The sequence below is a fragment of the Henckelia pumila genome, chromosome 1 (genome assembly GCF_033568475.1).
Source record: "Henckelia pumila isolate YLH828 chromosome 1, ASM3356847v2, whole genome shotgun sequence".
In the NCBI taxonomy this organism is placed as follows: Eukaryota; Viridiplantae; Streptophyta; class Magnoliopsida; order Lamiales; family Gesneriaceae; genus Henckelia; species Henckelia pumila.
In genome coordinates, this window is record NC_133120.1 from 153,050,647 (window position 1) to 153,122,735 (window position 72,089).

At 36.2% G+C, this 72,089-nt stretch overlaps 5 protein-coding genes, 1 long non-coding RNA gene and 1 pseudogene across 10 annotated transcripts; 4 read left to right on the forward strand and 3 right to left on the reverse strand.

Annotated features, from left to right (window-relative positions):
• The first annotated feature begins 14,790 nt into the window (after window positions 1–14,790).
• Window positions 14,791–15,916, forward strand: LOC140875935 (protein LIFEGUARD 4-like; annotated as a pseudogene).
• A 1,730-nt stretch (window positions 15,917–17,646) lies between these two features.
• Window positions 17,647–19,657, forward strand: LOC140875374 (protein ANTAGONIST OF LIKE HETEROCHROMATIN PROTEIN 1). Of its 2 annotated transcripts, none has more exons than XM_073279041.1 (2): window positions 17,647–17,839; window positions 18,455–19,657. In XM_073279041.1, exons 1-2 carry the CDS (start codon window positions 17,671–17,673, stop codon window positions 19,540–19,542), a joined length of 1,257 nt encoding a protein of 418 aa, XP_073135142.1. In that variant the 5' UTR covers window positions 17,647–17,670; the 3' UTR covers window positions 19,543–19,657. The 2 variants fall into 2 exon arrangements, with proteins under 2 accessions (XP_073135142.1, XP_073135143.1); XM_073279042.1 differs by having other exon boundaries at window positions 18,467–19,657.
• A 252-nt stretch (window positions 19,658–19,909) lies between these two features.
• LOC140875909 (uncharacterized) lies at window positions 19,910–21,452 on the reverse strand. Its single transcript, XM_073279742.1, has 2 exons — window positions 21,224–21,452; window positions 19,910–20,457 (listed from the first exon to the last, which is right to left on the reverse strand). The coding sequence occupies exons 1-2, from the start codon at window positions 21,354–21,356 to the stop codon at window positions 20,075–20,077; spliced, it is 516 nt and encodes a 171-aa protein (XP_073135843.1). The 5' UTR covers window positions 21,357–21,452; the 3' UTR covers window positions 19,910–20,074.
• Window positions 21,453–25,024: 3,572 nt separating this feature from the next.
• Window positions 25,025–28,703, forward strand: LOC140875033 (type I inositol polyphosphate 5-phosphatase 4-like). 3 transcript variants are annotated; one of them, XM_073278573.1, is made up of 11 exons: window positions 25,025–25,299; window positions 25,380–25,510; window positions 25,607–25,694; window positions 25,932–26,000; window positions 26,146–26,227; window positions 26,324–26,428; window positions 26,508–27,117; window positions 27,185–27,378; window positions 27,503–27,611; window positions 27,702–27,850; window positions 27,939–28,703. In XM_073278573.1, the coding sequence occupies exons 2-11, from the start codon at window positions 25,481–25,483 to the stop codon at window positions 28,195–28,197; spliced, it is 1,695 nt and encodes a 564-aa protein (XP_073134674.1). In that variant the 5' UTR covers window positions 25,025–25,299; window positions 25,380–25,480; the 3' UTR covers window positions 28,198–28,703. The 3 variants fall into 3 exon arrangements, with proteins under 3 accessions (XP_073134674.1, XP_073134663.1, XP_073134682.1); XM_073278562.1 differs by having other exon boundaries at window positions 25,025–25,510; XM_073278581.1 differs by lacking the exon at window positions 27,503–27,611 and having other exon boundaries at window positions 25,025–25,510; window positions 27,939–28,203.
• Window positions 28,704–38,183: 9,480 nt separating this feature from the next.
• On the reverse strand, window positions 38,184–39,706 carry LOC140876188 (FCS-Like Zinc finger 5-like). Its single transcript, XM_073280076.1, has 2 exons — window positions 39,386–39,706; window positions 38,184–38,667 (listed from the first exon to the last, which is right to left on the reverse strand). The coding sequence occupies exons 1-2, from the start codon at window positions 39,649–39,651 to the stop codon at window positions 38,535–38,537; spliced, it is 399 nt and encodes a 132-aa protein (XP_073136177.1). The 5' UTR covers window positions 39,652–39,706; the 3' UTR covers window positions 38,184–38,534.
• A 1,838-nt stretch (window positions 39,707–41,544) lies between these two features.
• On the forward strand, window positions 41,545–43,662 carry LOC140874576 (FCS-Like Zinc finger 8-like). 2 transcript variants are annotated; one of them, XM_073277881.1, is made up of 2 exons: window positions 41,545–41,983; window positions 42,099–43,662. In XM_073277881.1, the coding sequence occupies exon 2, from the start codon at window positions 42,194–42,196 to the stop codon at window positions 42,911–42,913; it is 720 nt and encodes a 239-aa protein (XP_073133982.1). In that variant the 5' UTR covers window positions 41,545–41,983; window positions 42,099–42,193; the 3' UTR covers window positions 42,914–43,662. The 2 variants fall into 2 exon arrangements, with proteins under 2 accessions (XP_073133982.1, XP_073133983.1); XM_073277882.1 differs by having other exon boundaries at window positions 42,162–43,662.
• A 103-nt stretch (window positions 43,663–43,765) lies between these two features.
• Window positions 43,766–46,180, reverse strand: LOC140874577 (uncharacterized). Its single transcript, XR_012148149.1, has 3 exons — window positions 46,063–46,180; window positions 44,089–45,940; window positions 43,766–44,001 (listed from the first exon to the last, which is right to left on the reverse strand). It is a non-coding gene; the product is annotated as an uncharacterized lncRNA (long non-coding RNA).
• Between the last annotated feature and the right edge of the window lie 25,909 nt (window positions 46,181–72,089).

Here is a 72,089-nt window from a genome sequence, read left to right on the forward strand (position 1 = left end):
ATATTGTAAAATCTTGAGTCTGGTTTGTTTATACTAACGAGCCTCATTAAACAAACTCAAAAAATATAATACTTTGTAAAATTGATCGTTATGAGTGTTACGACGAAATTGATTGGGAGGTTCAGTGGCAAAAAGAAGGAGATCCATTAGCGCGTTATTTAGTACGAATCAGTGAAATGACAGAATCCATAAAAATTATTCAACGCCTGGAATGAATTCCAAAGGATCCTATGAGAATTTAGAAATCCGAAGCTTTAATATAATTAATAAAAACCCCTAAAGATTTATCAAATTGAGTTTCCAATAACTCATAAGCGGATTGGTTTAATCAAATCGAGTTTCGAATACGTATATTAATTTTAGGATTTGACGTTGTTACAAATTAACTTGATTTTTGAAATATTATATGACAAAATAATGATTATCTATTGCATGTCTATTAAAAATATATATTTTTGGAGAAATATTTTAAAATAATAACGGGGCATGTATATGTAGTTCCCAAAAATGAAGATTTATTTTCATGATCAATTAATTGATCATGTTTGTTTCTTTTAATTTGGTATATATCCACGAAATTTTAAATTTTTTTTTGTAATCAAAATCAAAATAAAAGGACTGTGAATTAGGATTTGATGAATAGAAATTTTTTTAAAAAAAATCCAAAAGATTTCTTAATTTTGGAATTTTTTTTAATTTAAAGATTTTTTAAAGATCATAATAAAAGGAATGTGTCAATAATTAAACTTACAATTCTCTATAAATGACCGGGGGAAAAATTTGCATGTCGATCGCACTCGAAATTGCATGTTGGAATGAATTTATTTCGGTTATTTTTAAATTGAAATTTATTTTATTAAGTTGTAGTAATGAGATGGAGAAAAGTGTAAACAACATGGAGTATTTCATGATTTTTAAAAATATATATGCAAGATTATATTGTAAATATTTAGCAAAATACTGTTGTTATTAAAAATATAGTTTCAAGAATAATTTGTAGAAAGAAATCCTCCCTCGGCTCTGAAAGATAATTAATTTTTTGGGAGAGTTGTTTAGCAGGCACATTAATTCAATTTTGCGACGTGCATGGTTTCTTGATTTTCTCTGTTTAATTATCCTTGCTCTAGTAATTATATCGACGGACGATTTCGGTTGAAAATTCTAACAACGAACTTGATCAAGTTATAATATATTTGGATTGAGTTCAAGTCGATCAGAGAATATTATTGCCTAATTACTATGATATAATTATTCAATATAGTTTAATGATCTAAGGTAAATTAAAAGAAATATTATTTTTTTGAATTACATAACTAACTAAAATAAACTAATTATTCTAAGAAAAATATTTTAATTAAATTAAAAATCAAAATAAATTCAAGACGAATTCAAATTTCAGGAAAATTATCAGGAACACACAACATCACCAAACATCGATTATTACCACGTATTGGTTTCAATCAAACAAGAATTACCTAAATTCACGATAAAATTCCCTATCATGATTATTAACATATTTTTAGAATTAAAAAATCTTATTTTTATTTAACAGTCTAATTATTCTAAATTAAATTTAACTAAACAAAAACGAATTTGCAACTATGAAATTTCAACTTTCGCCTAAAATCGCACGCTTAAACCGAATACTATTTCTAGTCGGTTTAATTAACCATGTGTTGATCAATTTTTTTGAAGCAAATTTCAATCTATTCTCTTTTGAGTCAAAATTGAACAACAAACATGCAATTAATTGGCCAGATTAAAAGCAAGAAATTTGTGTAAATATTAATCATATAACATAAAATAAATCAAAACAAAAATCCAATATATGAGCAAAAATCAATAGTTTGACCCTACCGTGGTCCCGGTCAAAAGACGACTACTCCATAAAATAAAAATTAGACAAAAATATATATGTTTGAATTCATGATGAATAAAAGAAGTGAAGCAGAATAAGAAAATCTCAACGATGGTGCACAAATCTTGCTTGTGTTTTTTCTTCTTCTTCTTCTTCTCTCTCATGCTCTAACCGTTGTCCCGAAAAAGGTGTCAAAAGTCCCCCAAGTTGGGCCGCGGTTTTTCTTTTATATCTTTCCTCCAAAAAACCCTATTTTATTCTTTAATTGAAGCCCAAGATTGCCCAAAACCGATTGAAATTCGGAGTTTTCTTAAATTCCAAAATTATACAAAAAATAGGATTAAATTGTTGCGATATGCACGGGAAAACTGCAATTTTGGTCCTTTATCTTTGTCGCTTTGCGATTTCAGTCCTCTATGTTTTGTATTTCAGTTTTAATCCTGCATATTTTGATTTCTGGCAATTTCACTCATTTTTATTCAAAAATGTTTACGTGGTACTGTACAATCAGCTCCACATCAGCGCCACATCGTAAAAGGACTAAATTGCTAAAAAAAAATAAAGATAGCGGACTAAAAATGTAATCTGAAAATATAGAGGACCGAAATCGCAAAGTGACAAAGATACGGGACCAAAAAAGCAATTTTCCTCAATATGCACGGACCTCGGACACCTTTTGGATGGTGGTCGGAAGATGGTTCGGACCAGGGTCCGTGCATTTAAATTCCTTGCTGATCTCGCTTCGATGATGCACAGACCCTTTTTTCAGACTATCAGCAGGTCCGTACACATTAAATTTTCTTGAATTTTCTTGGCTTCTTATAATTTTTCTTTGTCTTCCGGCCAAATTTCAACGTGGACATCGAAATGTATGACTTTCTCTTTAATATCCAAGATTTCTTCAATTTTAGTATAAAATACAAACAATGAAAGTGTGACGATTATGTGCAAAACTAAAGACAAAAATGTCAGATAAGTATGAATACGACCAAATAAATGCTAAATATGTTATCTGATTCGTGCTTATCATATATATGATTGAAAATTTGGGGAAATGGTGATTATAATTAGAAAGAAGCTGAAAATATAACCTTTTCGACTTTTTTTGTTTATTTTTAATTAAGACATACATACATATATATACACACATATATATATAGAAATTTTCAGCTGCCCAACCAATGATGCTCAACTCGTCTCCGAACACTAAAACCCGGTATCGTGTTTTAGTTATGCGAAAAATAAAAAAAAACAACTAAATTCCGGTGCCGAATTTTAGTAATCGGGGGCGAAGTGGAAAAATATTTTTGGGCAGCTGAAAAGTCCTCTCTATATATATATATATATATATATTTGTACTATAAAAGTATGAATGATGGACAAAGTTTATTCATTATAAATTTATAATTATACCAAATTTTATTTTTCTATTAGAATTTTTTTTTAAAAAAAAACACTTTGATACTCATGTGTTTTAAATTTTATTTTTTAAATTCATAGAAAAGAATTCAAAACAATTCATTGAAGGTAAATTTTTATAATTAAATAAAAGATAAATTGACACAATATATTTTTAATAACAAAGAAACTATATGAAAATAATTTATTCCTTGATTGCACTTATATTGTAATAGTATATGACTAACTTTATAAATGCAATATGATATTTACACTTATAAAAATTTCATTATTACTCATACATCTATATAATTATTAGTCCATAACTTGATATTATTGATAATATTTAAAGTAGATGGAAAATGTTAATGTAAAAATGATTTAATTTTCCTCATAAATCCTTGTGTTAGAACCTAATTGGGGGGGGGGGGGGGATTTAGGTTCTATTGGCAACTTTAGCAATTTAAAGTGATTATTCAAGTACGCAAGCGGAAGACTTAAGCAATCAAATAAATAAGTGCGGTAAATAAATACGTAATGTAAATAAAGCAGTAAAAGGGATAAGAGATGTTTATGGAAGTTCGACGATAAATCGTCTACGTCTCCCCTTCTTGGTTAAGTCGATTAACCAAGGATCCACTAGCACTTCGAACGTCTTGGCCTTGATGGCTCCAAGGATAGCCTTACAACTTGACACGATCACCGCGCCGATACAACTCAACACTCTTGGCCTTAAGGGCTCCAAGGATAGCCTCAACACAACACTTGGCTTCACACTCAAGTGCTTACAACGATAGCACAACACACTTGGCTTCACACTCAAGTGTTTAAAACGATAGCACAACACACTTGGCTTCACACTCAAGTGTTTACAACAATAGCACAACACAACTCACAAACTATTTTTACAAACACTCTCAAATATATCACACAAACACTTTGATAGTGAGAAATTGCTTGCAAAGGAGAGAAGAGATGAGTTGGGATGTCTCTAAATGGTCTTGGCAAGCCTCTATTTATAGTTGACAAAGATTTGAATTTGAATTTGTGTGCTTGGAGCGTTTATTGGGAAGCCAAGGAGTAGAGACAAAGTGTAGGCGCCGCTGCCTTCTTTTTCCAGCACTGAGCAGCTTTTGTGGAAAAATCATATCTTCCAATCTAACTGTTGGATTGATCTGAAATTTAAAATGAAGCTTTAAAACATCTGGATCTTCAATCTGAACGGTGGAGATTTGATTCTAACGAGTCAAACATTTCCAGTAAATCTCGGAAGTCGCAAAATCACGTTCTCGCTTTTGTTCTGAGCATTACTTTTCAAAAATTCGAATCTCACAATCCATCCGTTGGATTGGCTTGAAATTAACACACAATCTTTGTAACATCCTGATATTGATCGTGATTGGTGGAGATTGGATTTGGATGCCTCCATCGATTCCAGTAGTCTTCTGAATCCGATACTTCAGCAGTTAGCTCCTTGCAGAAATAACTACTGTTCAACATATTTGCAAAAATCATAACTCCATATCCAGCCGTTGGATTGATTTGAAATTTGGATACAAACTTTAAAACATCATAGAAATCCATGTGATCGGTGGAGATCGGATTTTAATAACCGAAGCATTCCCAGTTATTTTCTGAAGTTGAGTCTTCATAGTTCATTCCTTGCAGAAGTAAGTACTGTGCAGCTTTGTTAAAAAAACTCATATCTTCATATCCAGCCGTTGGATTGCTATGAAATTTGGAGAGAAGCTTGAGAACATCCTGATCTTGATTTTCATTGTTGGAGATCTGATTTGGATGACCGGAAAGTGCCCGGTGAATTTTGCAAGTTTCTGCTTTATAATATTGGCTTGTCCTTGTCCATTTCTTTTACAACTTCAAAGTAACTTCCAAGAATTTGATTGTTAATATGATCTAATCTGCAAAGTCTCACTTTAAATGGTTAGTAACAATTAACCGAGTTTTGTAATCATCAAAACATAATAATATGAGATTTTTTAATGCATTAAAAACATTAATCTCATAACACGAGATTTGTATGCGTTTAAGGCGTAACAATCTCCCCCTTTTTGATGATCACAAAACTTGGTTAAATAGGAGAAATAAATGTACAATATTAAATAAATAATTTAAATTTGCACAATATAATTGCATGAATAAAACTCCTCCTAAATTAAACAATTAGTTAAGAAGAGTTTGTTTATCAAATAACCAATTTTTTTATTCTCTATGCATTTAAGCAAACTAACTCTCCCCCTTAGTTAAAGTATTTAACCAAACTAATTCTCCCCCTTTTTGTGATAATCAAAAAGACTGGAAAAATAAATACAAAACATGATAATTAAATATGATTTCTAAAAAGCAACACATAAATTTCACATAAAATGTGAGCTTTATAACTTTGAATAAATACAATTAATTTGTATTATCCAAAATTAAGTTGCTCAAATTTTATATTAAGCTCCCCCTTAATATGACATTAAATTTATTTATGTCCACAAGTGATTACAACTCAATCATGCCAAGTTCACCACGCAAACGAATAAAAGTATTTTCATCTAGTGGTTTTGTAAAAATATCGGCAATTTGATTTTTAGTGTCAACATATTGAAGTTCAACTTCATTTCGTTCGATGTGGTCACGAATAAAATGATGACGAATGTCAATATGTTTGGTGCGCGAATGTTGAATCGGATTCTTTGTAAGACATATGGCGCTAGTGTTGTCACAGAAAATAGGGATTTTTGAAAAAGAGACGCCATAGTCGAGCAATTGATGCTTCATCCAAAGAATTTGCGCACAACAACTACCGGCAGCCATATATTCGGCTTCGGTCGTTGATAACGCAACACAGTTTTGCTTTTTGGAAAACCAAGAAACCAAACAGTTTCCTAAAAAGAAACAGGTTCCACTAGTGCTTTTCCGGTCCACCTTATATCCACCAAAGTCGGCATCGCAATAAGATTTTAAATCAAAGAAAGAATTTTTCGAATACCACAAGCCGAGATTTGGAGTATTTGAAAGATATTTGAAAATGCGTTTTAAGGCGAACAAATGTGATTCCTTTGGACATGATTGAAATCGTGCACACAAGCAAACACTAAACATAATGTCCGGTCTACTAGCAGTAGCATATAATAAGGAGCCAATCATACTACGAAAGGAAGATTGATCTATAGTTTTACCATTTTCATCCTTGTCGAGTCTGATTGCTGTGCTCATCGGTGTGGATGATGATTTTGTGTTCTCCATTCCAAACTTCTTTAGAATCTCCTTGATGTATTTGCTTTGGTTCACAAAGAACCCATCCTTGCACTGTTTGATTTGTAATCCGAGAAAATAGTTAAGTTCCCCCATCATACTCATCTCGAAGTGTTCCTGCATCAACTTAGAGAATTCTTGACAAAGAGTTTCATTAGTAGAACCAAAAATTATGTCATCAACATAAATTTGCACAATTAATAAATCATCTTTGTCATGTTTGGTAAACAAAGTAATATCAACAATTCCTCTAGTAAAGCCATTGGTAATAAGGAAAAAGGAGAGTTTTTCATACCAAGCTCGAGGAGCTTGTTTCAATCCATACAAAGCTTTGTTGAGTCTATATACGTGATCAGATAACAAATTATCAACAAAGCCATCAGGTTGTTCAATATAGACCTCTTCTTTCAAATCACCATTCAAGAAAGCACTTTTAACATCCATCTGAAATAATTTAAAATTTCTAGAGCATGCAAAAGCAAGTAACATACGAATGGATTCAAGACGGGCAACAGGAGCATAAGTCTCATCATAATCAATGCCTTCTTCTTGACTATATCCTTTAGCTACGAGCCTAGCCTTGTTTCTAGTGATGGTGCCATGCTCATCAAGTTTATTTCTAAACACCCATTTAGTACCTATCACAGGTCTATCATGCGGCCTAGAAACAAGATCCCAAACATTATTGCGTTTAAATTCATTTAACTCATCTTGCATAGCAATAATCCAGGAATCATCAAGTAAAGCATCATCAACACATTTTGGCTCAACATGAGAAACAAAAGCAAGATGATTACAAATATTATTGAGAGAAGAGCGAGTAGATACTCCCTTTGATGGACTTCCAATTATCAGATCTTTAGGATGATCTTTGTGATGTGTCCATTCCTTAGGAAGTGGTGTTTCCTCAACTGTAGCATCTATATCATTTAAGCTTGAGGAAACCATCTCTTCTTCAAGTATTTCTATATCATCATTGTTAGTGCGAGAAATATTTAACAAAGATTCATCAAATATAACATGCATTGATTCTTCAACAAGTAAGGTGCGCTTATTGAATACTCTATAAGCCTTACTTGTAGTAGAATACCCAAGAAAAATACCGTTATCGGATTTGGCATCAAATTTGCCAAGGTTGTCCTTACCATTGTTGTGAATGAAGCACTTAGAACCAAAAGCCAGAAAGAATGAAATGTTAGGCTTTCTCTCCCTCCATAACTCGTATGGAGTTTTCTTGAGAATTGGCCTTATTGATACGCGATTGATGATGTAACAGGCAGTGTTCATTGCTTCAGCCCAAAAATATTTTGGTAGAGAATGCTCACATAACATGGTCCTTGCAATCTCTACTAGTGTCCTATTTTTCCTCTCAACGACCCCGTTTTGTTGAGGAGTCCTAGGACAAGAAAAATTGTGACCGATGCCTTTTTCTATACAAAAGTTTGAAAAATTCTCATTTTGAAATTCAGTTCCGTTGTCACTACGGATCTGTTTTATTGAAAGATTTTTCTCATTCTCAACTCGTTTAGCAAAAGTTTTAAAATACTCAAAGGCATCATTTTTGTGAGCTAAAAACAATGTCCACGTGTAACGTGAAAAATCATCTACAATGACAAACGCATAAAGCTTTCCTCCTAAACTAGCGTTCCTTGAGGGACCACATAGATCTAGGTGGAGAAGTTCAAGGGGCATAGAAGTGGATACAAAATTTTTGCTTTTAAAAGATTCCCTTGTATGTTTGCCAAATTGACACGCATCACAAACAGAATCAAGTTTCAAATCAAGTTTTGGCATACCTACGACTAAGTCAAGTTTTAAAAGTTTTTCGATGGTACTAGGACCAACATGACCCAATCGTCTATGCCAAAGAATGTTGTCATCAACATTCACGGATACAAGGCTTTTTATATTTGATAAAGATAAATTATTTAAAGAGACCTTGTAAACGTTCTCACTTCTATATCCTTTGAAATTTATGGATTTGTCACTAATAAATGATACAGTGCAGTGTTGGGAAGTGAATTTGACTTCATAACCTCTATCGCACAATTGACTTATGCTTAGTAGATTATGCTTAAGTCCTTTCACTAGGAGTACATCATCAATTAGACAAGAATTAGATATACCTATTGAGCCGATGCCTTCAATTACTCCTTTGTTGTTGTCTCCAAAGGTGACAGTCCCCTTCTCCTTTGGTTTGATTGATTGAAGAAGATCCTTGTTCCCCGTCATATGTCTAGAACATCCACTGTCTAGATACCATATGCTAGGGAGAGCATTTTTCTTGTTTCCCTGAAAATAATTGATTTTGGTACCCTTTAGTTCTTTTGGGTCCACAATGTTAGAAAAGAGAGATACAAAATAGACTTCTAAGAGTTCAGTCTCTCATAGCAACATCATGGCCACTTTCCAAGAGTGCTCCCAGTAGTAGGTAGGGCATATGGCCACTTTAAAAACCTATTTCCTTGGACAGAGCAACGTTCAACAGGGAGACCAGCCGCAAGTCAAGGCATTTTTAAGCCGGTCTATATTGAACTCCCTTAGATTTTGATCTCATAATGCCGACTAATGAGTTGTTAAGTACTCTTAGGCCTCCATTTCATATAGCTCTTTTGAACATATTGATATTTCAATGATCTGCATTTATGTCTAACATGACCAGATTTGCAACAATAAGAACAAGTAGGGGTTGATCTCATTTTAGCTTTAGCTATTAGACTAGCAAAGTCTATAGACTTTTTACCATAGCCTATTCCTCCCTTATCAAAGCTACATTTCTGCATGCTAAGTAGGTTGTTCAATTTATTGCTACTCACATTGAATTTATCGAAAGATTTTTCTAAGTGATCTAAGTCATCCTTAAGTCTAAGGTTATCATGCTCCTTAGTTTCTAATTCCTTTTTAAGATTTCTATTCTCTTTTCTAAGAACCTTAACCATATCAAACATATCTTTATAAGCATGTAAGAGTTCATCGTAAGTAGGTACCTCGTCATCGTCGTCAGAGACGATGTCATCACTTTTAGCCATTAAGCAGAAGTTTGCTTCCTCGTCGTCGTCGTCGCTATCACTCCAGGTAGCTAGTAGGGCTTTCTTCTTTTCTTTGTCCACTTTCTTCTTGAGTGGGCATTCATTGGCGTAGTGACCTTGTTGTTGACAGTTGTAGCAGGTCACTTCTTTCTCAGGTTTCTTGTCCTTTTTGAATTTGTTTCCTCGCATGAATTTCTTGAATTTTCTTGCGAAGAGAGCCATGTCATCATCGTCATCTTCTTCGACTTGTGTAGTCAAGGCTATCCCTTTGTGCTTGACATCTTCTTTCTTTGATTCTTTTCTTGTGGACACTTCTAACTCATGGGTTTTTAGGGTCCCATGTAGTTGATCAAGATCATAGGCGGCAGTGTCCCCTTTGTTGGATTCGATGATGGCGGTTCTCTTTGCATCCCATTCTTTTGGTAGGGCACGAAGAGCTCTCCTCCAAACTTGCTTGGTAGGATATTGTTCTCCCAATTGTGCTAACTCATTGATGATTTGAGTAAGCCTTCGGAACATGGTGTCAACATCTTCGTTGGATTCCATCTCAAATGTTTCGTATTTGAGTTGGAGTAAGTCGATCTTTGTTTCTTTCACTTGGTTGGTGCCTTCGTGACATATCTCTAGCTTGTCCCATATCTCTTTAGCAGATGAGCACATCGATATCCGGTTGTACTCGTTCATATCTAAGGAACAATGCAAGATATTCATAGCTTTAGCATTTTGCGAAATTAATTTCATGTCCTCTTTTGAAAAGTCATCCATTCCCTTAGGAATTTCAACCCCATCAACTATTTTCATAGGTGTATAGGGACCTTTCACCGTCACTTTCCATAGGTCATAGTCTACGGATTGGATATATAGGGACATACGATTTTTTCAATACCCGTAGTTTATGCCATTAAAAAGAGGAGGACGATTAGTAGATTGCCCTTGAGCATAATCACTCGCTAGGTTTGCCATAAAAAGGATTTGAAAAGTATTTTCAAATGGCTCTGATACCACTTGTTAGAACCTAATGGGGGGGGGGGGATTTAGGTTCTATTGGCAACTTTAGCAATTTAAAGTGATTATTCAAGTACGCAAGCGGAAGACTTAAGCAATCAAATAAATAAGTGCGGTAAATAAATACGTAATGTAAATAAAGCAGTAAAAGGGATAAGAGATGTTTATGGAAGTTCGACGATAAATCGTCTACGTCTCCCCTTCTTGGTTAAGTCGATTAACCAAGGATCCACTAGCACTTCGAACGTCTTGGCCTTGATGGCTCCAAGGATAGCCTTACAACTTGACACGATCACCGCGCCGATACAACTCAACACTCTTGGCCTTAAGGGCTCCAAGGATAGCCTCAACACAACACTTGGCTTCACACTCAAGTGCTTACAACGATAGCACAACACACTTGGCTTCACACTCAAGTGTTTAAAACGATAGCACAACACACTTGGCTTCACACTCAAGTGTTTACAACAATAGCACAACACAACTCACAAACTATTTTTACAAACACTCTCAAATATATCACACAAACACTTTGATAGTGAGAAATTGCTTGCAAAGGAGAGAAGAGATGAGTTGGGATGTCTCTAAATGGTCTTGGCAAGCCTCTATTTATAGTTGACAAAGATTTGAATTTGAATTTGTGTGCTTGGAGCGTTTATTGGGAAGCCAAGGAGTAGAGACAAAGTGTAGGCGCCGCTGCCTTCTTTTTCCAGCACTGAGCAGCTTTTGTGGAAAAATCATATCTTCCAATCTAACTGTTGGATTGATCTGAAATTTAAAATGAAGCTTTAAAACATCTGGATCTTCAATCTGAACGGTGGAGATTTGATTCTAACGAGTCAAACATTTCCAGTAAATCTCGGAAGTCGCAAAATCACGTTCTCGCTTTTGTTCTGAGCATTACTTTTCAAAAATTCGAATCTCACAATCCATCCGTTGGATTGGCCTGAAATTAACACACAATCTTTGTAACATCCTGATATTGATCGTGATTGGTGGAGATTGGATTTGGATGCCTCCATCGATTCCAGTAGTCTTCTGAATCCGATACTTCAGCAGTTAGCTCCTTGCAGAAATAACTACTGTTCAACATATTTGCAAAAATCATAACTCCATATCCAGCCGTTGGATTGATTTGAAATTTGGATACAAACTTTAAAACATCATAGAAATCCATGTGATCGGTGGAGATCGGATTTTAATAACCGAAGCATTCCCAGTTATTTTCTGAAGTTGAGTCTTCATAGTTCATTCCTTGCAGAAGTAAGTACTGTGCAGCTTTGTTAAAAAAACTCATATCTTCATATCCAGCCGTTGGATTGCTATGAAATTTGGAGAGAAGCTTGAGAACATCCTGATCTTGATTTTCATTGTTGGAGATCTGATTTGGATGACCGGAAAGTGCCCGGTGAATTTTGCAAGTTTCTGCTTTATAATATTGGCTTGTCCTTGTCCATTTCTTTTACAACTTCAAAGTAACTTCCAAGAATTTGATTGTTAATATGATCTAATCTGCAAAGTCTCACTTTAAATGGTTAGTAACAATTAACCGAGTTTTGTAATCATCAAAACATAATAATATGAGATTTTTTAATGCATTAAAAACATTAATCTCATAACACGAGATTTGTATGCGTTTAAGGCGTAACACCTTGTCATTTTATGTATATAATTAAATGGTCATTAATGATTGAAATTATTGTTAGGATTTAAGTAAAATAAAATTTTAATTATATTAATGATTTTCCTTATAATATCTCCTCACCATATTACACATAAATTAACTTTTAGAAAGAGTTGATCTTTTCGTTTTATAATTTATATTTTTCATATGTTATATTATATATAATAAACCAATGACATAGATTAAAGTGGTATTGAAAGTTAATGGAGTTAAATATATAATTTTTCTACTCATAAATATTTCACTTGGTTTAATTTATTATTTATTTTTATAAGTGTTAGTTTGTTTACAAATATATTACATTAGTTTAATAAAATTTGGTAAAAAATAATGATTTAATTATAAATTATTAATAACTGTTAATTAAGATGCTAACTTCAATTATGTTAATTATCATATTAATTTTTTATTATATCCTCATTCAAAATTTTATCATTTTATAAAAGTGTTTTGTTTGATTTTTTTACCAATTAAAAAATTTATGTATCTAATAATGATAACTAATAATCACTTTAAAGTTATAGAGATTCATTATTACTCATGTCTCTATATGGTTATAAGTTTATAACTTGAAATTATCGTTAGTATTTAAATCGGATTGAAAAAATTAGTGTAAATGGGAAAATAGATTTTTTGGTCCTGTAAATTTTTTACTTTGCGTTTTGGTCCTCTATAGTTGCAGATTTTAGTTTTAGTCCGCTATCTTTATTTTTTTGGCCATTTTGTGGTGTTGATGCTGTGCTGATGTAAAACTGACGTGTATAATGTCACATAAGTATTTTCGAAGAAAAATGACAGAATTTTTAAAAATAGGAACATACGGGACTAAAACTAAAATATGAAAACACAGAGAACCGAAATCGCAAAGTGACAAACATACATGACCAAAATTATAGTTTTCCAAAATAATATTCTATATATCTCCTTACCATGTTATGTATATAATTACTGAGTCAATTAATTGAAATAATTATATATTATGATTTAAGTTGATTAAAAAATCATTTAAATGTATAAATGATTTTTTATACCTGCTCACCATATTACATATAAATTGATTATTAGAGAACATTCGTCTTTTGGTTTTATAATTTATTCATTCATACATTGTATTATATATAATAAAACAGTTGACGTAGATTAAAATACTATTGAAAAGTTAATCATGTTTATATAATATTACTACTTCTAAATGTTTCACTTGGTTTAATTTATTATTTATTTTTTAGTATTCATTTGTTTACAAATATAATGTAATAATTTAATAAAGTTTGATAAAAAACCGATTTAATTATAAAGTATGTGTAGTAATTGTATAAAATTTTTCTATAATAAAATATCATTTTATCGTATTATATTGCAGATAACCCAATACTAATCAATATAACTTTCAATTCATATTTGACCAAATATAAGTAAATTAATTGAATATTAATTGTGAAATGCAAATATTCAATTATTAATATGATATTTTATTGAATTGACTAAAAACAACCTGATATCACGTGCGTAGCACATGTTTTTTTTCTAGTTATATATATATATATATATATATATATATATATATATATAGATTTGTTATTATGAGCACCCATGATGCGCACTTTTGTGTGCAACGCTGACGTGACATCTTCTACATCCAATAGGTGAACACCACATCAGCAGGTGCACACATAAGTGCACATGATAGGTACTCACTATATCAAAACTCTATATATATATATATATATATATACAGTCATGATCCACTGCACACCAGTGTGCAGGGATTTTGTGTGCACCGCGCGATGTTCGCGCGAACATCTAAAAAAAATCAGATGTTCGCGAGAACATCTCAAATGTTCACGCGAACATCACAGGGTGCACACAAAATTCCTGCACACTGGTGTGCAGGGGAACAAGATTATATATATATATATATATATATATATATATATATATATATATATATAGTACTTTTCAGCTGTCCAACCATTCCTGCCCAACTCGTCCGCGACCACTAAAATCCACTACCGGGTTTTAGTTGTTTTTTTTTAAAAAAATTCGTATCACTAAAATCCACTACTGGGTTTTAGTTGTCGGGGACGAGTTGGGCATCATTGGTTGGACAATTTAAAATTTATATACATATAGAGAGAGAGAGAGTACTACGTACGTACGTAAAACAATGCTGATAAGCAAATTAAGAGATCGATCATATTTGAAATTCAATGCTGATAAACAAATTAAGAGATGGATCATATTTGAAATTCAACGCTCTATGACATCTATATATCATTTACATTTGTATATCGACCCGGCGGCGGCACCTACCTATACAAATATATAATTAAGCTCGTCACTAATAAATCAAGCATGTTGTAGGTGTTATTATAATTAATTAATTAATAATTATTTGCTTAGGCCGCCCCACTTGTTCATGATCAAGTCTTGGTCAATATGCTTGAGTAATTGTTTGTTGATACACTATTTTTGAATTCAACATCTATATATATCAGCTCAAGGTTTCATGCACACTATTTTTGAATCCAACATGGCACTGGAACTATATATGTATATAAAACTGTGCATGTTAGGAAATGGCGGGGAGGATCTATTAATAACGTACACTTCAAATAAAAACTAACAATATAATCTGTGATCTAGTGTAGTGATGGAGTCGAAAAAGGATGACGTGGAGGCCGGAAGTCCGTTGTTGTTGTATCCGGAAAACCCCCAACTCCGGTGAGAAAAGTGTACTCCATACTGGCTCTTCAGCTTCTCGCCACCGTGGCTGTCGCTGCAGTGGTCGTGAAAGTGCATCCCATCGCTCTCTTCTTTTCTACCACAAGGGCTGGCCTCATTGTTTATGTCGCAATCATCTTCGTGCAAATTATTGGTAAAGGAAAATCAATTATTTATAATTATTAATTTCTTTAACGGCCTGTTTTGTAGTTTTGTTTCCTCTGTATTACTATCATCAGAAGCATCCCTTGAATTACATACTGCTCGGGGTGTTCACTGTGGCCTTTGGTTTTGCTGTGGGCATAGTTTGTGCATTCACCACCAGTGAGTATATTAATTCTTGTAATTAATAATATATATTGGTGATTTTTAAATCCCAATTAATTATTTAAATTAATTTTAATGAATTTACAGGCAAAGTGATTCTGGAGACGGCGATCGTAACAAGTGTGGTGATTATCAGCCTGACCATATACACATTCTGGGCAGCTAAGAGGGGACAAGATTTTGCTTTTCTTGCTCCCTTTTTGTTGACCCTTCTCATCGTTCTTATCGTCTTTACCATTTTGCAGGTTAATTAATTTGGAGATTATATTCAAATTTTTTTCGTGTTTCCCTTTAAGGCTTTAACTGAATTAATGGGATCGGAGTAGCTAGCTAGCTAGCTAACATATATATATATTAATTGCTGCATGCAGATATTTTACCCAGGCAAGATATCTGATATGATCGTTGGGTGCATTGTTGCTGTCATATTCTGTGCTTACATAATCTTCGATACGGATACTCTGATAAAGCGAAATACGTATGATGAGTACATATGGGCTTCAATTTCTCTTTATTTAGATGTCCTTAATCTATTCTTACGGATTCTTTCTGTGTTCGACGTTGCCGAGAAGTGAATATATATGTATGTACGTATCGACGTTCATGTAAAAATTTGTTCAGAAATTAATGGAACACGGTCGAGAACGTACAAAAAGTACGTGTTTGTTTGTGTGTTAGTTTTGTCCCACGTCACCATAAGTTTAATTAATCACGACTTTTGTATATCTAAGGCTAGCTCATTCGGACGCCATAATTGTAATTCTGAAAATATCAAAAGGTGAAGGGTGGTGGTGTGTTCACCTGAATGAGCAATTTTGCATGCTCTCCAATCTTGACTGGTCGATATCAGATTGAACTCTTCACTAAATTATTCTGCACGTTCAAAAAGAAGTGCATCACACATAAACTAACACATTTCTCTTTAGCTGTTCAACGTGTGGAATATTTTTTATACGGTTAATCAAATCCTATACTATGAGTGTTACTCAAATTATGTATTCGATGGTGATCAATATATAACATAATTAATTAATGTGATATTGTTGATGCAGAAAATCATGAGACATCGAATTTTTGGTTAGAATAAAACTCTTAAGAGCATGTACAAGGGGCGATCAAGTTGAGCGATCAAGCCCAACTTGATCGCCCCATTTAAATATTGCCCCCTCCAAGGGGCAATGATATTGCACGAGGAAACTTCCTCTGCAATCAAGATTGTGGGCCCCGCGCGGACACTCTCCGCTCCGCGCGATGAAGGCCACAAATCTTGTTTTTCTTTTTTTTTTTAATTTTTTTTCGCGTGGCCCCACCAATCTTTTGTTTTTCTTTTTTTTTTTTAACTTTTTTTTAAACATGGTAGGGAGTTGATCTATTATTTTAATTTATAAAAATGATTTTAATTAAAAATAAATTGTTAAAAAAATAAAAAAATTTAAGAATAATTAATAAAAATATTTAAAAGGTCAATGACTATATTTTTCAAAATCAATGAAATTTTATTTTTAGTGTCAAGTTTAATTCATGTGTTTTTTTTTCATGTTTGTTTTTTATTTTGGAATATTATGTATGCTTTTAAAATTATTATTTTTTTATTTTTTTAAAAAAATTTATTTTTTATTTCTTATATTTATGTACATTTTTTTAATGTAGTTTTTAAATTTAATTATGTTTATTTTTAATTTGTTATATTTATGTGTATTTTTATTATGTTTGAAAAGCATTATTTAATTGATTAAAAAATTATTATTTCAACATCACCACTACAACATCAACACACCATTGTAGGAACAAACAATGAAGTTATCAACGCTGACATCATCATGCGATCAAGTTATCAACTTGACCACATCAACTTCCTCACATCTTTGTACATGCTCTAAGATAAGTTAAACTAGCTCGACCCTTTTTATACATTCATTTAATATCTTCACATGACATGAAAGTTTCGATTTCCATTCCCCGTCTGTCTGAAAATCCAACCGAATGATTAAAAGCAATACTTATATTATAATAATAAAACATGTATAATAATTTTGAAATGAAAATGAGCTAATATTGTTGTTTTTTGAGATGTTAAAGATGGAAATGTATATGGTGATAGCTACATTTTTTAGAAAGAAAAATAAATAAATATATAAATGAAACATGTTTGGTGAAAATTTTGAAAAGTCCTTGATATAATTAATTATTTATTAAATACCATGATCCCATCCCATCCCATCCCATGAAATTGGGCCTTGTACAATATAACCGGTCCGTGGGCTTGGAACTGAAAGCCATTCATTAAGTTCAAAATACCAAATCCGGTGAATTCGAGCCGACAAGTCAAAATTTGTACCAAATAATTAATTAACACTCGCTGTTCAATTTCAATTCCAAGGGCTATGGTTCCTCCCAAGAAACACAAGCATAACACGAATTCTAACAAATTTCCAAAAACCAAGAAGAAGAAAAAGAACAAGAACAAGATCTCGAGCTCAGTTCCAGTGGACAATAAAGCCATTGATTCTGAATGGTGGGTTGTTTTCTTGAACAAGAACTCTTCCTCCCAAGGTACTTTCCCGCTTCCTCTCCGTTTCCGTCTTATCCTTCAGGTTTTGTTTTATAGAAATCCAGCTGTAAAATTTCAAGTTGGTCTAGAGGTTACCGTACCTTCTAATTTGTGGTAACCCTTATTTGGATCTGAAAGATTACATTTTTGGGAACGTTGTATAGCTAGCTCGGTAATTCCAATTTTGATGTGGGTTCTTGTTTTTCTTCTCTGTTTGATTATCCTTGCTTGGATTGTAATTTATGTACTTTTTTTGTTACTTTGTTGCTGCGGGGAATTATTGATAAAGAACCTGAAGCAAACATCCTACTTTTCATTTCGGGTTGAGCTTTTATTTCGGATTTCTTGGGATGCATTATGTGTTTCCGAATTTATCTTTAAACTCGCAGTGAGTTTGAGCTTCATTTGAAGTTTAGTCGGCCAGTGGTTCTTTTACTTATTGTACATTCATATTTCTCTCTTCCAGTATGGCCCTTCAAATTAGATAATATATGATTGCTCAAAAAGAAAACACTTTTAAGCCCTCAGTAATCGATTAAGCTTCAATGCATTTTCTATCATGTAATTTTGTGTATGTGATTTTAAGATGAAATAATCTTTTGTTTTATGTGGATAAGAATTATCTTCAGGTCCAAATGTGCCTCATGATGAGGAGGAACTTTTCAAGCATTTCTTCCGGTTATCGAAGAAAACTTTCGAGTACATATGCACACTGGTTAGAGAAGACCTTATCTCCAGACCTCCTTCTGGCCTCATCAACATCGAGGGAAGACTCCTAAGTGTCGAGAAGCAAGCTGCCATCGCATTGAGAAGATTGGCTTCTGGTGAATCCCAAGTCTCCGTTGGATCTTCTTTTGGAGTTGGCCAGTCAACTGTTTCTCAAGTTACGTGGAGATTTATAGAGGCCATGGAAGATCGTGCCCGCCACCATCTCAGATGGCCTGACTCGAGTAAAATGGAGAGAATAAAATCCGGTTTTGAATCATCTTCTGGATTGCCTAATTGTTGTGGTGCAATAGATGCTACTCACATAGTGATGACCCTCCCAGCTGTTCAAACTTCAGACGATTGGTGCGATCAAGAGAACAATTACAGTATGTTTGTGCAAGGTGTTGTTGATTCTGAGATGCGGTTTTTGGACATTGTAACGGGGTGGCCTGGGGGCATGCCAGTTTCAAGATTATTAAAGTGTTCCGGATTTTACAAACTTTGCGAAAGTGGTGCACGTTTGAACGGAAATGTAAAAGTATTATCTGATGGAGAGGAGGTTAGAGAGTATGTAGTTGGTGGAGCGAGTTACCCTTTACTTTCTTGGCTTGTAACGCCATATAAAGATGATGAACACTCGGGGTCTAGATCTGAGTTCAACCCGTCTCTTGAAACTGCAAGATCTGCTGCTGCCAAGGCATTTTCACAGCTGAAGGGTGGTTGGAGAATCCTTAACAAGGTTATGTGGAGACCTGATAAGAGGAAACTACCTAGTATTATCTTGGTCTGTTCTTTACTGCATAACATCATAATTGATTGTGGAGACAGATTGAATCCAGATGTTTCTTTGTCTGGCTATCATGATTCTGATTATATGGGACAGATTTGTAAGCAAGTAAATCCCGCAGGAATAACAATTAGAGAAAACTTAATGAAGCATCTGCGAGGCAGAAAACAAAATGTAGCACAGCCTTTGGCTCATGTTGCAACGAGCTGATTCTTTTGAGTTTCGTGCTGCTGTTTTCTTAAATGGGGAATAATTAAATCTGATGAGCGTGTTAAAAAAAATTTGTTTCATGATGCTTTCCTTGTAATTTAACTGTTTTTTGCTTTATAGCATGTTTCTTGCAGAGTTTTCCAATCACTAGACTCGTAGTATTCCTGTTATTGTTCAAGAGGAATCATCAAAGATAGATTTTGCAGGGAAGTAAGGAGGGAAGATAGTCCAGACTGAAGTCTTGGAAAATTAACGACTCATTAAGAATCGATAATTCCAGCCCAGTCTCTTCGCCTGAATATCATTTAAATCTGGACAAGCCAAATGGTTGAAAATATTTAAAAAATTAAATAAAAGGCCATGCATAGGCACCCAAAATATAGAACATTAGAGGTAAGAGGAATAGGATGCTGCATTTACAAAGCCATAAGATGTGAGTTCCAGATTCTTAAACTGCTAAGTGCTAAACACAAAACTCCAATACAGAAGTTGACAGTAAAACAAGTTGGAAACTAACAAGTACAAAATATAATCAAGAATCAAAACCAGAGTAGATGCCGTTCTCTCTCAACATCCTTTTCTCTTCTTCGACGTAATTCTTCCCTCTGCTTACCTGACCAAGATCCCGCTTCCTCTTCTCTTTCTGCTGAAATGATAGATTCCTTTTATCTTTCCGTGTCTGTGCGTTCACAAGCTCCTCCCCGCAGGCAATTGATGCCCTTGTTTTCTGTCGTTCCTCAAAGGATTCTTCCTCCTCCTTCGGTCGAGTTTCTTTCCCTGTGGACCAAGTCCAGTCTTGTTCCTGCTCAGGCTCCTTCGGTGGTGGCACTTTCAAGACGGATAATCCTCCTTTGTATCCATGTCGAATCAAAGCTTCAAAATCTATGCCTTTGCTCTTTTTCTTAGCAGAATCCTCTGCAATTGAGAAAAAAGTTTGAATGTAAGCCCATCAACGGTTTCCACATCGTGCATAACATCACACTTCCTTTTAATTGTCCTCATTCATCCATTTAGCAAGCAATACTATACGACATACATGATACATATAACTTTCTTGCAAATATTAAAAAGAACATAAATACATAAACACTACAAATTTTTTAAATTTCCTTATGTCTATTGTTACGAGTTCTCAAAACTCGACTCTCCTAGAGATAAATGTCAGAATATCGATCCATCCACCGAACAAGAGACTCAAGTCTGAACATCATAACGACGGCTTTCCACCTCGAACAACAACAGTTATCATCAGCCTACTGCATCAAGGTCGCAAAATGATTCGGAATTTCCTTTATACAATTTTTTTTTTAAAAAACAAATTCTTTTAAAAGAGTTTATTTATTTTTAGAGACGGGTCCATTCACATGGGTTGAGATTAAAAAAAAAAAGCCCAAGATCTTATCTTCCTTAGAACTCAAGGATCCAATTAGGTCTTACCCCATCAGAACCATGTATGTCGTATAGTATTGCTTGCTAAATGGATGAATGGATCAAAATTCCAGAATCACAGTTTCATTTCATGAACTACAATGCATCATCAAATCAAATGAGATAGGATGCTCAGGGAACCCCAAAAACCCAGCAATGAACATTCCAGCTCAATCTGAAACCACGCAATCAACCTGAACTCGAAAAGTAATGGTAAAATCCAAGAAAACCCACGAAAACTTACAACGCATACCTTTCGAAGCCTTGAGCTTGGACGACTGATTCTTGTTCTCTCTAAGTTTAGATTTCGAGCTCCCATCATTATTATCGTCGGAAGATTCCGTATCATCGTCTTCCCCATCACTCCAAAGCAAACCCCTCTTCATTATTCGGTGTAATATGGACGACCTAGGGCTTGGGGATCACCGATTTAGGGCTTTACGGGCGGGCCAAATCAAAGACTTTTGGTACAAAATCTGACCTTTGTTTCAAAACTCCATCGTAAATAGGCCTTTTTAAATCATACCCACTAAAATTTTCATTGTTCTGTGTGTAATTTTGAGCCCATTTGGGAACAACATATAGTTTAGGATAACCATTTATTTTTTAAAAAAAGTGATTTTCTTAAAATGTCATGCTTTGGTTACAATAATCATTTCTTAAAAAGCATTTATTTAAACTCAAATAAATACTTTTTTTAAAAGTCAGAAATTTTGGCTTTTTGACTTCTGCTTATGTTTTTATTTAAAAAATCAATTTTTTAACATTTATCCAAACACTAAAATTGCTTTTGATTTTTTTTTAATAAAAACACTTTAAAAAAACTGATCGTATTTAAATGTTTTTTTAAACCAAATAACTTTTGTATCCAAAAAATTCAAAATGACTTTTTTTTCTCTAGTCTCTTCTTGCATAAAATTTTTTTAGGGTAAGAAGCTTAATATTGTTATGTAAGAATTAAGTCGTCTTTCATTATGATTCGTCGATTTTATAGATGTAGATGTAATATGGTCAAACAAAAAACTGACTACTTTTTTCACATTTTTGTCCAAATCCAAAGTCTTCTCTTCATACTTTGCACTTAAACCGTGGTTTTCTCATGTTTAGAAACACTTTTTTAGTTCGATTTTGATGGACTTTTGGGTAACTGGACTTTACATTCGTGAATAAAAGTAGATGTTCACGAGAAAATTCCATGTTGAATATGCTTTTAGAAAACACTTTCTAAAAGATCCATTTTAATATACGCAAATAACTCCAATCCATCTCAACAAGTATGCGTTGAAACCACTCAATTTCATCCCAAACTAATATGCTTCTTGGACTTGACTTTATTGATATATAAATTAATAAAACAATGAGTTTGTGGTAGCCACCTATAGACATGAATCATGCACCAATAATTGATCCAAAATATAAGTAACACAGAGAGGCTATTGGTGTATTGGGCAACTTCAATCATGCAACGAGCTAGGGTGATGAAGGCTAGCTAGGGAATATAATATCAATGTCCATCCATGATATTGATTTGAATCTCATGTCACCATTTTTTTTTTTTTTTTTTTGGAAAAATCTCGAATAAGAATTATAACATTGCAAACACTTAATTAGCTAGCCACATTTTAATTACTTATAATATATGTTATTTTTTGAGTTCTTGGTAGGTGATCGATCGATGTTTATGAGAGGGAAAAAAATTTAGAGCCAACCCATATGCATGGGCCCAGGCCAGGATATATATATGTAATATGATGTTATTAAAAGTTACTATCTTGATTTAATGGCATACTGCAAGGACCTGTGGTACCACTAATTTTTGGGACCCCATTTGCGTTCTTTGTGTGCTTTTATTTTGTAAATGGAGTGGGTGAAAATATATAGCATTTATATTTTTCAAATATGGAATTTTGGAATGGTACAAAACCAATTCAACAAATTGAAGGAAACTCATTAAGAATTGTTGAACGTATGCTTGAACTAGAGTTTATGCGAAGTCAGAAAATGTAATTAATTATGGCAGTTCTTTCCACATAAATAATAGTTTAATTATTCAAATATGAATATAAGATATTCATGTGAACATCATGGAAACATTTAATGCATTATACAAGATATTTATACAAACATCTTGGAGTGTCGATAAAATGTCCAACAACTAACGCCCAAAATATCATATCTCATTGTTTTTGCTTTACTAAATTATATATATTTATGTAGCTAGTTAGAATTTGAATTGTTGAAAAGCTTTGGCCTTTTCCTTTTCCATGCATGTCCTTTCCTAGCATTCAACCAAAGTTTTCTCACTTTTTTTTTCCTTTATAAAAAGAACGAAATGCAAACATAATTCTTTTTTGATTTTCTTTTACTTTACTCTTACACATTCTACGAAATAATAGGAACATCAGATTTTCGAATCGTAATCACATTAGTTTTGCAGATACAAATTCAAAGGAAGCCAAAGTGACATTATTTTTTTTTATTACTACTACTTTCCCAAAATGATAAGCACGTCTCAAGGAAATCCATTGTTTATTTATTTTATTATATGGGAAAACCAAGAATATGGGATGCCACGAACTTTTTCTACCGTGGGTCTCAAGGTAGGATATATTCAAAGCACCAACAAAAATGATGGCTAACTCTTGAAATTTCATATATAATATTTTTCAAAATATAGAATTTAATTTTTTAAAACAATACTAAATTTTGATGATTTTTTCATTAAGTGCTTTACTACTTTCAACTCTTACTTTCTATCTGAATATTATATTATATTTGAAAGAAAAATGGAGCTCTTTTGGGTTGGAAGTAGCATGATTAGACTAATATGACACCCCATTATTGAGACAAGAAAGGAGTCTATTATTACTAGAGGGTGCTTCACTAAATATTGTTTGTCTTTTGGGTCTTGCTAAAGACTATCCATAGGGAACCAATTTAAGCGCATTTGGGGTTTTATTCTCCCCTCAACATCATTACTTTAATCCTAGGAATCATTACACTAAACGAATACTCGATTGCAAATGAATCTTGAAAATGAAAGAAGAGCGACATGTGTTTGGGCATATGCAGCATGTGGAGGGAGATGAGAATATTCAACTAAAATAACATCATAGAGAATATAATCCCAAAAATAAGTATTTTATTTGAGGAAAATATCACGCGATACATTCTCATGAGTCACGAACAATTTATCCGTGAGAACGATTTCGTGTGAGGATCCCACTTTTTTTTGTGTGTGTGTTTATTTTAAATCTTGTGATATTCATTCACTCATGCAAATGGAAGTTTATTTAAATCATTCGAGAGATTGGTGTATGTATGATATATTGTTGCCACAAATTCCCTAAATTAGATCCTACATTAAGGTAAATCGAAGAGCTTAATTAGTAATACCCGGCAAAAGCTACACAATCCAGTTGAAATGTGCTTGGAAACAGAGCTTTCATAACGCAAAGATACACACCGCAGAAAAAAGTACAACCTAGTCCTCCGGCATGCCAAATCTACATTGGGAAAATGACCATTCCATGACACTAATATTCCATTTCATCCAAACCCAATAAAGTTGTTGAAAGATTTCTCAAAACCCAATGATTTTACACTCGAAGAACGAATATTTTTCAACCAAAAAAACAAAATAAACATCACAAGAACATATTATGGCTGTAAAATAGTTCTATTTTGTCTATTCACAATGCTTGAGAAGAAAATATACAAACATTTACTGACATTATATCTGCTTCTGCATGCTGAATTAATTGATGATATTGAAAACCTTCCCAACTTGAATTGGCAAGTGAGAGTGCAGGGGCAGAGATCTGAAATCTAAGGACAAAAGGGGTGCGGGCAGCTTGGCGGGGTCCTGTCGTGTGGCTAGCAAAATTCACGGTGCTGTACTGCTATGTCTCCCTTATTTTGGGCCAGGCCCCCTTGAAATCTTGATTTGCCACCCAAGATACACACACCAAGCGCGTGCCTGTGTGTGTGTTTTTTTTCTTTATTTTTCTTGTTCTATCCAATCTGTGCAGTATTCACTTTATTCTCTCCAAAATTCGATACTTTGCTCTGTGCTCAAAACACAAATCCCCTCTATACCATACGACTAAACGCCATATCTCTACATTGTCTTTCTTGATCTTTGTCTTCTGCATTGTCCTGTTTCCCCCCCCTTTTTTTTCTTGATTTCATTAGTGTACGTGTCGTCAAATAACTGAAACATAGGCAAAATAATAACTACTGGTTTCTTGGAATTTGGCTTCGGATTTGCTTTCCTCGAATCAAAATGCCAAGAAACTAGATGGGTTTCCTTTGATTCCATCGATCAAGGTGGAAGTGCCTTCATATTCTTAATTTATCAGCTTTAACATTTGGATTATTATTTTTAATAAAAATTTGTTCTTGGAAAGAAAGACTGGGAATTTCTGACTGGCTGGTGATGAAGGGAGAGTAAAGGTTTGATCTTTGTTCATAGGAAAGCGGAAGGTGTTCGCATATGAGGCGGTGAAAAATGAGAGATGGGAACTCAAAGAAAAGCAAGGTTTGCTTGTTTGAACAAAATGGGATTTCTTGAATCTGCGGCTTCTGTGTATTTTTGTTTTTAAGATTTATGACGCTGGTAATTTTTTTGGGGAAGGTTTCATGGCCTAAAACACTGGTCAAAAAATGGTTCAACATCAAGAACAAAGCCGAGAATTTTCATGCCGATGGCAGCATTTATGGAGGTGATTTGCCTTCTTTAATCTTCTGGTGATACATTAATTTGTTAGCTATATGCATTTAAGGTTTCAATTTCCTTTCTTTTTCAACCTTCAATCTGCACCTACCACTGTTTATCTTGCACAGAAAAAAAAAATTCTAATTACAAAGATCTCTGCCACTATCAATCTGTTAAGATCCCAGATTTGTTGCATTCTTTTAATACTCTTCTGTAGAAACAGCTCTAAGTTTTTGCCTTTCAGGTTTTGACGAAGAATGGAGGAGCGATGTCTTAGAGAGGCATGCATGCGCTCTTGGTGAAAGCAAAACAGGTTAAAACTTTAGACAACTGTTTCTTTCTTTCTTTCTTTCTTTTATTTTTTTTAAAGGATAACAGTACTATTAGTTAATGTCTAATTAACATATGGAGATCAATTGGCTTAATTCCAATTTTTGTGTTCCCTATTGGATCGACAGAGAAACCGAACAACCAAAATTCTGATCAGCGCAGTAAGATTGATCTTGATACCTCTCAAATTACGGATATACAAAACTACAGGTATCTTCTTTTATTCTTTAGCTCATAAGTTTTAAGTTTCCCATTTAAAAGATCAAGATTTGAGACGGTAAGTTCCCGATCATTGCATTGGTATAGGATCTTCGTGGCCACATGGAATGTGGCTGGAAAATCGCCACCTGGTTGGCTAAATCTTGAAGAGTGGCTACACACCTCATCTCCTGCTGATATCTATGTTCTAGGGTGAGTTCTTTGTCTAAAAAAAATGAGTCCTTTTTAGCTTATGTTGAGTTTATTGTTGATGGAAGTTTACCACTTTTAGGTTTCAAGAAATCGTCCCTCTAAATGCCGGTAATGTTTTAGGCTCGGAAGATAATGGTCCTGCTAGGAAATGGCTAGCACTTATCCAGAAAACATTAAGGAGTCATCCCGGAAGCACTGGTGGCTATCAAACACCTTCGCCGGTTCCATATCCTGTAGTTGAACTGGATGATAATTTTGTTGGGTTAAATAGAGAAAAGGCTTACTCTCTTTCACATAGACGATCTTTCCAATCATTGAGCCAGAGCCTACGAATGCATGACGATGAGATTTCAAAGCCACATTCTAGTTTTGATCGTCGATTCAGTGTTTGTGATCGGGTGATTTATGGAAATAGACCAAGCGACTATTATGATCCAAATCTTCAGTGGGACTGTTACTCTGATGACGAAAATGGCCAGAGCGAAGAATACTCAACCATGTCTTACAGTGGTTCTATCTCTATGGATAGAGACAGACAAGCTGAGCAGTCAAGGTACTGTTTGGTTGCAAACAAGCAGATGGTTGGCATTTTTCTAACGGTATGGATAAAGAGTGATTTAAGAAAAGACCTTCGGAATCTGAAGGTGTCTTGTGTTGGCAGAGGATTAATGGGTTATCTCGGAAACAAGGTATGCTACCGTGGCATTATGATTCATGCAATTAATGTGTGTGATCTCATAAAATGATATTTTTCAGGGTTCAATTTCGATTAGCATGTCTTTGCACCAAACGAGCTTCTGCTTCGTTTGTAGCCATCTGAGCTCTGGAGAGAAGGATGGTGACGAGCAGAGAAGAAACTCGGATGTCATGGAAATTTTGAGGAAAACGAGATTTCCAAGAGTTCACGATGCAGGGAACGAGAACTCTCCTCAGACAATCCTTGAGCATGAGTAAGTTCTCTCACTTTGCTGCTAAGATTCAAAGCTATTTTCATAATTCTTGGAAATTTAGACAAAACTTTTTGTCTCTGGTTTTAGAAGTTCAATTATTCAATCTGTTTGTGTTTCCTTTAAGTCGAATTATATGGCTGGGAGACCTGAATTACCGAATTTCCCTCTCATACCCATATGCAAAGGCCCTGGTGGAGGTGCATAACTGGAGGGCTTTGTTAGAAAACGACCAGGCAAGCGAACTCAAAAGTATTCGCCATCCATCGCTTTACTGAATATTACTCAATCTGAGCCATCATTTTTTACTTTCTTTTTCGAAACAGCTTCGGATGGAGCAGAGACACGGGCGTGTCTTTACAGGTTGGAAGGAGGGGAGAATATATTTCCCTCCCACCTACAAATACTCGACCAACTCCGATAGATATGCTGGGGAAAACATGCGTCCTAAAGAGAAACGAAGAACACCAGCATGGTACTTAAATTTTTCATTCTGTTTTGTTGTGTTGATTATAAATCTCTTCCAAACAACGTTAATACGGTATGTTATTCTCGGATGAAAGGTGTGATCGTATACTGTGGTATGGCCACGGCCTCCAACAAATATCATACGTCCGAGGCGAGTCTAGATTCTCAGATCATCGGCCAGTGTACAGTATATTTACGGCAGAAGTGGAGTGCATAAATCGTGCCAGAATGAAGAAAAGCATCAGTTATTCCAGCTCTAGGATTGAGGTTGAAGAGTTGTTGCCATGCTCGAATGAATATGGTCGTATATACTTCAGCGAACCCTCGTTCAAGCACTTCCACTTAGGATCCTAAGTGGCAATATTTCACATTGTCAAATAAGATTGAAAGAGTGTACAGCTGAGAGCCCGAGCGGAACGAACATGCGTGGGGCGTTGGTCAACGAACTGGAGCAGTGCGTCGTTGCTAGTCGCCAACAAGCCTGGTTTTGGTATAACACTTTCGTTTCCTTTCCATGATTAACTAAGTCGTCACAATTTTGACAGGCTCGATTCATGAAAGAATATTCGTTATCGCCCCTCGACTTCCAGAAAGAACTAGAAAAATAGAAGTGGCAATCCATAATTCTTACAAGTTACAAGGTGATTTTACCTTGTAGGAATAACGTTAACCTATGACTCGATTGTATCACTTACACTTCTTAGATACTTGGTGTAAATACAGCAAAATTATGGACCCAATTATATATTTTTTTTCCTCAGCTCACATCCCAACAAATGTAGTCTGTAGACTGTAGAGTGGTCGTTTGTTTTCCATAGGCGTAATTAAACCTCTTGTGGAGTGCAACGAACGAATATGTGCTCAAATGTGGAGTGATAAAGATTAAGCAATTTTCTTGTTTGGTATTTGATTAGTGTCTTTCTAAATTCTTGAGTTTATTTTATTTACAACGGCATCATATTTAAAACAACCCTTTTTTTTTTCTTTTTTTTTTATTTTTCTTTTTTATAATCAGTTGAACAACAATTTTCGTAAAGAAGAAAAAGGCACCAAGGATGAAGATAGGCGGTGGTGAGTTCTGAAATGAGGGGCATACATTTGTGTATGATTCAGTGAATGGTTAAAGTGAAACATAGAACATACAAAAAATCAGGAGAAAATTAAATTTTCACACAAATCTATGGAATATTAACTGAAAATATCAGCTTTTTAAAAATAAAAAATAGTATTTATTATATAAAAAGTAAAATAAAATATTCCGGTTCCAATATTAAGTGGGACAGGGATGTTTGGCCGGTGCACCAAATTCCAAGAAGAGCAAGATGATCCAAACAAAGAGAGATGTGACCATTTGTATTCACCTGCTTCTCCCCGAACCCAACTTTAGTTCCCAACCATGAGCAGAGGATCCCAATTCAATTAGATTTCTTGTTTTAAAATATTACTAAATTAAATTTTAACATACTATTGAAAATACATGGTTGATATGGTAGCCATAAATTATTTAGTTTGTTATCGAATTCAATCAAATAGTTCGAATAAGAAAATTTTTCAACAAAAAAAAAAACGTCACTTTAATAACTTTTTTTTTTACCGAACAAATAAATAACTACTTTGGTAAACGTAATTGGTGAATTCACATAAAAGAATGTTAGTTCAATGGAATTAGATATCTCCATAATGGTATGATATTGTCCACTTTGGGCACAAATTCTCATGATTTTGATTTTGGAAACCCACCCAACAGGCCTTATACCAATGGAGATATAATTCCATATTTTAATCCATGATTTTTTTACTTAAACTTCCAATGTGGGACTTTTTTGGTCATCCAATGTGGGCCTTTGATTGACCATTCCTAATAATCTTCCAATGTGGGACTTTGGTTGATTATTCTTAACAATCCTCCCCTCAAACGAAGTTTCACCAGGCCTCCCCTCAATCCGTCCCTCCAATCGAGCCTACTCACCTTCAATGCGTTGCAGCACACGCCTTACATGAATTTCCGGGAGCGTCCCTCGAGAGCTTTTTCACGGATCTTTAATCGGGGTCTCAAACTTCTTCTCCATGAGTTTCCGAGGATTCCACCCAACATTTGTTTTTTTTTTTTTTATCATATCATGACTCATTCCCACAGACGGCGCCATTTTGCTGTTAATTGTTGAAGTATGCTTCTATCAGATTGAATGAGAATAGAGAAGAGATCGGATCGAATAGTACAGATCAGATGAGCTCGGTGTTCAGATGAGTTCATGGCCCAGATCGTATACTGGGATCAGATCGATATGATGGTCAGATGAGTCTTCGGATGAGTTCATGCAGATAGATTGCTCGAGTATTGTGACTCGGTTAGAAGTCAGATGAAGTGTCCGAGAAGCTATACGCTTGCAGGCGGATCGATGCAGATCGAAATACGAGGGCAGATTAGACTGATGAATGAAGGCTTATCGGGCTGGACCAGGTTGACTTTATATTTGGGTCGTAAGTTACTGTTGACCTAAAGCCCAAAATGAAAGTCGGTCTAATTCTCTATATAAGCAGATGAAAGCTGGCCGCAACGAAGGTAAGAAAGAATAACAGAAAATCAAAATTCTTCAGAATATATTGTGAGAGAATGAGATATTTCGGAGGAGAAAACTAAGCGTAGATTGTGACGGGAAGATTCAAGTATCAATAACTTGAATCGTGTCTGTATCTAGCTTGATAGTTTGTCTGAGTCCATCTCTGTAATAAGCTCTGTTCTTGAGCTTGAGTTGTTCTGTTGGTGATTAATAAAAGTGTTGTGTTGCTCTCCCGTGGACATAGGCAAATCTTTGCCGAACCACGTAAATACTTGCGTTGTTTATTGCTTTCGCGTGAGTGTGTGAGTTTGATCTGTGTGCGTTGGTTTTATCTGTTCTGGGATTGTGTTGTTGTTCTTGTGTGTTCGTTTGCCTGGTGAATTCTCGAATACCAAATTTCGGATTGATTCCTAACAAGTGGCGCCGTTTGTGGGAAACTAAGCAAAGATGGTGGGATCAATGAAGTTTGATATTGAGAAGTTTACGAGCAAGAACGATTTCTCGCTTTGGAGAATTAAGATGCGGGCAATCCTGATACAACAAGGATTGAAGGAAGCTCTTAAGAAGAAGGAGGAGATGTCTGATGAGATAAAGAACAAGGATGAATTACTCGAGAAAGCACACAGTGCAATTATTCTCTGTCTGGGTGATAGACCTCTTCGGGAGGTGGCCAGAGAAGAATCAGCAGCGGCGGTGTGGCTTAAACTCGAAAATTTATACATGACGAAATCCCTGGCTAATCGTCTGTACATGAAACAGAGATTGTATTCTTTTGTGATTAAGGATGAGAAGAACCTTGAAAACCATATCGAAGAATTCACCAAGATATTGGATGACTTGGAGAATATTGAAGTAAAGCTTGATGATGAAGATCGGGCTTTGATACTTCTGAATGCTCTTCCTAAAGCATATGAAAATTTCAGGGATGCTTTGCTATATGGAAGAGAACATACGATAACATTGGAAGAAGTTATGTCTGCTATTCAATCCAAGAAACTTCAGAGAAAATCGAACACAAACACTGAATCACATGGAGAAGGTCTTACGGCGAGGGGCAGAAGTGATAAGAGGACATCCAGTGGGAAATACAGGCCAAAGTTCAGATCGAAGAGTCAAGGAAGATACCAGAACAGAAACTTGGGTAATATGAAGTGCTATGCCTGTCAGAAGGTTGGACATCTGCGAATAGATTGTCCGGAAAGGAAAGGGAAGCAGCAGGAAAAACCCAAAGAAGATGGTACTCTGGCCGTAGCTACAGATGGATATGACTCAGCAGAAGTATTGGTGGTTTCTAAAGGTGATCAGAACCACGAATGGATACTGGATTCAGAATGCTCCTTTCACATGTGTCCTATAAGATCTTGGTTTGAAAAATTGGAGGAATCAGATCAGGGCATGGTGCTGTTGGGGAATAATCAATCATGCAGAATAAAGGGCTCTGGAAATATCAGAATAAAGATGCATGATGGGATTGACAGAGTACTCACCAAGGTGAGGTATGTGCCCGAGTTGAAGAGAAACTTGATATCATTGGGAACGCTTGATGCTCAGGGATATTCATTCAAATCAGGAGCAGGCAGTATCTCAGTGTCAAAAGGATATTTTGTTGTTATGAAAGCTGTCAAGAGGAACCTCCTGTATGTACTACTAGGTGAAACGATTATTGGAAGTACAGCAAGTATTCAGGAACAGCAAGACATGACCAAGCTATGGCATCTGAGGCTTGGACATGTAAGTGAGAAGGGATTACATGAGCTGTCTAAACAGGGTCTGTTAGGTGAAGATAAGATTGAATCACTGGAGTTATGTGATAGTTGTGCTCTTGGAAAATCAAAAAGAGTATCGTTTGGTCAAGAAATTCACACAACTGAGCAACCATTGGCCTACATTCATTCAGATCTATGGGGTCCTTCTCGGACAGAAACTCATGGTGAAGGCAGATACTTCATGTCTTTGATAGATGATTACTCAAGGAGAGTATGAATATTCATCTTAAAGACTAAGGATGAAGCATATGACAAGTTTAGAGAATGGCTGCTGACAGTTGAGAACAAGAGTGATCGAAGAGTTAAACACCTGAGAACAGATAACGGGCTAGAATACTTATCAAATAAGTTTGTCAAGCTATGCAAGGAGAAAGACATTACCAGACACAGAACAGTGGCAGGAACGCCACAGCAAAATGGCCTGGCAGAGAGAATGAACAGAACTCTTCTGGAAAGGTCAGATGTATGTTGATCAATGCTTCTCTTCCTAAGTCCTTCTGGGGAGAAGCATTATCTACTGCGTGCTATTTGGTCAATAGGTGTCCATCCAGTGCGATTGGTTTCAAGACACCAATGGAAAAGTGGAGTGGAACACCCGCATACTACTCAAACTTGAGGGTATTCGGATGTCTTGCATATGCTCATCTGAAACAGGACAAGTTGGAAGCAAGGACAGTCAGATGTATATTCATTGGGTATCCGGATGGTGTGAAGGGTTATAAGGTTTGGAACCTGGAATCAAGAGGTCCAAAGTGCTTCAACACCAGAGATGTGAAGTTTGATGAATCCAAACTGGGATATAAAATGAATACAGATGGAAAGGACAATCAGATCAGTGTGAATGATAAACTACCGATTGAGGTGGAGTCTTCTGTGCCAGATGAAGGGTCAGAAGAGATGCAAGATGAGATTGTGACAGCAAGAGATCAAACAGAGGATTTGAGCACTTACAATCTTGCAAGGGACAAAACCAGAAGGGAGATCAGAGCTCCTAAGAGGTTTGGTGTAGCTGATCTGGCTTGGTATGCACTTACAGTAGCTGAGGAGGTGGAGCATTCAGAGCCGAATAATTATGATGAATGTAACGCCCCGATTTTATCTTAATTGACTTTATTTGAGATAATCGGAGATTCCAGAGTTCAAGAGCCGACTTGATTTTGATCAGGGTCCTTTTTGCAAATTTTGGATTTTTGAGGGACTAAAACGCAAATTTGGACTTAATTAGATATTTATAGAGGCTTTGACTTTTCTCTTCATTTCATCTTCCTCCTCCTTCACGCCTCCTCCATTGAAGACGTTTTCCAAGTTCTTTGAGCTTCCAGATTTCTCCCCGAGTTCGATCCGTCCGTTGGAATTTATTTCTGAAGGCAGATTAGCGATCACGGCTGACAGAGCTTCGTTCTATCGTAAGTTTTTCTACGATCAGGTTCTTTCTAGTTTTTGGATGTTGTTAGAATCGTTCAAGATTCGAGTATGTTGATCTTGACAGAGTTCTGATCGTTTTTTCTCTGCCGGTTTTGAAATAGAGCGTCGTTCGGATTTGTTGTGAATTTTGGAAGATTATTCGAAAAGTTGAGTTTTATGATTTGTTAGAATTGGATTGTTATGGTGGAATGTTGATTGAATTGAGTCTATTGGATTGATATTATGCTGTCTGCATTTCCGGTTTGATCAGAATACAACAGTTATGCCGCCGGTTTGAGTTTTGGATTGTCTATCGGTTTGAATTGTTTGAGCCAAGCCTTCGATTGAGTTGTATGTTAATCTCGAGCCTTTATTACTTCTTGTACAGATTGATTTGAGGCCAGTGTAGTTGCGAGATTTCAGCTTTGTGCAACTTGGAGATTGGAGCCGGTATAGTATCGATTCTCTTATTATCGATTGAGAAAGTTTGATTGAATCTTGTTTGAGGAATCGTTGTTGTTTCCAGGTTTGGAGCATCGACGTTGTTGAATGAGGTAAAAGATGACTTAGATTGGAATGGAACGTGTGACTCGAATCCGACTTGATTCGAGTGTTCCGAAGAATCACATACTTGCATGTTATTTGCTTTTACTTGAATTTAGTTGATTGAGTTATGTTGCATTGCATTCATCTTGAGCCATGAATCCTTGATTTGAGTAGCGGGCAGGACGACCCTTTTTGATGATAGACGTTTTGGGGATTATATTGTGAGTGGCCTGGGTGTAGCCGTTTCACCTAGTGCTAGCATACTCCTTATAGTCGCACCAAAGTCTAGAGGATGGAGATACGTAGCACCACCTCGATCGGGAGAGTCGGTGAGTCGTTTACGTGATCTAGTCCTCGGGATCCCAAAAGCAAAAGCAGCAACTCTTTTGATTATCCGACTTGATAATCCCAGATTTTAAAGACATGCATTGCATTTATGCATATGAATTGAGTTTTAGATATGCTTGTGGAATTGCATGATTGTTAATTGATTATTTGGAAGTTGATGCATTTCGTTTGGAATGCTTGTCTGTTATTGCATGTTGTCTCTTTTTACTGGGAATATTATTCTCACCGGTTTTCCGGCTGTTGTCTTTGTTTGTATGTGTACTTGGCAACAGGTGGGGCAGGACCGAGTCAGAGGCAGCATGGTTAGGGGGTTGAGATGATAGACGTGAGGCTTTGTCGTTTTAGAAGTCAAATATGTAATCGAACTTAGATCATATTCGAACTTGTTTTGTATTGAATAAGCTAGACGAAAGCATGTTCTATTAGTTCGAGATTGTATAACTTTAGAACTACCTTGTATTGGAGTATGCTTGTGTATTAACGTTTTGAGTTGCGTTTTAATGCATGATTTTGAAATTGATGTATCGAATGGCTCTTGGTTGTAGTTGCCAAGCCATTTCTACTCTGTTCTGTTTCTGCTGCAGGGGGCGCCCGAGCTGCAGTTTTTAGCAGCCCGAGCGCACCCCAGTCTGAGCAATCCAGTAGCTTTGAAGATTAGGGCGCGCTCGAGCGGCGGTTTTTGACCGCCCGAGCGCACCCCCTTTTAAAATTTTTTTTCTTGCTTTGTGTCTTGGATCTAGTATGCTTATTTGTTGTATAAATCCAAGATTAGTGGTTTAGAACCGAGGTCTCACAATGAAGCTATGGCGAGTAAGCAGAAAAACAAGTGGATTGAAGCTATGAATGAAGAGATGAACTCACTTGAAAAGAATCAAACCTGGAAGTTAGTAGACAGACCGAAGCATCAGAAGACATTGGGATGCAAGTGGATCTATAAACAGAAGGAAGGAAATCCTGGTACAGATCAGATCAAGTATAAAGCAAGATTGGTTGCAAAGGGTTTTGGTCAAGTAGAAGAGATAGATTTTAATGAGGTCTATTATCCAGTGGTCAAATATTGTTCCATCCGGATTATGTTAGCACTGGTGAACCAGCTCGATTTGGAGCTTGAGCAGATGGATGTGAAAACTGCATTTCTACACGGTGACCTGGAAGAAACCATTTACATGGAACAACCAAAGGGCTTCATACATCAGAAAACCCAGAACAAAGTCTGCTTACTGAGAAAATCATTGTATGGGCTGAAGCAGAGTCCGAGGCAGTGGAACAAAAGGTTTGATGAGTTCATGATTGATATTGGTTTTGTGAGAAGCCAATATGACAAATGTGTCTATCTGAAGAAGGATAAAATACATGTTATCTTGTACCTACTGATTTACGTTGATGATATATTGATTGCAAGTAAAAGTAGGACAGAGATATCATCCTTGAAACAACAGCTCAATACAGAGTTTGAGATAAAAGATCTGGGCGAAGCGAAGAGAATTCTGGGCATGGACATAGTGAGAAACAGAAAAAGGCAGGAGATTCATCTGAGTCAGAAGAACTATTTGAAGAAGGTTGTTCTGCGGTATAACATGAATCAAGCAAAATCTATCTTGACCCCTCTGGGACAGCATTTGAAGCTATCTGTGAATCAATCACTTGAATGTGAGGAAGACAAGATGAAGATGGCTGGTATTCCATATGCTAGTGGAGTGGGGAGTCTCATATATGGAATGGTGTGTAGTAGGCCTGATCTGACATACGCAATCAGTGTAGTGTCGAGATTTATGGCTAATCCGGGAACATATCATTGAGAAGCTCTGAAGTGGATTCTCCGATATCTCATAAATACTAGTGAGTTGGGATTGAAGTTTGAAAAACAGCAAGATGAGATTGATCCGGTAGTTGGATATGTGTTCAGATTTTGCTGGGAACTTAGACACGAGAAAGTCGTTGACTGGTTATGTGTTCACCTTTTATGGCACAGCGATCACCTGGAAGTCAAATTTACAGTCAGTGGTTGCTCTTTCTACCACTGAGGCAGAATTCATAGCTGTTACCGAGGCCATAAAGAAAGGATTGTGGTTAAAAGGCATGATAGCGGAGTTGGGTATAAAACAAGATCAAGTAGTAGTACACTGTGACAACCAAAGTGCAATACACTTGACGAAACATAAGTCTATCATGAACGATCGAAACACATAGATGTGAAGATGCATTTCGTGAGAGATGTGATTGAAAAAGGAGATGTGATCCTTGTGAAGATAGCATCAGAAAAAAACCCTGCAGATGCTATGACAAAGTCACTGCCGTATGCTAAGTTCAAGAAATGTTTGGACTTAGTTAATGCGGTGATTGGAAATTAGCCAAGGAGACTAGGATGGAGAGCAGCATTCAACCTGAAAGAATCAAGGTGGAGATTGTTGAAGTATGCTTCTATCAGATTGAATGGGAATAGAGAAGAGATCGGATCGAATAGTACAGATCAGATGAGCTCGGTGTTCAGATGAGTTCATGGCCCAGATCGTATACTGGGATCAGATCGATATGATGGTCAGATGAGTCTTCGGATGAGTTCATGCAGATAGATTGCTCGAGTATTGTGACTCGGTTAGAAGTCAGATGAAGTGTCCGAGAAGCTATACGCTTGCAGGCGGATCGATGCAGATCGAAATACGAGGGCAGATCAGACTGATGAATGAAGGCTTATCGGGCTGGACCAGGTTGACTTTATATTTGGGTCGTAAGTTACTGTTGACCTAAAGCCCAAGATGAAAGTCGGTCTAATTCTCTATATAAGCAGATGGAAGCTGGCCGCAACGAAGATAAGAAAGAATAACAGAAAATCAAAATTCTTCAGAATATATTGTGAGAGAAGAAGGAGAGATTTCGGAGGAGAAAACTAAGCGTAGATTGTGACGGGAAGATTCAAGTATCAATAGCTTGAATCGTGTCTGTATCTAGCTTGATAGTTTGTCTGAGTCCATCTCTATAATAAGCTCTGTTCTTGAGCTTGGGTTGTTCTGTTGGTGATTAATGATTAATAAAAGTGTTGTGTTGCTCTCCCGTGGACGTAGGCAAATCTTTGTCGAACCACGTAAATACTTGCGTTGTTTATTGCTTTCGCGTGAGTGTGTGAGTTTGATCTGTGTGCGTTGGTTTTATCTGTTCTGGGATTGTGTTGTTGTTCTTGTGTGTTCGTTTGTTTGGTAAATTCTCGAATACCAAATTTCGGATTGATTCCTAACAAAGAATTTGACAAAATAAACTAATAAAGGCAATGCCGTGGTGAAACTACGTAACGTTCACTCCATGGGCAAACTTAGAATTGGTGTAGAAATGAAATACCATGATGATAACGTATGTGTATGATGTTCCCATTAGGCTAAATGAAAAAAATTTAGCAATTGATCGATCGTTATAGAATCAACATGACTACAGCAAAATTCTCTCGGGTTGCGGTTTACGGTTTGATCGATGGATTTGATTCAGAAGAAATTTGAGGAATTTTGTAACCATAACACTCGTCTACTAAAAACTGAAAACGCCCCAGTTTCCTAGACAGTGATTCATCTACCAAACTACCATTGCATGACGAAATGTTGCGGTGTCACTGAACTCTCGTCCAAGATCAGTGCCATTAAAAAAACATGTCAAAGCAATAAAATGTCTAGCTTGCTAAGGCATCATGAAAGCAAAATGCAGATGAAACAGATACTCATGCTTTAGGTAAAGTTTAAATGCCTGAGCAGATCAAGGTTATAACATTTAATAGTACCACGTCTGAATTCCGATTAGCTGCTGAAACAAAAGAGGTACACCTAGTTCTACCCTCTTGTAAATATGCTAACATAGAAACCTGGATATAAACAGGGGTTTTAACTTTTACGGTGAGTTCTCCTAGAAGCTGAAAACAGCTTTTCTGTTGTAATGTAATATGAAATACCACTAAGACTAATCCTATCCAATGCAGAAGCATAAACCGATCACCAAAACATTGACAGCTGTATGCATCTGTAGTTAGTATTTGACGATTATGTATGTGACGTCGTTCGCATTCGACTCGATCATAAGAACAAGACTAACCCTTCACATTGTAAATCCCCGGGCCTGGAACTATCTTCTCCCGGGGATTTCCTGATTGTCTCTCCACCAATTGGTCTTTTGCAATTTGAAAGTCCCGGCACTCAGCAGAGCAAAATGCACAGAGGTTGCTGCATCCAATTGAACACAGATTGGGCAATTCTAATGCATAGAAATATATATAATCTAGAGGATCTTGGGCAGACAGTTTTGTATATGACATTCATAATAAGAGGTGCATTAATAAAGCAGACAAGTAAAATGATCAAATCCCTTGATAGTGCCAACAAATTGATTCATCAAGTTTCTGCGGCAATGTTGGATTAGACAAAATGGGATTTTATATCTTTGATCAAATGATGACACGACAAAGATAGATTATTTTCAAGTTGAAAACTTTTGATCACCATATCAGAGCGCTTAAATCCTGATGAAGAAATAAAAATCAGAATATCAAACATGCAAATAGATTCTTGGAGGGCAAACAGCATATAGCATATAAACTGAATGATCTTTCACGATCCTCTGCTTTCAGGCGTAAAGCCCCCGCAAAAGGGGTAATGTAAATAAATATTCCTCTTTTTTTAAAAGACTATTAATTTTACATAGGGGAGACCAAGTTAATTGACTTATAAGACGATAAACTCCTTAGTAATCGGGAAGCAATAGAATAGGAAGATCAAAAAAATGGATAAACAAAGTATACAACAGCGAGAGCAGAAAATGTATCTCTAACAAAGTCGAAGCATAAAAAAAAAAATACAGTTCCATGATCTTTTCATACTATTCAGAGTTAGAAATAAATAATCAATCATCAATTACACACAATCCCTAGCAAGTTCCCTTTACCTATACATGAAAACCTCCGAGTTCTGCGCTATCCGCTTCTGGCAATAGTGACATTTCTCCAGAAAACCGCCCATTTTAAGCTGATCGGATCCGCCAGAACTCTGATGCACCAGCGGTGAAACGGCGTTCACAATCTTCGGCTGTAGCTGCTCGGTTTCAGATGGCTTCATGGCCTTCGCCGGGCTAAGGGAAGAAGAGGCGTCGGTTTCGAGAGGCGTCGGATTTTGAGTGGATGAAGCACCGTTTCGGCTGCGCTTTCCCCGCATTTCACCGGAGCAGAAGCTGAGTTAGGGTTTCGTACACTTTCGTGTGTTGAAACAAATCAAGAGTGATGAGCGAAAGTTGGTGACTAGAGGCAGCTACCCAATATATATATATGGCAAATCGTGTCTCCTTTAAGGAAACAAGACCCGATTTTGACCCGATATGGGCCGGGTTTTCTAGATATGTGGAGCAGGGAAATTGGATTCTATAAAATATATTCATCGAAAAATTATTATTAAGTCAAATTAAAAAATTTCTTATCAAATCTCTTAACAACAATATCTATATTCATAATACGGATCGATCGAGTCTATATTTATAATTAAATAATGTTTTTAGTATTTGATCGAATTGAATAGAAGATTTGAAATAAAAGTAAGTGTTTTTTGTGTTTTTAAAAAATCTCTTAAAGGTCGCGTAATATCTGTGTTTTAATCATGTTGTCAGGTCTGATAATGTAGTAGTCCATCATGTTGCTTGTTTTGTTTATCCCTCCCATTCATCCTTTGTATTGATAAATGATGAGTTTTATTCTTGGTTGGTTAAGCTTGTAACACAGAATCTCAATCAATAAATTACAAGTTTTTCCTCAAAAAAATCACTTAATTTTTGTAAGGGATCATATCCACACAACTAATGAGGTCGTTTCAAAATTAGATTCAGATAACCTACTATTTCCTTTTCACATCACGTACAAAAAAATTTCACCCTATTATCCTAATTTTATCTTTTTTAAAAAAAAATTCAATCTCATCTATATCTATATTTTAAAATTTTTAGATAGTGCACACTACTCTTTACAAAACATATGAAATATCATTAACTTAAAAATAACAAAAAAAATCATATATAAAGCATGCATTAAGTGAAGGACACTAATATATATAAATATGAAAATGATTAATTATGTGGACACTCAGAATGCTAGTAAAAAAAGAGAGTTGAAACACTTTATCGTTCTACAAGATGTTAACGTGACCCCATGATATACCAAAAACAGGCTCCTAGAGTATCATATGTATATTTGTATTAAATAATCGGTCATAACATTATTCTAAACCTTCTTAAGTTATGTTTGATTTAATGTATCAGAAACTGTTATGTATTTGATGATTGGCGTGTGGTTTTAGGTAAAGCATCATTTTCTAGTCTTACATCACAAGAATTCATTGGCAATTAATCTTCAATTTACATGGACGTTTATCTGCAAATAATTGATTTGTCATAATTGAAATTACCAGTCTTTGACTTAGCCTACTTTTTCATTTAATACTGCACATTTCGAATCATATATAATATAATTTTAAAAATGTTTCATCATTTAAAATAAAATCCATTAAAAACTTTTTTAATGAATATATTATTGATTAATTGTGTTTAGATTAATTAAAGAAGTACCCGTGAGTTTAATCATATGCAAAAGTGCTGTTAGATTAAAAAAGAATCAATGGAGTAATGGTTTGTTCAATTATTGTAAGTGGGAATATTCACATTTACAATCCTTTTAAAAAAAAAAAAAAAATCACATTTACAATCTTGACTCTAGAGCTTAAAGTTGCACATATATAATTAATATAATAATATGCATGTGAATGGGGTGCATCAAGAAAATGACTTGCGCAATTATATTTTTTATTATTTTTCTCAACAAAACAAATACTACAATCCAAGAACCAGTTGAAATAATTCTCCACAACCACTCAAAAAAAATTTATATTATACCAGAGTATTTTGCAAATTGGATGGTTTAGATCAATTTAATTGATATGAAGGAATTATTTGTTTATTAGGTTAAAAAAAACTTCGATTTTGAACATTTTCAAAATTTATATAAGATCGAAAATATTTTAATATAGTAATAATATAAATCAATATTTGGCATTATAAGCCTTTAAAATGCCACATAAAAAAATCTATATTGGCTTCTTTTTCTCTCTTAGTTTTTTTTTCAGATTCCCTGAAACTCAGTAGCAGTAATGAACCTTAAAAATCCTAAAATAGCATCTGTTTGCTGAATCTGATTGATCACCAAACCAAAGCATAGCCTCTTGAATTTGTTCTCTCTTTCAATGGTCTTATGATGATGAATAAGTTAAGGTTATATCAATCCAACCACATAACAGAGAAAAGGGAAACAGGATTGGGCCTTTCTTCCATTCATCTATCACTGTTCTAAAAATGGAAGCTCATGAGATTCAAAGTTTGCTCGACTTTTTCACAGATTTAATAATTAAAAAATCCCAACTTCTTACAGAGAAAAAGTTGAAGTCTGTCCCATTTTTCATGTGCTGCTTCAGGAATCAGTCATGGAGTGAATAAAGTCACAGATTCCAGGTTTGCTGCTGATCTTTATTTGTAAAAAAGTTTCTTTTTTTCCCTTTAATTTTTGATCCAGTATGGGTGATTGGTCATAGGTGCTTCTTGAACTATATCTTGGAATATTTTACAGTTACTTTGCAGAATCTTGAGTGAAATTTTAGTGAATGGATTGATTGTTCATGCTGAGGAACAGATCAAGAATTGTGACCTTGAAACAAAGCTTTGATGGCTGACCAAAACTCATTCCCTTCTACTGAGACCAAAAAACAAACACCATCTTACTTGGGTTCTCCAAGATTTTTCAATGGGCTTCTGTCCAAAATCATTTCAGATTCAGAAAATACTGTAGACAGTCCAAGTTCGGTTCTTGACCCCCAGAATTCACCCGATTTTGTCCATACAATTTTGTCAGGAAAAAACTTGTCAAGTACCCTATCCTCATTGCCTGAAATCATCAGCAAAGGTTCAGGGGTTAAGCTAGAGCCAAAAGCCTTAGGACTTGCCTTGGTTGACTCCATAAACGAACAAAAAACTGATGAAAAAATCTCCAAACCAGTAACCAGAATGGTTCTATTTGGAGCAAAGCTTAATGTTGAAATTCCCAGCACAAAATCCCCACCCGAATCACCTGATTCTCTGGGTGATTTCGGAATCAAGACTCGTGAGTCTAAGGTGTTTAGCCCGTCTTCCAGCACCCCGGTGAGGGAATTTTCGAGGCAGCTTTCTCTGAAAGAAATGGAGATGTGTGAAGATTATACTTGTGTGATATCTCATGGACCTAACCCAAAAACAACTCATATATTCGATGATTGCATTGTGGAGAGCTGCTGCGATAATGATCCTGAATTGTTTGGTATCAAGAAAATGGAAAATGGCTTCGAAAGCAGTGTTTTGGAATCTGAATCCCTGGATTTCTTGTCTGCTGAACAAAGCAAAGATGATTGAACTAACAGGTTTTTGACACCAAAAGTTTATTGAATAATGAATGCTTGATTGCAGACATGTGAGGAATAGGGGGCAAAGGTTGATTTGCTCAAATCATATGGAATTTATTTATAATTTTTTTTTTTGAAATTTCAAATTGTTGTTTCGGAATGTTTGATGACACGGGACAAGACACGTCCTTCAAATGATATGTTGCTACAATCCTTGTATCTTGGGAATGCTTATTCCTTGTGCTTGCAAGGATACGTGTTGCGTTAAAAGTTTAAGTGCTCTGAATTGTACGAAAATTTTTGTTTCCAGCCCCAAACATCAGTTTCTTTGCTTCAATATTTGAGACATTGACAGCTGTTAACAGAGAATAAATTTGTACGAGGGGAGAGGAAGCTTTTGTAGCCATGAAAGGAGTTGTCAAGAACAAATGAAGAATCCACATAGATTATGCTATTCACATACATGTAGCTTCGACATTTTCTTTGCTTCTCTTTGTCGCTTTATGATAAACTGAGCATCTTCAAAAGGAATTGATTTTTACACAAAGAAGTCCATCCAATGACTGATCAATGCGAGTACCCAACACTAGACTACCTAAACAAAAAACAAATCTTATATCTCATATACAATTTTCTCACAAATATAAATATTGTTTCTGGAAATGCATAATCTGATTCCATATGCACGAGAGCAACCCTGTACCAATCTGCTCTCATTTCTCGGTTTTTACCTGTTTTAGTGAAGTCTGATTGTTTCTCTAGTATATCTTTGTAATACAAATAAACGGTTAACAACAGGCGAGATGTGCATCTACAGTCATACACGATAGGCAACCGTTAGTATCAAATTGGACAAGAAAAATACAAGCTGGGAAGTGAAGTCCTTTGAAACATGCGTCCAAAATTATTACAATACGGACTAAATCAAACTGCATATCCAGATAATAGATAGATGATAGATCATCTTCAGACTTCAGATACAAAGACTCGATACAAGACAACTGAAAAACCAGAACAAACTCATAAATATGGCTACAAAGATAAGCGATAGGATAGCTACTGGCACAGTTCTTCAGCCCATTCTTTGATCAGAATAAACTGGCAAAAACAAGGAAAAAAGGTGTAAGCCCGGACATGCAACACATCGAGAAAAAAAATATTCTGTAAAATTGTTGAAACAATTACCTGAGAACCAACCGCTGAGTATGATCAACAATTCCCAATGACAAATGGAATTATGATGAAAAGGATCTGATATACCTCATTCTCAACAAAGATATATAGGTGACGCATATCGAAATTTGGATCAAGACTTAGCGAATGCTACAAGCACAAAGATTAACTTGTCCCTACTTTCCTCACCTTTTTTCTTTCAAAAAACCAGAAAAGATAGAGAGGGGCAGAAGACATCTTTGCATAACAAAGATACAGAACTACAGAAGTTAAGGATCTAATCTCACACAAAACAGAAACAGGAGAGAAGGATATAGAAACAAGAAAGAAAACCTACGACCTCAGAATTTGGATGAAGGGAAAAATCAAAAGATACTTATGTGGGCTGAAACTAAAAAACAGGTCCTAAAGTTACAGGTAAGAAGGCTGTAAAACGAAATCATGGTTGCAAGCGGAAGGAAAGAAATTAATATTAATATGAACTGAAAAGGAGGGGAATAACAATAAATAATCCTGAGAGAAAGTCACATTGGAAAGCTCAACCGTCGCCCATCCAATAACATGCAGTCTCCTCAAAGTTATACATATACTCGTTTGAAAGCAAATACGAAACTGAGTTCATTATATCCATCACTGTTCTACACCAGCTTGACATCTAAAATCCTGCCCTTTCCCTTAAAAGATCTTGCCTTTCCCATATTATCAATGTCTGCCAACCAAACTCATTAATAAATCCAACATCAACCTCCAAAGATATCCAGAAATAGCTGACCAACCAACCATCACTTGCTCTTGAACAGCCACAACCATCACTAAGTAGAATCTCAAAACACTAGAAGTCTAGAACTAACAAGTTACTCCTGTCAACGGGCTTTATTTCTAAAACATGAAATACACTACTCTAAAAGTACGAAAGTTTATTTATTTACAAAAGCACAGACCGCCCCAGATACTTCTTCATTCATCAGAGATATCAAGATTTAGCATGCGACGGAGTGTCGATGTCGCAGAATCCGAAGGTCCACACAGATCGCTTGGGAAGGGTCTCCGCTCCCTTGTTGGGGAAGCAGGTGCAGATTTTGCTATAGGGCGCAAATCGATCTTAGAGGCTGAGGAAGGCAAGTCAAGGGAAACTGTTCTTTTTGGCCTTAGGGAAAACTTAGGCATGGGTAAAGAACTTGGGGGAGGTGAATTGGAATATGCAGGCCCAGCCCAACGCTCGGAGAAATGCAATTGATCTCCAAATGACCGCTCCTCATTTCCAAACTCAATCTTTATTGGAACCGGAATCGAGATGCTTTTTGCGTTACTTTTAGGGTTGTTTTTTTGCTTATAAACAGCTGAAGGAGGGGTTCTGGGTGAAAAAGAAGCAGAAAATGCCCTATTGATAACTGGGATCATTGAGCAAGATTTCAACGGCGTAGGACGTGACCCAGTTTCCGAATGGAATGTCCGGCAATTGATGCCACGAAAGCCACTAGAAGGCGGAGATCCAAACGACCCAAAGTTAGAAGCAGTATGACCACGGTTTCTACCATAATCCCGATGCTGATTTCTTTGATGTGAAACTACCAGAGTTTCCATTGAATTCAACTGTACACTGAATTAACTCAATCTATTTCTCGTCTGTCAAGTAATCTCAAAAATAACCCAAACTAACTCACGGATCTAAACAAATCAGCAGCTGAGAACACTAAAACTTACAACACATCAAGCAACCAGAATTTTAGATCTTCTCCATAACCACCAGAATCTACGCAGATCAACACTCGTTTCATTAAACCTCACGCATACCTCGAACATAAATGAATCCGAATTCACCACAACAACCGCAACTCAAATTCTTCACTGTCTTCGGATCTAGCTAAACAAACCGAAACAAAATTTTTTTAAAAAAAAAAACCACAACGAAATGAAATACAAAACACACAGCACACAAAAGCAAAGCATGAATAAATCTTGCAAAAATTAAATCGAAGAAGTTACCGTTTGACTGAATATTTCCGAGATTGGAGCCTATGGTTAGGTGAAATGAGAAGTCAGATTTTTCCTCTCTCCAAGTATGGGCTTTTGTACCGGTGAACTGTGAACATGTATGTAGGTTATGTACGTACGTATTATCGGGAAGCATATAAATATTCGGATCTCAAATTCTTTATCAAGTGTATTTAAATCTCATTTTAGGCACGCCGTGCACCACGTACGTAGTTGGCGTCGCTGTCGCATTTACTAAATTAGCCCCTCCTTTCGTTTCAATTACGAGTTACCACCGCCGTTACATTAATTATGTTTTTATTTTTATTATATTATCATCAACAAGGTGAAAAAAAATTGTTTTGGGTCATTTTTATTATATTTTATTTTTTATCCCCGCGATTTTATCATTTATGTAGTGAAAATTAAATTTAATCACTTTGTCAAAAAAAATTAAATTTAATCACATGTTTATCATTTTATTATTTGACAATAATGATCATTAATTTTTGTAGAATGTTTCTATTATATTATACTAGTATCTTATTTCTATGTTGTGCGAGATATTATATTATACTTATTGATAAAAATTTAAATGTATACATGATCACGTACCTATTTTTTATTCAAATTTGAAATTTGATCAAATTTTATTATTATTTTTTATTTAATTTAATTTTTTGCATACATATATATATGAAAAAATTTATAAATACTATATACGATAATGTACAAATTTTTAGTCTAAAATTTGAAATTTGATCGAATATTATCATTAATTTTTAATTTTGATTAATTTTTTGTGTTCATATATATATATATATATATATGTATGTGTGTGTTAAATTTTTTTCAATGTCATATTTTGACTATGTATAAATTTTCTAGTTAATTGAAGTTTAATTGAATGTTATCACCAATTTTAATTTCATTTATTTTCTTGTGTCCATATGTCAACTTTCATAAATGTTATATGTGATAATGAAAGTATTTTTGTTTTAAATTTGAAAATGATAAAAAAAAATATAATCATTTTTTTTTATTTCAGTTAATTTTTTTTGTGTATATATATGTGGAAAATTTTCATAAATGCAATGTGATAATAGATCATTTTTTTTTTTAAAATTTGAAATTTGATCGGATGATATCATTATTTTTTAATTTCAGTTAAATTTTTTTGTCCACATATATGTTAACATTTCCATAATTATACATACGATGATGTACCAATTTTCGGTTCAAAATGAAATTTGATCGGATAATCTAATTTTTGTTGTTTTGTCCATTTATGTGAAAAGTCCATAAATGTTGTATATTATAATGTACCCGTTTCGTTTCAAAATTTTAAATTTGATCATATGTTATAACTACTTTTAAATTTTTATACCAAGTATATATATGAAAAATTACATAAATGTTAATATAAGATGATGCATCAATTTTTGGTTCAAAATTTAAAATTTGATCGAATGTTATCAATAATTTTAACTTCACCTAGTTTTTTGACCCGTATATATTTGAACTGTGAACATTTTCATAAAGTTTATATATGATAATATATCATTTTTTATTCGAAATTTAAAATTAAATCATATTTTATTAATACTTTTCAATTTTAGTTAAATTTTTTGCTTCCATATATATGTGAAAAATTGCATAGATTATATATTTGATAATTTGTCAATTTTTTGTTCAAATTTTAATATTTGATAGTATATTAACTACTTTTTAATTTCAGGTCAATTTTTTTGTTTCCATATATATGTGAAAATTTTAATGAATGCTATATATGATGATATACCATTTTTTGTTTGAAATTTGATATGATGTTATCAATAGCTAAAATTTTTGTGTTCATAATAATGTAACAATTTTTATAAATCTATATATGATTATGTATCGATTTTTAGTTCAAATTTGAAATTTGATCGAATATTATCACTAATTTTTAATTTCAGTTAATTTTTTTGTGTTCATATATATGTATGATAATATAAGTTTTGCCTAACATAACCAATGTTATGGCTCGACCAACCTAAAAATATAAACTACATCAAACATCTACATTGATAATATTATTTCATTTAATTTCGGTCATGGTTTTGAGTTTTTTGTATTGCTTTTATATATTAAATCATCATTACCCTCTATCATATTAAATAAATATATTTTTAAACAATATTATATTTTCGAACTTTTTAAAAGATGTGTCATCCTGAATATTTGGTATATTATATTGACTTTTCATAAATCGTTATCATGTTATGATCGAAAAGTGTGTAGAGAGGATGAATATACACTTAATAATATTTTGAGCTACAATAGCTCGTTTTAGAAATGTTCAAAAATGAACCGAGTATCGAGAGATTATATAAAGTTTGATTTTCAAACCGAGCGAAAGACACTAAAAACAATCCCTCTAAAAACCGATTAAACATTTTAGAAATCGTTTGAAAAGAATGCAATTTGAAATTATAAAAACAGTTTGTTTGAAACATTTTATCAAATACTTTGTATGCAATATTTTGTATTTTATCAAACACATAAAATGCTTCAACAATGCAATACAAAACAACAACAACAACAATTCTATGCAATAAAGTAAAGAAACACAAATTTGTTTATGAAAGTTCGAATGCTGAATCTTTTACATCTTCCTGGAAGACTTTGAATTATATAAACCCGTTGTACAATCCCGATCCAACCGATGTCAGTCTCTCGATTAGAACTCCTAGTATACTCTCAATGTTCTTGACAACAAGTCAACAACCATCGACACATTCTTTAACGTCTTTGTGCAAAGACTCTCACTCGATTATTCTATGAAACACATATTTTTTTGTGTGAGTGAGATTCTTCAAATGATGTATGATTGTATTCTTCAATAATTTAAAATGAAAGAGTGTTCTACAAACTTTATTTGGTGTGGGGGATTTAACATTGAAACATAATCTCTCTTCTTGTTCCTCACACCTTACTTTTTCAGGCTTGCTCTCATTTTAGCTTGTTTTTATTTTATAATCTACCCATGCTTTTAATCTCCTTAAAAAGCATGTAAATGATCTTCAAATTGTTTTATTTATGGCCTTCAAGAATGATATGAACATTTGAAAAGTTTTTATACGATTTCTATTGTTGAAACGATCGTATTGAGTTGTTGGCAATTTCTTAAGTTGAGCTAATTTTACTGTTCATTGGACTGATTTGACTGAGCTGGTTGACTGATATGGTCTGGTCAAATTTTGATCTAGTCTGTTCGAACTGATCTGGTCCATTCAAACTGATCTGGTCCATAATTGAGTTGGTCCAATTCGAGCTGGTTTGGTCTAAATTGACCTGATTTGTTCACTTGATTATAATCATTGACTCACTAATTTTTTGGCAAAGTAATGAACACAAAAGTTGTATTAATTTGTCTTGAATTTCCAAATACTCTAAAATCTCTCAATTTCGAGTTTGTACGATGGATATATCCTCGAAAAACAAAACTGTATACATACTTGAACTTTTTATTCATCCTCTGCAAGACCAGAAACTTCATCATGACTTATCAATTTTTAAGCTCCGATTCAGACTCTGACTTGTAAAGATGAGTTGTAGATCGTTTTATTAGATTCGTAACGCATACTAACTCGTTATATTTGGATAACATATCTGGAAGATATAACAAAAATATCAGAGCTAGTATTTTTTATCTGGTTGTTGTATCAGTTGCATCCAGCTTGATATTGAGACAACCATATATAGCATATAGATAACATCCAAACTAATTGATCTAGTCTGAAATATGACTTGTATAGTTTTACGTTGGTTTTTCAGCTGTCTTAGCGTCTGGTCATTGGACTCACTGAGTTACGAGATATGTTAGAAACAATCTACTGAGCTAGCATTTCAGCTTGACTAAATTTGAGTTCCAGCTTATCAAAACTTCCAACTATTGATCTACCAAATATATAATTTAATAAATATGTTAGAAACATAATAACAAATTTTGTTATCATCAAAATCAATATTGTTTGTATTTCTGAACCCAACACATTATATGTATCTTAATTAAAAATTTGATATAAATTTATTTAACATGTTTTACAAACTAATTAACGTTATTTAATCAAATTTATTCATTGACAATGACAAAAAAATTTGAATTATTTGAAAAATATTTGTTTTTAAAAAATTTTGATTTTTGTAGATTTTTTTGTATTCTTTTTTTTTTAGTAAAACTTCCACACTACCAAGATAATAAGTTAGTTTAACATACAAGATTGTTATATCCATTTAAGCATTATCTCAAACTAGTACTCAGATGCACATGTTGCATGTTTTTACAGTCCAATTTAAAAAAAAACAAAAAATGAAAAATAAATGGTGAAATAAAAAATAAAAAATGATGTTTACGTATATAAACATTTACCATAGGGAAAAAAGGATAGTAGATATGACATCTTCACAATTAAATACCTATCAAATGACAAAAATTAAAAGGACATACCAACACGCCAAAAATTTCTTTCATGCTTGATATAGTAATGAAATTAAATTATGGTATATTTGACGTTGGTTAGACGGTCCATGACATTAATGTCTCAATTTTAAAAATATAGTATAGATGATACATGCCTGTGAGACAGTTTCACAAGAGATTTACTCTCATATATAATGTACATATTTCAAAATGAATCAAATTTTACTGCTTGTAATGCTACATTCCATTCTTTCAAAATGTTTCATACTGATATCCCACAATTGGGCTCATTACGTGCTTAGGTCCGACTGGAGTCCATAGCCAAGAAACAAGGCTCGAATCTAGCCCTAAGTGGTAAGATCGGCCCATAAGAGTAGGTGGTGGAGGCGAGACATGTTGGAGTTGGAGCCAAGGGTGGTGACAAGGGTGAATATGAGATAAGAGGTGGCTAATGAGTTATGAATGAACTTGAGAATATGGAAGGTGAGCAGTTGCTAAGGAGCTAAGAATGAATCTAGAAGTTGAGGAGCATAGGAGGTGGGAAGGTGAGAAGATGGGGATGAGCCGAGGAGTTGAGGATGATAATGAGACTAGATAGGGTAGAGCTTATCTGAGGTGAGCGAACTCTTAAATTTAGCCTCGCCTCAAGGGCGAGGTCACACTTTGAACCGCCTAGAAGGGAGAGTTTCGGATGAACAAGCGCGTGAGTAACACTCCCGTGGTCTCCTACAAAATATGTGTGGTCTTCTACATTTTTTCTATAAATATCTGGTTTGTTCACTTCATTTGCTACTCATTTACTTTCATTTCGAGGGGCGCCGAAGCTCTTCTTTTTCTTATTTGTTCGCGTCTCTGACTTATGCGTCGGAGCGCCTACGTCTAGACATCCTCCTGGTTCCTCTAACGCTCTTTGCTTGGTTTTAGGTTCACATTTGAACTTAAAGCTTTGGACTTAGGTTGGACTAGGAACTTTGAATTGACACTCCAATTTTAATGAATATCACGTACAATTAATTATTATCTCTTGCCTTCTAACATAAAGTATATTTTAAGAAAATTGGACCTCCTAAACTCTATAATCTTTCTAAATTTTAATTAAAAATTAGGTACATTATATCATTTACTAAACATTTTATACGTATTTGAGAAATCTTATAAATTTATTATTATTATTATTATTATTATTATTATTATTATTATTATTATTATAGCATTTATTGAAGATTTTACATATACATTGTTTTTTTCAAAATTTGTTTGAAGCAGGTTTTCAGGCAAATTTAGTTATATATATATATATATAAAAATATATATAATGAATTATTTTAAAGAAGTAAAATTTGAAGTGATTTTCGTTGCAATAAACATATAAATAGAATTACGAGACGAGCATTAAAAAATTTAAATTAACAATAAAATGTAATTAGATTATAAATCATAAGAGATTAAGAGGGAAAATAAAAGGCCAGATTAATATTTTCTATAGATTATATAATCTTAGTATAGATATATTGTTATTCTATCTATTTATATCCTTGGAAAAATGGAAATATGGTAAAAAAAATAAATAAATAAAATGTATTTAGATTATACTTTATAGGGTTAAATACAAATTAGTATTATTGTTAAAGATATGAAATAGTTAATACGATTAAGGGAAAAAAAAGGCCAAATTAATATTTTCTATAGTGTATATAATTGTAGTATATAGATATATTGTCATTCTACCTATTTATTTCCTTGGAAAAAGGAAATATGGTAAAAATAATAAATTAAAAGTAAACAATAAAATGTAATTATATTATAGGGTTAAATACAAATTATGATTATAGTTAAAGAGATGAAATAGTTAATAAGGGGGAAAAAAACGGCCAAATTAATAATTTACCTAATTATTTCTTTCGGAAAATGGAAATATGGTATGAAGGCGAACCTATTTTCGCCCAATTTATGTTTCGTCACCATTAGTGGGAAATTATTAGATATGAAGAGGATTTTTCAGCCGATCGATAATATTTTTTTACTTTGTTTCCGACCACTAAAACTCGGTACCGGGTTTTAGTTGTTTTTTTAATTTTTCGCATAACTAAAACACGATACCAGATTTTAATGGTCGGGGACGAATTGTGCATCATTGGTTGGGCAGTTGAAAATTTCTATAGATATAAATATGTTAGATACATGTGATTAGATTGGTAAAATAAAATTAAACCTTCCAATTAAATTTGCTTGAAAAGAAAAAATACAATAAAGGGTTGTTGGGGGTGTCTTTGGGAAATTCGTTTGCTAATCAAGTCATTACCACACGCACAAATCTTACTCTTTTGTATAAATAATTATTAGCTGCACCGCACATGCATTGCGTGTATAATGTTATATACAAATATTATGTGTATAATGTTATATACAAATATTATGTTATGTGTGTATATAATATAAATTTATATTTTTCAAGTATTTGATTTTAATTTTAAATTACTTTTTTTGCAATTTGATAATTTTTTGGTGGTTTTTTTTTTAAAAAAAAATTAAAAGTGAGCATACCAAGAGACCACTAATGTGCTATTTTTTTTATATATAGTATAGATGTATTGTGAGACCCCTGTCCCACATGAAAAAATGAAAGGTTTGAAATCTGTTTAAAATGGGCTAAAATGAACTTGTATAGCAACTTCGGTTAATCATTTTCGTAAAGCGAGGACGGATACGAAGTAGTTGCTATAGGGGCCCATTGTGCAGTCGCGTAGGCGCGGGCTTGGACTCGGGGCGTGACAGAATGGTATCAGAGACGGCCACCAGCCGCTGACCACGAGAAATAAGTGCTATGCGGGGAAAAGTGCTACGTACGTGGGAGCCACCTCTTGAACCTGCGGAAAAAAGTGCTACAAGACGAGAGCCACCTCTTGAACCGGTAGGAATCATCTCTAGATTCTCGGTGCTGGTGGATCGTGCGGTCAGGCCGCGATGAGGACGTCGCGTTCTGAAGGAGGGGTGATTGTGAGACCCCTCAATGGACTTCTATAACAAATTGAGTTAATCATTTTCGTAAATTAAGGACGGATACAAAGTAGTTGCTATAGTGGCCCATTGTACAGTCGCGTAGGCGCGGGCCTGGACTCGAGACGTGACATGTATTGTCTCTATCATGATTTGGAGTACCTTTGTAAAATTCACTGAGTAATTTACTTTTAAATTGTAATTTTCAATCGATAGAGAATATAGATATAAATTTATTTTTTCCGATCCACCTTTTTTTGTTTGAAGGTAAAACGAGCAATATTATTATCCCATATTCAAATCGTTCAGTACAAGCTCCACCAACGAAGAAATTTTTTTTTCTTGATCCCAAACAATCGGAGAAGAGAAAGAAATAGCAAAAAAAAATCCATAGAATGCGCCACCACATTCGCCGATCGCCGTATATGAGTTAACTTGGTTCCCGAACACTGATCCAGTATATCTCAAACTTCTCCTGCCAAGGACCCAGTGTAACTCAAGTCCATCTTTGAACTAGTGATTGCTTGCACCGCTAAAAGTGAATCTGAAGATGTTTGATGTATTTGTAGTCCTCTGAATTGGGCTAATCTCAAGCCCTCTTTTATCGCCTTTAATTCCGCATAAACAACAGAAGGTGGCTTTTCAATTCTCCATCAAAAAGAAAGAATCGGCTGCCCATAACCCCCCAAAAAAAAAAAATGAATTGGTTGTATGATTAACTGCCGCATCAACATCCATTCTCAATCGATGAAGGGGAGGATCGGCCCATCTCGTCGGTGTCGGAGGACACAAGGTGGGTGAGGAAATCTGAGTTCATCGTCTCACATTCTGAAATTATTGAAGCAATGAGACACTACAAAAACATTTCATCTTAATTTAATAAAAAAAATCTCATAAAAACTTATTTTAGTCCATTTTATTTATTTATCTATAAATAATATGAAATCATATCTGGAAGTTTCACAAAAATATAATGTTTTGAGATTTTTTAGTGTTTAATATTAAACATATTTTATATGAAAATAATTTAAAGATATAAATACATTACATGTCATATATAATATATGCATATCATGCTACATACGTAAAACGTGTACCTCAACTACTAGTTTTTATAAGATGTTTTAAAAGTTGTTTCAAGAATAAGAGAATGTTTGTCTAAACTTATTAAAAACAACTTATAAGTTCTAGGAGTTTTATAAGTTGTTTTAGGAGTTTATAAGTTGTCAGGTCTTATTTTAAAAATAAGCTTTTAAATTTTTTGGGTGAACTTATTTTAAACAACTTAAAGATATTGATGTGTTTGGTATTAGAAGACATTTTTATTGTCAAAATTACCAAAAAAAGTATAATAATATGAAAGTAATGTAAATATTAATATATATACAAAAATAGTTTTAAATTTATCATAAATATTAAACATTTATTTAAAAAATAAAAAAATATTTATAACCTTAATTTAGAAAAAAATTTGATAAATTATGTACAAAAAAATTGACAGAGGGTATGGTGGGAATTTAATAAAACATATAAGTATAATATGATGAAATAAAATATCAAAATAAGATCATTTTTAAAAAATTAAGGATGACCTTAATTTTTTAAAAACAAATTATAAACTATCAAATAGCTTATTTTTACAGCTTATAAGTTGTTAGGGGCCCAACATTTAATTCGCGAATGTGACGATGGTATTGCAGATAAGTCAAAATCTGCATTCGGTGTGTGGATGAGAGCCCCGTCACATATTGGAAGTAATAGGAGGTATAATATGAATGGCTCTAGGGCGGAACATACACAGAGTGATGCGGTTTCTGATACTGAACTTGAAGGCCAAGCAAATTCGAATATGCAATTGGTGGTGGCTAAGAATCATTCGGGCAACAACAGTGAGGATACTATGCAAAAGGGTAATCAGGGCTTTTTGACGAATATGATCGACGAGTCACCCCCGATTAATGGAAATTCGATACATTTGGTGATCATAAACACACTAAATATTCCCGAGGTGGTACAGAACACTCTTAGGGACTCAAGAAAACTGGAAATGTGGAAGGGTAAGATGGGTAAAGGGGGTTAATCAAGTGAAAATTGCAAAAATGTCAAAGACAAGCACTGGAAACGGAGGGCTAGAGATAAGGGAAGAAGTATGGATGGGACGAGTGATTCATATTCGCATGCGGGAAACAAAAGAGCTTTACTGGTGGAAAAGGAGGATATGCTCCATGAGGTATCCAGCCCCTCTAAAAAAAACCTAAAACAAATCATATTAATATGGGTACTATGGATGTAGCGACGACGGTTGCTCTGCAACCCGGTCGATCCCAATGAATATTATAGTTTGGAATGTTCGGGGGCTTGAGAACAACCGAGCATTTCGAGAACTTGGGTGCTGTAGTAGCCCGGTTCCATTTTACAAGATTAAATGATTTTAAACATGTTAGAAAATGACATATAATTTTAAAAATATCAAAACATGTTCAAGGAGTCCTTATTTGGTGAAAATAAGTGGAAAATCAGACCTGAAACGTCCGAAAATGATAGAGTAGGTTCTGGGGGGGTCCAAAATGAGTTCGGAAGAACCAAAACAGTTCGGAGCATGCAGACCAGTTCGGGCCATCTGAACTCAGCAGGGTCCAGGTGTCTAAAGTGGCTCGGACAAGTGGCAGTTCGGACCATTCGAACCCAGTTCGGACCGTCCGAACTCACCACCAGATTGAGGTATCAAAATGCATTCTACACGTGGAAATAATGCCCGGATCGGAGCCTCCGAACCTAGTTCGGACCATCCAAACCCAGACCTATAAAAAGGGGTTCGATGCTCTCATTTTGAATGTCAAATTTTCTCTCCTCTCTTGGTAATGGCTCTATTTTAAGGGCTTCGGAACTCTTTTTTTAAGAGTTGGAGTAGGAAAGTATATTTTTAGCGGACAGTGTCTGTGAGACCTCGTTTCTAATCCACTAATATCAGAGAAGCAAGCGATATGTAAACAAGAAACCAATAATATATATTTTTTAAAAGGAGGCTCGCGCGCCCGCGCTGACATCAGCGCGCCCGCGCCTAAGGCAGCGCGCCCGCGCTTATGCTGCGCAAAGACTAGCGCGCCCGCGCTCATACCTCGCAAGGAGGCCGCGCGCCCGCGCCAACAAACGCGCGCCCGCGCCGTCCCCTCGCCCAGAAAAGTGAAGGCACTGAAATTTACTCAATCAAAACCTAAACACTTGCATTAAGAGTATTTGACATGCCAAAACAATACAAGAAAGGTTTAGGGAAGAGAAACATTCAATACGGTAGTACCTACATCGATTCTTGCTTACAAAACAATTACGAGAAGTTCAAATGACTAAACATGTTCGCAAAACATAACTAGGTTGACATGATGATTCGACTTCTAAACGAGTCTCACTTCTATCTCTTGCTCTGGACGCTAACCAGGTCTATGCTGACTTGATCCTGCCCTTCCTGTTGCCAAGTACACATACAAAACAAAGCATCAGCCGGATAACCGGTGAGAATGATAATCCCAGTAAAAGCAACATATCAAGTAATACAACAATAAACATGCTTCCAAGACAACAACACAATCAATAACAACGTAATGAAATGCATGTCTTTAAACCGGGATATCAAGTCTGATAAACAAAGGATTGCTGCTGTGCTTTTGGGATCCCGAGGATGAGATCATGTGACGACTCACCGACTCTCCCAATCGAGGTGGTGCCACATATCTCGCTCCTCTAGACTTTGAGCAACCATAATGAGTATGCTAGCACTAGGCGATACGACTACGACCTAGCCACTCAATCATAGTTCCCAAACGTCCAAACAAAAAGGGCGGTTCTGCCCGCTGAATCAACGTAGGCTCAAGATGAATGCAGAACAAAAACATAAACATAAGCCACATAAACAACTCAAATAACAACCCAAAATACAAGTTCCACATGCTAGAACAAGTATTGATGCAATATGTGATTTGAAAGGGAAACTCGAGAACCAACTGTCCCGAGTATGCTATCCCGCTACGATGACTGCTTTTACCTTTCAATGTCGTAGATCCAACTCCGTACAAGCTACAACAAAAGATTGTATCAACAACTATACAACCTAAACAACAAACAACGGTTCAAGGAAATCTCTTTACCATTCTTCGTCCAACTCTCGACGAACAATGCTGCTAACACAGGGCTCGACAACTCCAACAAATCTGTACGAATACATGAGTTGATCAACAACCACAATCACTCACAAGACAAGGCTTCAATCAATACAAAAAACGATTCGAAAACCCAAAACTCAAATCGACGGCATAACGGCTATAAACTGAACAAACCGGAAATGCAGACAGCAGTTCAATACTGATATAACCTCATATCAATGCCCAAAACAACAATAACAAAGCAAGCCCATCAATCTCAAAATCCAAGTTTTCAAAAATGGCTTCCAAAAATCATAACAAATCCGAACGTCGCTCTAATTCAAAACCGACAGATAATAAACGATCAGAACTCTGTCTAGAACAACATACTAGAATCTAAATCGATTCTAGCAACCTCCGAAAAACAAAACATATCCGATCGGAGAAATACTTACAATATAACAGATCTCTCACTGCAGTGATCGATAATCTGCCTTCAGAATTAATTTCTAACGGACGAATCGAGATCGGACTGGATTTTGAAAGCTTGAAGAAGCGTTTCCCCAAGCTCCAATGGAAGAACACGATGGAAGGGAAGAAGGAGAAGCAATAGAGACTAAGTAAAATCTCTTCCAAGTGTAGATAATATATTAAACTCAATATTTGCGTTTTAGTCCCTGAAAAATCCAAAATTTTCAAAATGGATCCTGATCAAAATCAAGTCGGCTCGTGAACTCTGCAATCTCTGATTAACTCAAATAAACTCATTTAAGATAAAAACGGGGCGTTACAATTCTCCCCCACTAAGAAGAGATTTCGTCCTCGAAATCAACAAGAACCATAACTCATAAGATAGAATAAAGAACTAAAGACAGTAAGAAGAACTCACGTCATTCGAATAACTTCGGAAATCGCTGTCTCATGTCAGATTCTGTCTCCCAAGTCGCTTCCTCGACGCCGTGACGGCTCCACTGCACTTTCACTAACGGGATCGACTTGATTTTGAGTTGTTTCTCCTTCCGATCAAGGATCTGAATCGGTCGCTCAAAGTAGCTCAGAGTCTCGTCTAACTCGGCTTCGTCAGGCTGAAGAACATGAGAAGGATCTGGATGATACTTTCGCAGCATAGAGACGTGAAAGACGTCGTGAATACCAGATAAAGACGGAGGAAGTGCAAGTCTGTAGGCAAGATCGCCTATCTTCTCGAGAATCTCGTACGGCCCGATGAATCTCGGAGATAACTTCTCTCTCTTACCGAATCTGACAGTGCCTCTGAAAGGTGAAATCTTCAGAAAGACTCGGTCTCCCTGATCAAAACTCAGAGGTCTACGCCTGACATTCGCATACTTCGCCTGTCTATCTTGAGCTGACTTCATTCTGGTCTGAATGATCTTAACCTGCTCTGCCATATCTCTAAGCATCTCCGGTCCCAAATCTGGTGACTTGGACAAATCATCCCAAAACAACGGAGATCGGCACTTTCTACCATACAATGCCTCAAAAGACGCCATACCGATACTTGCTTGGAAGCTGCTGTTGTAAGAAAACTCGACAAGAGGCAAAGAATCCTGCCAACTAGTGCCAAAGTCTAGCACTACCGCTCGCAGCATATCCTCTAACGTTTGGATAGTTCGCTCTGACTGTCCATCAGTCTGAGGATGATAAGCTGTACTCAGATGCAATCGAGTACCAAGTGCCTCCTGAAGACTGTGCCAGAAGTGCAAAGTGAATCTAGGGTCTCGGTCTGAAACGATCGACTTCGGCACCTCATGCAATCTCAAAACATTGCTAACATACAACTCAGCCATCTGATCATGGCAATACGTCATCTTGTACGGAATAAAACACGCAGACTTCGTCAATCGGTCGATCACTACCCAAATGGCATCGCATCCTCGAATGGATCGTGGTAGCTTCATGACAAAATCCATGGAAATGTGATCTCATTTTCATTCAGGAACAGATAGATTGTGCAACAGACCTCCTGGTCGCTTCCGCTCTGCTTTCACTTGCTGACAATTCAAACACCGAGATACAAACCTCGCTACGTCGCTCTTCATTATCTTCCACCAAAATTGAATCTTCAGATCGTTGTACATCTTACGACCTCCAGGATGAATACTAAACCGACTGCAATGAGCCTCTCGGAGAATACGCTGTCTCAACTCCGAAATATCAGGCACAACAACGCGGTTATTCACAAACAAAACATCATCTCTAACCTGGAATTCAGACTGATTCCCAGATCTGACTTTTTCTACTGAAACCTGAATGCTCGGCTCAGACTTCTGTGCTTCTCTGATTACAACAAACAACTCCGGTTCGGCTTGAATAGCAAACACTCTGATAGTCTCCCTATCTGTTTCAAACTCTAAACCAGAAGTGCAACAATCATCGATCAACTGAGAAACACCAATAGTAGAAAGAGATAAAGAACAAAGCTTTCGGCTCAAGGCATCTGCAACTGCATTCGAATTTCCCGGATGATTTCACAGTCGAAATCCTTCAACAGGTCTAACCATCTTCTCTGTCTCATATTCAGCTCTGCCTGTGAAAACAAGTACTTAAGGTTCTTATGGTCAGAAAAGATCTCGAAAGACTCACCATACAGATAGTGACGCCAGATCTTCAGAGCAAAGGCGATCGCAGCTAGTTCAAGATCATGAACCGGATAACGAGTCTCGTGCGGTTTCAGCTGTCTCGATGCATACGCTATCACATGCTTATGCTTCATAAGAACACAACCCAAGCCTCGGTTAGAAGCATCACAATAGACTGTGAAACCTCCAGTACCCTTCGGAATAGAAAGAATTAGAGCACTGGTCAGTCTCCTCTTCAGATCAACAAAGCTAGCCTCACAATTTGTAGTCCAGACAAAAGGCGCATTCTTCTGAGTCAGCTGGGTAATTGGCTTGGCAATAGACGATAAACCCTCGATGAAACGACGGTAATAACTAGATAAACCCATGAAGCTTCGGATCTTCGGCACTGAAGTAGGTCTAGGCCAATTCATAACCGCTTCAATCTTGCTGGGATCGAAAGAAATCCCATTTTCAAAAATAATATGACCGAGAAAGACAACTCGATATAACCAGAATTCACACTTAGCTTGGCAAACAACTGCTCAACTCGTAAAATCTGTAGTACGATCCTCAAGTGCTCTGCATGGTCAGTACAGTTATTCGAGTAGATAAGAATATCATCGATAAAGATAATGACGAACTCATCTAAAAAATGCTGAAAGATACGGTTCATCAAACCCATAAAAACCGCTGGAGCGTTAGTCAAACCGAACGGCATGACTATAAACTCAAAATGACCATACCTCGTTCTGAATGCAGTCTTATGAACGTCTTCCTCTCGCACTCTCAACTGGTGATAACCTGACCTCAGATCAATCTTAGAGTAGACAGAAGAACCCTGCAGTTGATAAAAAAGGTCATCTATTCGGGGTAAAGGATATCTGTTCTTAACTGTAGCCTGATTCAATTGGCGGTAGTCGATACAGAGCCGCATAGAACCATCCTTCTTCCGAACAAAAAGCACAGGAGCACCCCAAGGCGATACACTAGGTCTGATGTATCCCTTGGCAATCAAATCCTCAAGCTGCTCCTTCAACTTTCTCAATTCAATAAGCGCCATACGATAAGGAGCTTTTGAAATAGGTTGAGTACCTGACACTAAGTCAATAGTGAATTCGATTTCTCGAATAGGTGGCAATCCAGGAACATCTTCCGGAAACACATCAGCAAAATCTCTAACCACTGGTAAGTCAACCAAAGCTGGGCTAGATTTCAGTACATCAACCACATAAACCAAAAATCCTTCTGCACCTCTCTGTAACAAACGAGTCATAGATAACACTGAAATCAAAGGGATTCTAGATCGAGAACCCTTACCAAAGAATTTTCACTCGTCTGCCATTTCAGGTCTGAACCTGACAACCTTCAGAAAATAATCAACTGTTTTCCTGTACTTGGTCAAAGCATCAATACCGACAATACAATCAAAATCTGACAACCCAAGCACAATACAGTCGAATTCTAACAAATTCCCCTCAAAACAAAGTTCACAGTTCCTGACTAGCCTGACAGAAACAATTCCTCCACTCAAAGGTGAAGTAACAGCTACTACTATAGGCAACAATTCAGTTGGCAAAGCATGCAATAACACAAATTTCTCAAAGATAAAGGAATGGGAAGCACCTATATCTATCAAAACATGAGCAGAATAACCGAAAATCGAACAGTTACCTGCTATAACATCGTCAGGTGCTGCCTGAGCCTGATCCTCTGTCAAAGCAAAGACTCGTGCCTGCTGTCTCGGAGGCTGGTTCGCACTAGAGTTACCTCCCTGTCTGTTCTGCTGCTGAGGCTGGAAAGAGTGCACTGCAGAAGACTGCCTCTCGGGTTGAGCTGTAGGTCGAGATGAACTTCCACTCTGAGCTCTATCTCTGTTACGCTGAGGGCACACCTTAGAGAAGTGTCCCGATTGCTGACAGGTGTTACAATTACCGAAGACTCCCACACATTGATCCGGTGAGTGTCTTCCCCCACACTTGCTGCAGTACATGGCTGAAGATCCAAAACTCTGTCCTGAACCAAATTGCTTCGAACCACTGGAACTAGAAGAACTGTTCCCCTGCCTCTTGAACTGTTTACCTCTTGCTTTGTACTGATCTTTTCTGTTTCCCCCACTGTTTCCACCTTCATACCTTTGCTGCTGGTTCTGATGCTGCGGTGGCTGATTCTGATACTGAGATGGTGGGTTCTGATACTGCCTCTATTGCTGAGGTGCTACCTGGTTACCTCTTTGCCTCCACAAGCCCGCTTCTGCTCCCTTTGCGTAATTCATGGCATCCGCAAAGTTGTTAGGCCTGTTGGTGTTTACCAACGTGAAGACGTCGGGGTTCAAACCATTGATGAATTGATCTGCCTTAGCTTCTTCATCTCCGGGAATTAGCGGTGCAAAACGCAACAGACTATCGAACTTAGCCACGTACTCTTCAATGTTCAGATTCCCTTGCCTCAGATTGGCAAACTCTGCTCCCTTATCTTTGCGATACGAGATAGGGAAAAACCGCTTATAAAATTCAGATTTAAAAAGAGTCCAAGTAACTTCCGTACCTCTACTCTCCATTGCTTTCTTTGTCATGATCCACCAGCTCTTAGCAACCCCACGTAGCTGATGAATGACTAACCTGATTCTGCGGTCATCTGTGTAATCAATGGAATCGAACAGCTGATCAATATCATCCAACCAACTCTCGCAGTCAACTGGATTTTCTGAACCCATCAATAACGGCGGATTGAACGACTGAAACCTCTTCAGCAAGGTTTCCATAGGCGTTGCTGAAGCATCCAACTGATCAACTTCAGTGCTAGCTTGCTCAGTCGCAAGGATAACTGGCGGTGTGTTTCTGTTTATCACTCGACGAGGACCCATCTGAATAACAAAGGTTAGGACACGAGATATCTCAATCGCTACAATCAGTGCCCTTACAACCGCTTGGAATACCGGATACCGGTCGATAACAGAAACAATTATATCTCAAGTAGATCATGCTTTATAAATTTAAATCACAAAACCATGTAATTCAATAATTTCAATAATAAAGCATGCTCGCATGGAATTAAGTACACAGTTAAAATAATTCAAACACATGCGAGGAGCCAATACACGCAGACTCAATCTACCCGCTCACTCTAGTTCAACCAAGAATCTTATCGCTCTGATACCAATTAATGTGAGACCTCATTTCTAATCCACTAATATCAGAGAAGCAAGCGATGTGTAAACAAGAAACCAATAATATATATATATATATATATATATTTTTTAAAAGGAGGCTCGTGCGCCCGCGCCTAAGCCCCGCAAATACCAGCGCGCCCGCGCCTAAGGCAGTGCGCCCGCGCTCATACCTAGCAAGGAGGCCATGCGCCCGCGCCGTCCCCTCGCCCAGAAAAGTGAAGGCACTGAAATTTACTCAATCAAAACCTAAACACTTGCATTAATAGTATTTGACATGCCAAAACAATACAAGAAAGGTTTAGGGAAGAGAAACATTCAATACGGTAGTACCTACATCGATTCTTTCTTACAAAACAATTACGAGAAGTTCGAATGACTAAACATGTTCGCAAAACATAACTAGGTTGACATGCTGATTCGACTTCTAAACGAGTCTCACTTCTATCTCTTGCTCTGGACGCTAACCAGGTCTATGCTGACTTGATCCTGCCCTTCCTGTTGCCAAGTACACATACAAAACAAAGCATCAGCCGGATAATCGGTGAGAATGATAATCCCAGTAAAAGCAACATATCAAGTAATACAACAATAAACATGCTTCCAAGACAACAACACAATCAATAACAATGTAATGAAATGCATGTCTTTAAACCGGGATATCAAGTCTGATAAACAAAGGATTGCTGCTGTGCTTTTGGGATCCCGAGGATGAGATCATGTGACAACTCACCGACTCTCCCAATCAAGGTGGTGCCACATATCTCGCTCCTCTAGAATTTGAGCAACCCTAATGAGTATGCTAGCACTAGGCGATACGACTACGACCTAGGCCACTCAATCATAGTTCCCAAACGTCGAAACAAAAAGGGCGGTTCTGCCCGCTGAATCAACGTAGGCTCAAGATGAATGCAGAACAGAAACATAAACATAATCCACATAAACAACTCAAATAAAAACCCAAAATACAAGTTCCACATGCTAGAACAAGTATTGATGCAATATGTGATTTGAAAGGGAAACTTGAGAACCAACTATCCCAAGTATGCTATCCCGCTACGATGACTACTTTTACCTTTCAATGTCGTAGATCCAACTCCGGACAAGCTACAACAAAAGATTGTATCAACAACTATACAACCTAAACAACAAACAACGGTTCAAGGAAATCTCTTTACCGTTCTTCGTCCAACTCTCGACGAACAATGCTGCTAACACAGGGCTCGACAAATCCAATGAATCTGTACGAATACATGAGTTGATCAACAACCACGATCACTCACAAGACAAGGCTTCAATCAATACAAAAAACGATTCGAAAACCCAAAACTCAAACCGACGGCATAACGGCTATAAACTGAACAAACCGGAAATGCAGACAGCAGTTCAATACTGATATAACCTCATATCAATGCCCAAAACAACAATAACAAAGCAAACCCATCAATCTCAAAATCCAAGTTTTCGAAAATGGCTTCCAAAAGTCATAACAAATCCGAATGTCGCTCTAATTCAAAACCGACAGATAATAAACGATCAGAACTCTGTCTAGAACAACATACTAGAATCTAAATCGATTCTAACAACCTCCAAAAAACAAAACATATCCGATCGAAGAAACACTTACAATATAACAGAGCTCTCACTGCAGTGATCGATAATATGCCTTCAGAATTAATTTCTAACGGACGGATCGAGCTCGGACTGGATTTTGAAAGCTTGAAGAAGCGTTTCCCCAAGCTCCAATGGAAGAACACGATGGAAGGGAAGAAGGAGAAGCAATAGAGACTAAGTCAAATCTCTTCCAAGTGTAGATAATATATTAAACTCAATATTTGCGTTTTAGTCCCTGAAAAATTCAAAATTTTCAAAATGGACCCTGATCAAAATCAAGTCGGCTCGTGAACTCTACAATCTCCGATTAACTCAAATAAACTCATTTAAGATAAAAACGGGGCGTTACAGTGTCCGCAGTAGCTGCCGGGCGGCGGAGCTCTGACAAAGCATCCAGGGGTCGTAGCTAGGCTATGCCCAAGTTCTGGGGCATGCGACATCAGCGGGCTGATGATGGACGAAGGTATGGCTTTGGTTCCCTATAGGAAATAAGGAGTGTGCTATAATTTAATTAAGACTTTTAGAGCCTAGTAGGTGATGTTTGGCATGCTAGGTAATGCATGGTTATTTATGCATTGCAGTGCTGCATGGTAGGCTTGGACCTAGATGGGGGCTTCTAGGATCTGCCTTAGTAAGGTACGAAAGTATTATTCGAGATATCCAAATTGAGTATGCATGTATTATGTGTTTGCATGGATTATATGATTGCATGTTTTATATGTCTTTATATATAGCATGTCATGACTGTATGTTGCATACATGAGCATATTGAGCCTTTACCTTAGAGGTATCCTGTAGTAGGCGCTCACCCTACGAGTTTGTGGATGGTTGGATACATAAGTCTTGTGTTAGGTCACCGTGATGGTTGGACACTTGTACTAGTATCAGGTCACCATTATCCACTGGGTATATGAGCCACCTCCTGAGGTGATGACGCAGCGTGCTATATACCCTGGGCCCGGTCTATGAGCTAGTTTCTTGACCTGAGTGTCTTGGTATCCAGTTCATTTGCATTCATTCGCATATAATAGTGTATACTCATACTCTCGTACTGAGCATGTTAGGCTCACTTCCGATTATTTTCTGTTGGCTGGATGCCCTATTCCATGAGGCAGTTTCAGTTAGTTCTCCCAGAGACAGGGAGGTTAGGTGGTGACCAAGGCTGGATAGCAGAGTTGACCACTAGTACTTGCTTACTTGGTATTTGACTTACTTTAATTCCGCAGTTACTCTGATTAAGATTATTTTATTGATTAATTGCATGCTTAAGTTTTGATTAGTAGGTGATCACGGTGCAGGTCACTACATTTATGGTATCAGAGCATGCAATAAGATTATTTGGGACATAGTATTGAATTTGGGTTATCCTTTGTAGGATTACAAGTTGGATTCAATGACAATAGCAGTATCAGAAAATGGAATAGCAGGATGTCTAGGCTCTTCCAAGATTGTCATTGCCAAGGTTGGCATCAAAGGTTCGTATTATGTGAATCCCAGCAGGATGGAGCTGGAAGAGAAGATCCAGTTTTCAACGCCAGGTGCTTCGCAGGGTTGAACAAAATGTGTGCCATGCAGTCATCCATTCTGCGTCGACCAAGGAAGGCACCCCGTTCGATCCTACCAAGAGGTTGTCTCAGAAAGCTTTGGACATCTCTAATAGGATATATTTTTATATATCTTTGAGATCTTGCGATGAAGAAGGTCTTCTTACATGAGAAAAACTTCATGTTCAAGATCAGTAGACGGAATGAAAGAATTCCGCAGGAGTTTAAATACTGTATTTTATTGTAAATAGTATTTCAGTTGTAATAAGATGTATTAAAGATTTCAGTATTTGATGTACTCAGTTATTGTTGTATTGTACATTTTTTAGTGTACTCCTTTGATTAAGTTATGTATTATATGGGATTGTAATAAAGATTGTATTAGAACCTGAATTAGTGGTTCAAGTGTTGTAATCTTTGAGATTAACGTGGTTATTTTGAATAAAAGATTCATCATTGTTTAAATGAGTACTTGAGAATTTGCATGTTTTCATTGAATAGTTCTAGATCTTTTACCTATAATATTCTAGTAAGCCAAATATTTTCCAGAGATGATGTGATTCATCAGGATGCATGAATGTTTGTTCTAGATGGATTTTCTTCGAACAGTTGGCTATTTTGATCTTTTTGGGTTGTTACCTAGTGATGATAGAATTTCATCAAGATGTCAGGCTAAGAAATACCTAGAGACTGACGGACAGTCAGAGCACACGATTCGTACTATTGAAGACATGTTGCGAGCATGTTCTTTGGATTTTGGTCCAGCTTGGCAAGATCAGTTGCCATTGATTGAGTTTGTGTACAACAACAATTACCATCGCAGTATTAGGATGGCTCCGTTTGAGGCGTTGTACGGGCGAAGATTTCATACTCCACTGTTCTTGGAAGAAGTGGGGGAGCGACAAATAGAGGAAACAGAGTTATTCCAACACGCTGCTGATATTGTTGGACAAATCAAGAAGAGAATTAAGACTGCACAAGATCGACAAGCTAACTATGCAAATTTCAAGCGCAGATCTTCGCAGTTCGAAGTGGGAGAGAAAGTGTTCCTGAAAGTCTCCCCATTTCGCAGAATTTTGAGATTTGGTCTCCAGGGTAAGCTATCTTCTAGGAACATTGTTCCATTCGAGATTATGGAAAGTGTTGGAGATTTGGTTTGCGGGTTGGCTTTACCATCGTATTTGTCTAGTATTCACGACGTGTTCCATGTTTCACTGTTACAATGGTATATGGCAGATAAGTCTCATATCTTACAACGGTCTGAGGTACAGTTAGACTCGAATTTGACATACGTGGAGAGACATTTACGTATCATAGGTCTTAAGGATAGGTGTTACGCAACAAGACCATTTCTCTTGTTCTAGTACAGTGGCAACGCCGAGGCACTGAGGAGGCCATTTAGGAACTTGAGAGTCATATGCGTACAGATTATCCAGAGCTATTTTGAATTGTTGTATTTTCGGATTGTAACTTGTAAATGAATCAGTTTTAATAAAAAGATGTTTATTCAGTATTTTACTGCATTCAGTACTTAAGATTGTTCGAGTACGAAATATCTTAAGTAAGGGAAGAATGTAGTAGCCCGGTTCCATTTTATAAGATTAAGTGATTTTAAATATGTTATAAATTGACATATAATTTTAAAAGTGTTAAAACATGTTCAAGGAGTCCTTATTTGGTGAAAATAAGTGGAAAATCAGATACGAAACGTCCAAAAATGGTAGGTAGGTCCCGGGGGGGGTCCAAAATGAGTTCGAAAGACCAAAACAGTTTAAAGCATGCGGACCAGTTCGGGCCGTTCGAACCTAGTTCGGACCGTCCGAACTCAGCAGGGTCCAGGTGTCTAAAGTGGCTCGGACAAGTGGCAGTTCGGACCATCCGAACCCTGTTCGGACTGTCCGAACTCACCTCCAGATTGAGGTGTCAAAATACACTCTACACGTGGAAATCATGCCCGGATCGGAGCCTCCGAACCCAGTTCGGACCGTTCGAACTAGGGGTGCAAACGAACCGAACCTGTTCGTGAGCTTTACGAGCCCGCTCGATAAATATTTGATTCGTATTCGAGCTTATCTAACTCGAGCCAAATTCGAACATGTTCGAACTTTTTTTCGAGCCGAACTCGAGCCGGAATTACTCTGTTCGATAGTTCGCGAATAGTTCGCGAGCCTTAATATTTAATTAATATAATATAATTATATAATAAAAATATATACATTTCAAATTTTTTTGAACATTTCGAGCTTTTCGAACCATAATATCCGAATAGTTCACGAATAGGTTCGAATATTTCGAACCGAACTCGAACTCGAACTTCATTTCGAGCCGAGCTCGAGCCAAAATATTTGAAATTATCAAACTTCGAATCGAGCTCGAACTCGAATATAATTTTATCGAGCCGAATTCGAGCCTTAAAATTTTACCATTATTCGGCTCGATTCGGTTCTTTTGCACCCCTAGTCCGAACCCAGGCCTATAAAAAAGGGTCTGAGGCTCTCATTTTGAATGTCAAATTTTCTCTCCTCTCTCGGTAATGGCTCTATTTTAAGGGCTTCGGGACTCTTTCTTTAAGAGTTGGAGTAGGAAATAGTGTTTTTTTAGCGGACAGTGTCCGCAGTAGCGGCCGGGCGGCGGAGCTCTGGCGAAGCATCCAGTGGTCGTAGCTAGGCTATGCCCAAGTTCTGGGGCATGCAACATTAGCGGGCTGACGACGGGCGAAGGTATGGCTTTGGTTTCCTATAGGAAATAGGAATTAGTCTATAGTTTAATTAAGGCGTTTAGAGCCTAGTAAGTGATGTTTGACATGCTAGGTAATGCATGGTTATTTATGCATTGTAGTGCTGCATGGTAGGCTTTGACCTAGATGGGGGCTTCTAAGATCTGCCTTAGTAAGGTACGGAAGTATTATTCGACATATCAAGATTGAGTATGCATGTATTATGTGTTTGAATGGATTATATGATTGCATGTTTTATATGCCATTATATACAGCATGCCATGACTGTATGTTGCATACATGAGCATATTGAGCCTTTACCTTAGAGATATTCTTTAGTAGGGCGCTCACCCTACGAGTTTGTGGATGGTTGGATACATAAGTCTTGTGTTAGGTCACCGTGATGGTTGGACACTTGTACTAGTATCAATTCACCATTATCCACTGGGAATATGAGCCACCTCCTGAGGCGACGGCGCAGCGTGCTATATACCCTGGGCCCGGTCTATGAGCTAGTTTCTTGATCTGATTGTCTTGGTACCCAGTTCATTTGCATTTATGCGGATATAATAGTGTATACTCATACTCTCGTACTGAGCATGTTAGGCTCATTTCTGGTTATTTTCTGTTTGCTGGATGCCCTAATCCATGGGGCAGTTGCAGGTAGTTCTCCCGGAGACAGGGAGGTTAGGTGGTGACCAAGGCTGGATAGCAGGCTTGACCACTAGGGCTTGCTTACTTGGTATTTGACTTACTTTAATTCCGCAGTTACTCTGATTAAGATTATTTTATTGATTAATTGCATTCTTAAGTTCTGATTAGTAGATAATCATGGTGCGGGTCACTACAGGTGCTTAGTCGCCTAAAAGCACCCGATCTCTTATTCTTATCGGAAATCAGAATGAGGGAGGTGAATTGTAGATGGTTGAAAATTAAATTGGGTTTCTCGAGTTGCTTTGTAATGGACAGTGTGTAGTGACCCTACTTTGAGTCACCTACTAACAAGCATACAATCAACTTAATTAAAATACTTAAATATAAGAGTACAACTTACGGAAACATAACCCATAATATACATAAACCAGCAGAAAACAACCGGTACTAAAACCCAATTCTGTAGTGATACAACCATATTGAAATATATACAATAAAAACTAAAATATATTATTATACAGCTATATCAACTCCTGCTGTATAATATACTCTCTAACAGCCCCTCTAGTCCTGCCTCGAACCTCCTGCTCTGTCCGACCTGGAACCTGTCCCGTAGAATGGGTTGTCCAAGATAATACCAAGGACGTGAGCGATTAACGCCCAGTACTTAAACATGAGTAAACATATAAATATGATGCATGCATATGATGACTGGACATCGGGTAATCCATCAAATCATGCTCAGACTAGGCGCCTAAATGAGTGCCGGAACCTCGCGGATCAACCTCTGGGTACAGCCACACTCGTCTAAAACACCGTAGTAGCCAGACGTATCCGTCTCCGCTACACTACTAGTGCTAGACCATAAACCGGTGTAGAGCTGAGCGGCCCTACTATCATGACTATGTCAAAGAAAATAGGCTCAACGTGTATGTGCACATGATATATGAATATAAAGTCAGTAAAACATACATCATGCCACGTAAAAATGCAACATATAAATATGCATACTCGCTGGCTATCTCAGTCAATATTTACGTACCTTCTACGTAATAGTTCGAGTCTACGTCAGGACCTAGATTTCAAGCCTACAATCAAATATTTATTGTATCACTAATTATTATCTACAAGCCTTAACTAAGCTAGCAGATACTCCTATTTTTTAATAATATTCCCGGACCATACCTTTGTCCGTAGTTAGCCCGTTGATGTGTTCAAAATTATGTCAAAGCTTCGAAACAAACCCAAAAATTAAATAAAATCAACGGCGGTCCGGCGACAGAGACAGTGGCGGCGACTGGAAAATCAGTCGTCGTCGGAGTTTGGTATTTCTGCAAAATATTATATCAAAACGAATCTTACGACATAAGGAACAAAACGCCTCAATCAATTTCAAGTTTCCGGCGACTTACGGCGGCGAAACGGGGCGGCGAAGGCGGCGGTCGAAACTTCGGGTTTCCGGAAATCACGACGAAACTTTGCAAACTTGGTAGAAATAGCTAGGTCTCGTCGAGACGATTCCAACCATATATTCGATTTCACGTTTTGGTGGCCGGAGATGGCTGAACGACGGCGAGAAAGCGGCGGCTATCGGAAATTCGATTTCGCCGGATCTCTCTAAAAATAGGCGATATGGATTTCAATGGAAAGATCTCGTAGCGAGGAGTCCAACGATATATTTACTTTCGAGTTTCGGTAACCGTCGACGGAGTTACGGCGGCAAGAAGATGTCGGTGGAGTAGAGAGAAAAGGTGACGGAAATTGGAGATGATGATATGACGTGGAGGATGATGCCTGATAGATATATATATACATACATGTATCTCAGTACATATATCCATATATATATATATATACATTCGGATATATCATAGCATAATAGAATTTGTATATACATGTTTCACTGTGTGTACTCTTTTCTTCGTTCGGAATTCAAAATTGACTTGATTAAAATTAGTTCAACTCATTTAATACCTTGATCATATATTTATTAACCCTTAATCATGATTAATATTTAATTAACGTAAAATAGGGTACGGGTTACTACACAGTGTGGGTAAGAGCGGAAGTCTGGCCTTACTTTGGAAGGAATCGGTGGTGGTTTCGATAAGATCTGACTTCACTGGACATATCGATTGTACGATTGGGGAGGCGGATGACATATG

Excerpts from the sequence above, each read along its gene's own strand:
- LOC140875374 (XM_073279041.1), top strand. The coding sequence starts at position 17,671 with ATGGTTCCTCCCAAGAAACACAAGCATAACACGAATTCTAACAAATTT. Across the intron at positions 17,840-18,454 it reads CAAGAACTCTTCCTCCCAAG|AATTATCTTCAGGTCCAAAT; the intron begins GTACTTTCCCGC and ends TATGTGGATAAG.
- LOC140875909 (XM_073279742.1), bottom strand. The coding sequence starts at position 21,356 with ATGAAGAGGGGTTTGCTTTGGAGTGATGGGGAAGACGATGATACGGAA. Across the intron at positions 20,458-21,223 it reads CAAGCTCAAGGCTTCGAAAG|AGGATTCTGCTAAGAAAAAG; the intron begins GTATGCGTTGTA and ends TCTCAATTGCAG.
- LOC140875033 (XM_073278562.1), top strand. The coding sequence starts at position 25,481 with ATGAGAGATGGGAACTCAAAGAAAAGCAAG. Across the intron at positions 27,379-27,502 it reads CAGACAATCCTTGAGCATGA|TCGAATTATATGGCTGGGAG; the intron begins GTAAGTTCTCTC and ends GTTTCCTTTAAG. Across the intron at positions 27,851-27,938 it reads AAACGAAGAACACCAGCATG|GTGTGATCGTATACTGTGGT; the intron begins GTACTTAAATTT and ends CTCGGATGAAAG.
- LOC140876188 (XM_073280076.1), bottom strand. The coding sequence starts at position 39,651 with ATGCGGGGAAAGCGCAGCCGAAACGGTGCTTCATCCACTCAAAATCCG. Across the intron at positions 38,668-39,385 it reads TCGGAGGTTTTCATGTATAG|CAACCTCTGTGCATTTTGCT; the intron begins GTAAAGGGAACT and ends AATTGGATGCAG.
- LOC140874576 (XM_073277881.1), top strand. The coding sequence starts at position 42,194 with ATGGCTGACCAAAACTCATTCCCTTCTACTGAGACCAAAAAACAAACA.